This window comes from Hakea prostrata, chromosome 9 (genome assembly GCF_041222555.1).
Source record: "Hakea prostrata isolate BN-2017 chromosome 9, UWA_Hpros_2, whole genome shotgun sequence".
Classification (NCBI taxonomy): domain Eukaryota; kingdom Viridiplantae; phylum Streptophyta; class Magnoliopsida; order Proteales; family Proteaceae; genus Hakea; species Hakea prostrata.
Window position 1 is genome coordinate 57,820,372 of NC_142608.1, and position 71,320 is coordinate 57,891,691.

General features: G+C 37.1%; 7 protein-coding genes across 9 annotated transcripts; 2 read left to right on the forward strand and 5 right to left on the reverse strand.

The window, feature by feature from the left end:
* Positions 1-851: 851 nt before the first annotated feature.
* LOC149005714 (auxin-responsive protein SAUR71-like) lies at positions 852-1,728 on the reverse strand. Its single transcript, XM_089169187.1, has one exon. The coding sequence runs from the start codon at positions 1,637-1,639 to the stop codon at positions 1,247-1,249; it is 393 nt and encodes a 130-aa protein (XP_089025313.1). The 5' UTR covers positions 1,640-1,728; the 3' UTR covers positions 852-1,246.
* Positions 1,729-19,047: 17,319 nt separating this feature from the next.
* LOC149005715 (putative polygalacturonase At3g15720) lies at positions 19,048-21,147 on the forward strand. Its single transcript, XM_089135979.1, has 9 exons — positions 19,048-19,092; positions 19,200-19,331; positions 19,451-19,615; positions 19,715-19,735; positions 19,836-20,043; positions 20,135-20,216; positions 20,341-20,449; positions 20,633-20,752; positions 20,917-21,147. The coding sequence occupies exons 1-9, from the start codon at positions 19,048-19,050 to the stop codon at positions 21,145-21,147; spliced, it is 1,113 nt and encodes a 370-aa protein (XP_088992105.1).
* Positions 21,148-23,973: 2,826 nt separating this feature from the next.
* LOC149005716 (disease resistance protein RPM1-like) lies at positions 23,974-29,253 on the reverse strand. Of its 2 annotated transcripts, none has more exons than XM_089169243.1 (3): positions 28,640-29,253; positions 24,940-27,903; positions 23,974-24,804 (listed from the first exon to the last, which is right to left on the reverse strand). In XM_089169243.1, the coding sequence occupies exons 2-3, from the start codon at positions 27,776-27,778 to the stop codon at positions 24,650-24,652; spliced, it is 2,994 nt and encodes a 997-aa protein (XP_089025369.1). In that variant the 5' UTR covers positions 27,779-27,903; positions 28,640-29,253; the 3' UTR covers positions 23,974-24,649. The 2 variants fall into 2 exon arrangements, with proteins under 2 accessions (XP_089025369.1, XP_089025370.1); XM_089169244.1 differs by having other exon boundaries at positions 24,940-27,918.
* Positions 29,254-30,696: 1,443 nt separating this feature from the next.
* LOC149005717 (disease resistance protein RPM1-like) lies at positions 30,697-34,236 on the reverse strand. The gene is made up of 3 exons (XM_089135981.1): positions 31,371-34,236; positions 31,106-31,233; positions 30,697-30,702 (listed from the first exon to the last, which is right to left on the reverse strand). Exons 1-3 carry the CDS (start codon positions 34,234-34,236, stop codon positions 30,697-30,699), a joined length of 3,000 nt encoding a protein of 999 aa, XP_088992107.1.
* A 13,319-nt stretch (positions 34,237-47,555) lies between these two features.
* On the reverse strand, positions 47,556-50,507 carry LOC149005718 (disease resistance protein RPM1-like). Its single transcript, XM_089135982.1, has one exon. It carries the CDS (start codon positions 50,505-50,507, stop codon positions 47,556-47,558), a length of 2,952 nt encoding a protein of 983 aa, XP_088992108.1.
* A 9,996-nt stretch (positions 50,508-60,503) lies between these two features.
* On the reverse strand, positions 60,504-63,693 carry LOC149005719 (disease resistance protein RPM1-like). Its single transcript, XM_089168953.1, has 2 exons — positions 60,762-63,693; positions 60,504-60,678 (listed from the first exon to the last, which is right to left on the reverse strand). The coding sequence occupies exons 1-2, from the start codon at positions 63,589-63,591 to the stop codon at positions 60,536-60,538; spliced, it is 2,973 nt and encodes a 990-aa protein (XP_089025079.1). The 5' UTR covers positions 63,592-63,693; the 3' UTR covers positions 60,504-60,535.
* A 1,084-nt stretch (positions 63,694-64,777) lies between these two features.
* On the forward strand, positions 64,778-70,296 carry LOC149005720 (acetylornithine aminotransferase, mitochondrial-like). Of its 2 annotated transcripts, none has more exons than XM_089169253.1 (4): positions 64,778-65,169; positions 65,361-65,858; positions 68,097-68,531; positions 69,530-70,296. In XM_089169253.1, the coding sequence occupies exons 2-4, from the start codon at positions 65,430-65,432 to the stop codon at positions 70,067-70,069; spliced, it is 1,404 nt and encodes a 467-aa protein (XP_089025379.1). In that variant the 5' UTR covers positions 64,778-65,169; positions 65,361-65,429; the 3' UTR covers positions 70,070-70,296. The 2 variants fall into 2 exon arrangements, with proteins under 2 accessions (XP_089025379.1, XP_089025377.1); XM_089169251.1 differs by having other exon boundaries at positions 64,778-65,163.
* The last annotated feature ends 1,024 nt before the right edge of the window (positions 70,297-71,320 follow it).

Here is a 71,320-nt window from a genome sequence, read left to right on the forward strand (position 1 = left end):
TGATTCAAATATTGCATTCTTCACATAACCTATCGATTTGAAAATGACATTTTTCTAATTTTTATTTTTATTTTTATTAACTTTGATATCACTTTCTTTCTCTTTTACTTCCTTTCCTTGTTTCCTCCTTCTGTGATGTAAAGAATTCAACCATCCATGCATGGGTTTCGTGGATTTTGGATAGATATTTTATATATCCTCGTCAAATATAAGTAAAGATAGAGAAAATAATTTTCATACTAAAGCATGAGAATCACACGAAAAAAATATCAATTAATAGTAACTTAAGTTGAGATCATTGCCTCTTTCGTATATATCAAGAGCTATTCAAATTGTTCTATGTTTTTATAACTCACCATGAAATGCACATTCAAATCTACTATAAATGGTAGTAGGTTCATTGAAATTATCTTTAGAACACTTAATAAATGATGCTCTATCATAAGCTTTGTATCTTGACCTATTAATCTTTGTTTACTTGCAACCCCAACTAAAGCAATGCTTAACGTCCACCTAAATATCACCCCCGCATTATTATTAACATTAAAAGGCTTCAAATCGATTCCCTCATGCCAAACACCCCCTTGTCCCACGCATGCATGCGTACCTCTTCATATTAATTAATTAATTAAAACAACTTTGATTATTTAGTGCACAAGGGACAGGTAAGCTGCCCAACGACGATCAATTTAGCTTTAAAAGAATATATATTTTACTGGAATTACGGAAATAACCTCCATATTGTGCCGAAAAGACGGATCACTCCATTAATTTAACGCTTATTAGGGTAAAAATAAATGCGCAGATTTAGGATCCCTAAAATGCCCTCAATATTTATCCGAAAGGACAAATTACTCCGCGCCAGACAAGGTGAAGGGTATTATCGTCACAATATAAGTCAAGTCCCAGTCGAAGACGTTCGCTAGAACGAGAAACCCAACTCTGCAAGACAGCCGGAAAATTGCCGGAACATAAAATGACGGCGAATTTTAACCGGAAACCGGCGAAGCAAAAAGGAAATTAGGGTAAAACTAATAATCTAAATTTCTGTTCTTGTAGTTTTGGTCTTTACAGTAAGAGCTACACCAAAAAAGAAACAGTCTCACATAAGAAGAAGAAAAGAAAGTTGAAAACAAAAAAACTCCTGATTTCAGTAACTCTTTCTCACAGAGGGAGAGTGATATATACAGAAAGATCTGATCTCCCAAAATACAGAGAGAGAAAAGGCGAAATTGAAGAGAGAAAACTAGATGAAATCAGAAGAGAAAGAGCGGAGAAGCTCTTCAAGGTCTCTAATTTCATCTCCGTCTTTTAAAGCTTTAAGAATTCGTTCAAAGACGTAAACGCGACAGGGAATCCTAAGCACGCCTTTCTGTTCGTAACCGTATTCCTGAGCTGATCGCTTGAGTAACTCCACGAAGATCGGGTGATGCAAGAACTCGGCACTGACCACGAAACGCTCCATCTCTTCCCCGACGTACACAGGGAGATGCCCCTGAGGAACGCCTGAACGACGATCTCTGGCGATTCTGAACGATTCGTTACGGCGTGATCGAGAGACCGTTCGTGATTCTGAACGGAGAAGACTATACTGTGAGGAATCAGCCACACGAGAGAGGCGTCGGATGAGTTGCTTCATCGTTTTGCAGACAAAGAAAGCGAAGACGAAAAAGATGGAAGCAGAGAGAGTGAAGAGAGAAATGTGAGAGAGAGAGAGATAGAGAGAGAGATAGAAGGAGAGGAGTGAAGAGGCGTGATGGGCGTGAGGGAATTTAAATGTGAAAAAGAATTATTAAAAAAAAAAGAATTTGTTTGAACGGTACAGATAGGAGTACTTGGCAGGTACATAGAGAGAGAAAATCATGTTGCAGATGGTGAGGGTTTCTAAATTGTAATAATTCCACTCTCATCCTCTTCTCTCTCTCTATACCTGTGTGGTAGTTAAGAATCTAGACAGAGATAATATCTCGCGAGAATATGGATTTGTTCAGACGAGAAATTCTAGACCTTTTAGATTTTTTTTTGTTTAGATGGGCCCCTTTATTGTTAGGCTTTATTAGGCCCAACCTCAACAATTATTTTGAATTAAGAAGCAACTTTCTCGATGAATTTTTTTCTAAATTTAAGATTCTTTTTTATTTATATAAAAAAAATTCCATAAAAATTCATCCCTTCTCAGTTTTCATGTATGTTTTAGTTTTTATATTTACTATATTAGAATGATTTATATAGCATTTGTAAATACATTTTTACTAGTTAGTTAACAAGAAATGGGAATAATAATCTTTACTTTGTCAATGCAGGATTGTTAAAGTGGTAGAGAGATCCACGAGTCTTGCAGATAGCATCTCCCCTCTGAGGATGTAATCAAGGTGCGCACAATCTGGCCCGAATGATCCTCAACTTTCAACCAAAAATAAAACATTTTACTTCCAAAGAGATATCACGTGCAATGTTAACTTACATCAGTTAGCAAAAATCACAAATAAACTCTACACGCAATGGTAACTGCACTTAGTTAAAGGTGTATACTCTCTTCCTTATTTGAAGTAGTCAAGCTTTTTCTTGTATGATCCCGCGTAGTTCATTCCATTTTCTAGTGGTAAAAGATGTTTGTCAGAAGAAATATACAAAAAAACTCTTTATTAATGATACTTCTTCTAACACTCCCATTTGAAAATTATTTTTCATAACATAATGAAAGATCATAGAAGAAGGATGCAATAATAGTAATTATCTCCTTATAAAAAAATTAAAAAAATTACAAGACCCTTAATAGTAATTCACCCTTTTTGAAGTCCTAATCACCTTTTGATTGAAAAAAATAATGTGTTATCTTAATGCTTTTTGTTGAGGACGTGAAGCCACCTCTGACGATTGAGTTTGTTCGGGCCAACAAATCATAGACTCCATTGATGAGTGAAGACCCTAAGAGATAGATGATGAAGATCATGCTCTTAAAGGGTTTGAAAGCTAAAGAAAGTTTTGGCTGGAATGGTTTAGGCTTACCCCGTTCAAGCATGGTAATGAGTTTATATATTCGATTGATACCTCCAAAGACATTATGCTTCTCAGCATTTGGATGCTCATGTCATGAGATGGAGGGTTGAGATGGCTTCTGCAGCTTGAGGACTCGAGGCGCAAATAGGGGAGTCGCCTTAGCAGTTAGGGGGTTCCATCAGAGGGGAACGCACCTATCACGCCTTTCTGCCAATGTGACTGAAGCCCACGAAAAGGGGTTTAGCAAGCCACCCCAAGAGATCCTTGAGTGCACACAGATCTACCGTCTACAGTAGTGGTACTGAGCTCACTTAATATGGTCTTGCCACGTGGGACCTCTTTGCCAAGTCACGTTTTGGTGAATGATATAGGATTATTTATTTATCGGTTTGTGGGTTTTTGGTGAGACATCAACTTGAGAAAAGCCCAGGCCTAGCATGTTGCTAAGGGTTGGCCCCAAAACCTGGTTCTTTGGACCATACGAAAATGTCAATTATACTTTCCAACTACAAAACAAATGTGAGATTAACATAGAAGGTCTAAAGAAATTGATTTTGACACATTTTGTCAGTATTTAAATGTGAATCCTTTAAATTTTACAATCTCTTCCATACCCTAGAATCAAGGACTTCTTCGAAGAAGTTTCTATCTCGATTTACAATGTGATTAATTAAGGACCTCAATTTCTTAGCCTCTGAATTTTTAGATTGTATGTTTGTTTTTTCTTTAATAAGGGGGACTATGAGCAGTAGTAATTATTTGAAAAAGTTCATTGGCGAAGCTCCACTTTTTAGTTATCTAGGCTTATCTCAAATATTTGTTCCTCTTGGATTAATGATTTTGAATTTAAAATCATAAAAAATAAAAAAACAAAAACTGTTTTTGAAGCAAGCAAGCAATAAAAAGGAACAGTGTCTGGGTAGAAACCTAGTCTACTTATGTATCCGACAGCGTTGGGAAGAGGTGGCCCGGTCTTTAATTAAATTGGTCGCCCCACAGCAACTCCGAGGAGACGAGACGATTTCAGTTTCTTCTGGTACGGGTGAATACGAAACAGATGGACGGCCAGGATCGTTGTAGCTTTGTGATTCTCTCTCAGAGGACAGGGTGAGAAATTGAGAAAAGGATGTCAAAGAAACGAAAATCGAGAAAATCTAGAAAACCGAGAAAACCGAGAAAACCGAAGAGAGAGAAGAAAACAGAAAACTTAGGTAACGAAAAAAGAAGAAGGAAGGCTTCGTGATTGTCGGAGTGTCAGTGGGTACTTTTGGTTTGGTGATGTGGTGCTGGTGCTGGTGCTTTCCGTAATCAGTTTTCAGTACAATTTCCGTGATGAGTGCCAGGCTCACTCACTACCTTCCAGACCACCTTCTCCTTCCTTCCTTACCCTTTGTTTTTACTCTTTTCTTTTTCTTTTTTTTTTGGGTTGCCATTTGCCAATCCCGGTTTCCAAGGCATTGCCATGACTAATCCGGTGTTCGACCCAGGTCGCACACCTGTTTGTAGTAGGTGAGTCTCCCAGCGGAGATTTTTTGCATCCACAAGGTTTTGATACCGGAACCTTGCTTAAGCGGATCAAGCTGCTTATCACTTGGACCAACCCCTGTTGGTTTTTACTAAGGGTGTAAACGGACCAGATTTGGATCGGATAGTGGTATATCCATATCCACATCCTATTATATTCAGACGAATTATCCTTCAAATGGACATTAATATAGATTTGAATACAAATTTTCGACTATCTATTTAAATCTTTACCTTTTTATTTGTGAGATCTAGGTTTAAAATTTTAGAATTTAACAACTTTGGTAGCTAATAAATTAATAGAAAATATAAAAAAATAGTCATATATCATAGGTAAAATTTATAAAAATAAGAATAATATATCTAAATAAGTAACTTAATCAGATAATTTTATCGGACCAACTAATATTCGGTAAGAAAGGGTATACCATATCGGTATCCTATTAATAATCGGATTGATTCGGATAACCCTAAACGAATGCGAATGCGAATTTGAAAGCGGATTCAGTTATCCATTTACACCCCTAGTTTTTACTCTTTTCTTTTAACCTCAAGCGACTTTAGCTCAATCAAATGACATGTGGAAGAAAACACATTTGATAAATTTTAAAAAGATTAGATGGGATTTGATAAAGTAAAACAGCTATACTTATACTCAGTTTTTATATATATTTTTTTTAACTTCTGTATTTTTTTCTATACATGTGGTATAATGGTGACATTTTACACCTGGCTCTATAATTAGGGTTTATATAGGATAATTTCTATGTGCCATCCTATGATAGATAGTGTAGTCCGGATGCAGGCTATCAATACCCATGGGTAAATGACAATGGAATCTAGGGTTTTGAACAAGATCCAACCCAACCCAACCCAACCCGTGAAAGTTGAAACCAAGTAATGCTGGTGAATCAGAATATTAAACACCCACCATGTGATTTGTACGAGAAAGAATATTCTTTTTGTGGGAACATTATTATATCGCTGCGGTTCCTAGGAAGAATATTTCTCCAGAATAATTGTTTTTGTGATCCGGAATTTCAGCTTTAAACCGGGGTTTGACACCGAGTCCACAATCCAGATTCCATCACAGCCAATATTTGTAAGTCACATTTCACTTTCCTCATAGAAACCCAAGCCTTTTCAATTTTTGTGATATCTTTCATTAATTAGATTTGGCTTCAATCTCACTCAACCCAAATTGAACTTAAATTTCCCAACCAATCCAAGACATTTGACCCAATTCTGTCTGGTTATATTTGGTTTTAAGCTTTTAAAAGATATATCTTTGATCAACCAAACCCAAACCCATTGTTATCCTTGTCTCTAACTCAACATTGACACCTACCTTAAATGAGAATTCAATTAATATGGATTAATATTTCTTCTCTATCATTACTCTTATTAAATCTCTCACCACATATTTAGATAGGGTCTTCTCCACTCTCTTAAATGAACAGTTGGAGCATTGATATACTATTAGAACTCATAACAATAGGATTACGTGGATATGCTTTTGACACAGTGGTGATAACCTCCCATGTAAAGACATTAAGACTAAAGAGGTCTTGGGTTTAAAATCTTCCAGTCAAAATGTTATTGGGTTTGTTTTGATTTGAGGAAATATTAGAACCAAACATACAACTCACAACTCGAAACCCAAATGCCACAACTCGAAAGCCAAATTTGACACCAAAGACTATACAATACCCTAATCAGAAATCAACAATAACCCAAAATTCCATCAAGAAAATCATATTTTCTTTTGCCTTATATTTATATAAATGCATATCAAATATACATTGAACCGGAACCGAAACTGATCATTTTAATTAATTATGCAAATCCAAAATCAAATTGAAATCGATTTGAAATTAATTCTTTTTCCTATATTTGTATTTGGTTTTTATTTCAGTTTACCTAGTTCAAAACCAAATCAACCCGAACTGGTTCAATTGACAACCCTACCGGCCCAAGGTCAAAATATCCTTATTACGGAATTTTATTTCTGATTTTTCCTTTTTTTCTGAGTTTGGTTTAAAGGCGGGAATCACGGAGAATAAAGTGAGACAAAGGTACGTTGAAGTCATTTTCCCACAAAACCAGCTTTGGTAACCGTAATGGCAAGTGGGTCCTTGTCCACGTGAGGCGTGCTGCATGGTTTACATTGGCCAAAAACCCCGTATGAACATATTTGCATGCCAGGGGTGTTTGCATTCCTCGGCATGTCCATATGTTGGAACAAATCCAAATCACTTTTCATTCTTGTCTTTTCAAAGGAAAAAGAGGGCTATTTTCTTTCGGGTCATCTTCAAAGCATTTGGCTAATTGCGCAACACTAAGCTGCCTACTGGGTCCAGATGTAAACGTATGGTTGAGATCGAATATCAATCATACGCTTTGTTTTTTTCTTTTTAGGGTTTCAGTAGTTAAAAAAAAAACAAAAACGGGTACCACCAGAATTGATCTGGACCACAAGCAACTTGTACTGCGCATTAATTGCGCAGCACTGAAGCTCAACCCATCATCAAACCAGTCACTGAAGACTGTGGTGTTAGGATGAAATTCGAGGAACAATTGCACAATAAGGAAAAAAAGGGTTAAACACAAAACATGCAAGATTTTACATGAGAAACCCTGAAAGAAAAAATAAATAAAATTCCTGGTTGCCAAATAGTCCACTAATTTCAACAATCTCGAAAATCAGTTACAACAGAAGAGAGTGCATGCCCTTATCCATGAGCTCCATTCCTTGCAGGAGGCTGCTTCTTCCTGCCATCCCCTGTAGTCACGCAGAATCAAGCCCACATACATAATATAGATGTCCTATTTCCTAGACTAGGGGGTAGAAAAAAGGGGCATAGAAGAATAGAGGTTTACTTCCAAGTCTTGGATTTATTGTTTGTAGATAGAAAACTCCACCAATTGTGTCAGAAGTACATTTACAAAAATCTATGTAAACCATAAAAATGATACATATTAGTTAATTATGTGACCCACATAGGATGAAAAAAGTCCACAAGCCAAATATTTGGGCCCCTTAAATAAGCTTATCTCACCAATTAATATTATTCATATGTTTGGATTAATCAACACTTTTTAACCTTGGAAGAAAAATGGTCAACATTTGTGAACTGTTGAAACCTGTTAATCTAATGTAGTAGGATTATATACTCATGACAATAGTCAATAAAATGGTTCCTTATCCATCCAACAATGAGAAATTATTAGAAAAATATAGATGAACAGAGAAGTGAGCTATATGATTGAGATGGCCTGCCAATTTAATTTTGTCTATGTGATCCAAATATGTACTACTTATTAAAAAAGAAAAGAAAAAGAAAGCAAATGTTTGATATCTATTAAGAAATCATTTGCATGATAACAATAATATTCTTATATTAAACTTCTTTTCTATGGTTCTATTACTTTCACTTGAAATAGTGAAGGATTGGTTTTATTCCTCAAGTTAGCTGAGTGAATCACTTCTGCAAGAGATTTATGCGTCTCTTGAAGTAATGCACCTTTTAGCAGCGAAAAAACAACCAATGAAGGCTCATCGAATGACCTTCTCAATGTGGATGAAAAAGAGGAAGAAACAACGTATAAGTTATAACGACCTATTCTAATTTTAGTTTATTTAAGTCTTTTGCGTATTCATACAACTAAGAACTCTTTCTGTCGAATATTCTAAGATTCTTAAAGTGGAATATCGAACACGGTAGCTAAACCATAGACCCACATTGTTTTGTTTGAATAATCGATATTTTCATTTGCTTAAGAAGATCTCTTCATCTATTATGTTCAAGTTTGGATTGGACCATTTACTATATTCTGAAGACTCTTGATTTGAACCTTATGCTTAAAAAATTCTTTCAAATATTTTACAAGTTATTACAACATGTTTGTTATCCAAGAACTGGTGGATATGTCAATATTTAGCAAACTGTGGTCAAAGTTGCAAATAAAGAAATGAAGAAAAAGAGAAGAAATAAAATATATATAGAAAGAATCACTTAGTGGGTTTGGCTTACAAAACAATAGTTAAAGCAGATTTTTGACTAAGGAAGGAATATGTGATGTACAAATAGTGATTTTAAAATACTGTTCAACCAATCCTCCCTGAACTTTTGAATTGTCAATAAAAGCAAACAATCAAGAGATCAACTCGAGTCAGATGTGATATGGTCAAGCAGCTTTATTGGAATATTTTACCAATAATTTCATTTATCTTTTATGAACCATAAGTGATGATCACTTTCTTTTTCATTTAGTAATGATCTCCTTGTCATACACTTTAAGTATAGTCTAGTAGCTTTTTAAAGTATCCACACAAGGTACACAAGGATAAGGGCACTTTTCTAACCACACCCACCACCACTTAGTTGTTGGAAAATTTGTAGATGTCCCTTTTAGTCTTCTTTTATATTCAACTTGATAGAAGACCTGCATATGGGTTTTGGATGTATAACTTATTAGTTATCAATCAATCAGTCACCAAAAATTGGAGGCTCATAAGCCTAGGAGATAGGAGGGGAGAGAGAGAGAGAGAGGTGTCGACAAATGGAAATTCGAACATAAGACTTTTTTAAACTTACTGTCTTCAGGGGCGAAGCTACCCCAAGGTCAAGGGGGTTCATGAACCCCTCCCTTGATTTTTTTTGAAATTTGTTCAGAAGACCTGTATGGCTTTCTTTCTATGCGTGAATTCTTATTTCGACATTTTGATTTTTTTTGCATTTTTCTTGTAGAAATTCATTTTTTCTTCGTTTACCATTGGGACCCTTAACAACCATTTGCTTCACAACTTAAGATTCTTGTGTCTTAGCCCACTTCACCCTCTTCTAATAAAGCACAAAACTTCTCAACCCTCATTGCCCTTTGGGCTCTGTGACGGTACTATAGTAATATCACCTACTACCCCCCAACAACCACTACATAAAGACGCCTACCAAAGCTTGCAACAAGCTATTGTTGAATTCACACCTACAATTTCAACCAAACCATTACAAGAGTCACCAACTCTTATTCGTTAGGATCCTTTTTTACTAGGCAAAATCAAACTTAATGTGTATGGCTCTTCTTATTCATATTCTCACCGCTTAGGCATTGGTGGAGTAGCTAGAGACCTAATCACTAGGTGATCTTCACTTTTGGATAGGGAACAGGGTGCCAAGACTCTTTAATTACCGAAGTTCAAGTCATTTGAAGAGGACTCTCTTTAGCACTCGACTTTTAGATCTCCCGTGTCTATGTTGAGAGTGACATCCAAGCTCTTGTGACTTTTATCACCGACTAATCGTCTCACCATAGCTAAAAAATCTCCCATTTAGTCCATAACATCCTCTTGTTGGCCACATATTTCTCTGAATGCTCATTTTCTCATGTACTTCAAGAAGCAAACTTCCCAATTGACGAACTGGCTAAATACACAGCTCTAACCTAAGATTGGTTTGTCTATCATCATTCCCCACCCCACCCCCCTTTTTATCATGGATTTTGCTTTTTTGTTTCCTTAGATGTAAACTCCCCCTGGGTTATCTTCGAAAGCAAAAAAATTTACTTTTCCATAAAAATAAATTTTTTTTTCTTTATTTTCATATATGAAATGTCAGTATTTTACCCTCTTTCTATATGATTTCAGCTCTCTAATGTTAAATCTTGATTCCGTCCTTAGTTACCTCTACCCGAAAAATTGTCCTAATGTACCCAAAACACATCTACAAGGTTTATCTAATTGAAATACACTATGATGCAATTTTTGCAGAGAATCCTTCAGAAGAAAAAAAATGATAGAAAATCATTTTCCAAAAACAAAGTCGAAAGAAGAAACTTCCTTGAAGGTGAGTGAGTTGTAAATATGTAATTATCCTGGTTGAAGTCCGAATTTGGACGTACGGTTCTCGTCCTCGAGAAAGCGAAATCCAATCCAACGGTCCCCCACATGTCATCATCGTGATGCAGCCCTGGGCCCACCCAACCCAGTACAAGGTTTCAAAGCGGAGGTGAAGAAATCAATACGCGCAAGATAGCAAATAATCTGCGACCATGACTAAAATGAGCAAGCTTTCTGGAAAGATCTTTTATTTTTATCTTTATTATGAAATTTGTCGGGTCCCGCAACTTTTAAAGGCGTTACGGAATTACGAGTCATCGACGCTTAACGAGTACGGACAATCTTTGCTTCAGTGGACCCCGCTTGAGGAAAACCAGAAACTTTAAATTTGAATATTAAAGGGTGTGCCCTCTTCGCCCTTCCATTAATTAATGGTGTTTGCCCTGCCCTGCCCTGCCTGGACGGATCGGATCCTTTGACTCCACTGGCATTTTGGACATTTTAGACCTTTCCATTCTGTGAAGTGTGAGGTTTATGGTAGGCAACGGCGCACGGAAACAAAGCCACCGACCAAGAACTTAAGAGAAAAAGTATGACGTGTTATTCCAAAAATGACTTTAATCAAAGGTATGAGACCTCAGTGGGGCCCACTACAGTGTTGTCGCTGAGGCGTGGATCTGGCGCCTCTCAGTTTCCTTGGCTGGCTCCTGCCTGCCTGTGACGGTTTTATGTCGTTTAAAAGCAGCAGCGGAAATTCCAAGCTTGTCTTTCCAGCGCAACGTTTTTCTTGTGGACCGTGCTCGTCGTATGTTCTCTGTTGTAATTCCGTATGTACCCTCACAGTACAACCTTTTTCCCTTTTAATTGTCTTCTGTGGTCCAAGCTTAGGCGATGAGACTTTGTGTGGTACCACAAGTAGCTCCTAAGTGTTCTTTCTTTATCGAGTCCGGGTCATCTTCCCATTGATTATTGACCACAAATTATACGGGCGGGCCTACAGGATTAAGGTTATGAGTATTTTTTAAAGTTTTATTAATTTTTACTTGTGGGCCTACATAATTTGTGATTGTAAAGCTGTCAGAAAAACACTCTGTGCTCCTTATCAAGGGAGGCCGCGGACACGCGGGCAACAACAGACATGTGCACATTAACCAACGGCAACAATTAAAAGTTAAAAACTAAACGCAAACACCCGAAAACACAACCACAAAGGACAAAACACAAAAAGGCAACACCCCAACGAAAAAACAACCCAGCGGGCCCTGCCGAACCACGCATACCACCGGCACGGGGTACCAACCTTGATCCAACACACCGCCATACAGGGAACGATCAAGAAAGATAGTGAAAGACCGCGATCAAGAACCGACAACGACGAACCAAAAGAGTGAATCACAACGGACGCTAAGAAAGCGAGATGGATACACCAGCAAAATCAACAACGAACAAAGCAAAGATGAAGAAACCAAGAGCGGAACACCGAAAAGCGAAGAACCTAAATGCAAAACACGGAAAAAGAGAGAACCGAAAGACAAACGAGGAAGAAAAAGGAAGATGGCACCACAGGGGGCGAAGGAGGAACGAAGAAGAAAAGAAAATGAGCAAAGGAAACATGGGGCAAGAGGGATCACGAAAACCAAAAGGGTAGACAAAAAAGAACCAAGAAGAGATTAGGAAGAGGACTAGGTAGAATGGAACGGGAGGACGGCAATGGGGACATGTTTACGTTGGGAAGACGGCGAAAGATTGAGAGGAGACGGCCAGGAAGGTGCATTGGGGGGATTGAAAGAGTTTACAGACGGAATTTTGCCATTTTCCTCGTTAGATTATTAAAAAACACGTGTCAATTTTCTATGCACTTTGCTGACGATGCCCGCGCAGGCGCCAACAATATCCCTTATCAAGGGAGTTGATCCACATTCTCTTTTACCAGGGGCATACCTACCCATGTCACCAACAAAGTCAAGGGAAATAAAATTAATGGAAATGAATGGTTGCAATTGAGGGTGGCTTTTGTCTCTCTATGAAACATGCATGCAGATAATTTTGGAGGACCTTTTTGTCCACCGTTCGATAACACTTGTAGGGTTATAACAAGAATAGGTTGAGTAAGTCTTTTTAAATTTCAATCTTATTCACACTAAAGGGTGGTTCAATTGGTAATCTCAGTACTTCTTATTAATAAGACTAGGGTTCCAAGTCTTGTTGTGGTATTTGTAATAGCCCCCTTCCCCTATTATAAAAATCTATCGATTCTTAAAATTAAATCTTATTCTAGAATACTCTTAACTAAGTCTAATCGTTCCTTAATCCTGATTTAGAGTCTGAAATTCTTATCCGTAACCTCAAACTCTAACAGATAAAGCCAAGATGAGTTGGCCTTGTTTGTGTCCCTAACTGGCTGCCTAATTCCCCCTGTTCTTGATGCTAACTCCTAATAAATTTGACTTAAAAGATCAATTGTTTGAACCTAGAAGAAAACACAATTGAAGACAACACCAACCCTAAAATAAAGTACCTCTTTGACAATGATTCTTTTTTCAATCTTTGCAAGTGAATTTCTTTTTCATTAGAGTCAAAGCAAAAAATTAGGGACATGTTAGGTGGGACAAACACTAATCTAGACTCGCCCCCCTTGACCCTGATACGGAATAAAATATTTTGATCCAAACTTGCTCTCAGGGCCAAAGTTTTGAATTGAGTCCCTGGTTGAGCTTAGGGCAAATAGGGTGAACCATAACCACCAATGTCAAACTTGTACCACAAGCACTTCTAGTTATAAAACACATTTTCCTCACCTAACCTACATATGTGCTGAAAAAAAGGTTAATCTATAAATGACATTTAGTAAACTTGTTCTTCAACACAGTTTTAAAAGGCAAGTACATGTAGGAAATGGAGAGTTTCAAATGTTTCATTTTTATCTTTTTTGTTAGAAATTTTCAGGAAAAAACATTTTATCTAGAGTTAGTTTTTCAACTAAAAACCATGTTGATCGAAACTCGATGGAACAAGATTTTCAGTGTTCAAAATTATGCTTCTGGCACAAAAGTGAGACTGAACTATTTCTTTCTTGTGTCAAGATGCTAGAAATAAAATGACTAGTAAATCATTAGGAAGTTTCTCTTTGTTCAAAAGTATATGTGGTCTTTGTTTTGAAAACTTTGTGTGGCAAATAATCTTCTATCAATTTTAATGAATGTTTACCATGAATAGTTGACAAATCAATACATATAAATCCTATATAAGTTTAGCTTCATAGTTGAAATCAACATTCACAATTAATAATTAATCAATCAAGGGATTTGACGAGCTCATAACCAACGGGGGTTGGTCCAAGTGGTAAGCAGTTTGGTCCGTTTAAGCAAGGTTCCGGCATCGAATCCTTGAAGATACAAAAAATCCTTGCTGGGAGACTCACCTCACCACAGTCAGGTGTGCGACACGGATCGAACACCGATTTATATAAACCGGTTTTGACAAACCAAAAAAAAAAAAAAAAAACAAAGTTTATCATTACCAAGAAATGAGGAAACATTTTATTTTCCTTATGGTACTTAATTTTTATTTTTATTTTTTTTCATTTTTTTCTCAATCCATCCTCCATAAAATATTAATCGCCACAATTTTCTAAGTGATCTTCTAGTCAAAAGACCCATTTTATGATATCTGGGTCAAGCTATCGGTATAGGATTCCTTTGACCAAGCAAGACTTTTTTTTTTTTTTTGGTCATTATTATTGACTATAAGCAAATTATTTGCTATAATATATACTTTGGATTCTACTTTCCTTGGTAGAATATTGTGAAAATAAAATGATCAAAAATCAAGAAAAATATAGAATACTAAAGAGATCTAACGACGGAGTTCGATCTTATCAAGGCTTACGTCTCTGAGGCTCATGTACGGATCCAAATGCATTGTAGGAGAAAATACAAATATGGAACTATGGATCTCATATCGGAGACTCTAAAATGCATACCATAAGTGTAAGATTACGAGTACATTTCAGGAAATCACGTCACTAGGTAGGGAGCATAGAAGCTCTAACTGCTCACAACGATAATTAGAAAACAACACATACACCTAATTCAGCACAAATGGAAAATGCACCGGTTCAATTTAGCATGAGCTAGGTGAACCAAGTGTCCCTTCAATCAAATAACTTGTAATCTAGTAGGCAAATTTACAAATTCGTCCCTCACAAGTACTTCAGATTCCACTTGTATATTTTAGAATGTCAAATCGAAGTTTGTTATACCAACTTCAACCCTATAGTTTGAAGAGTTTGCACTGTCTAGCTTATTAGGTAGGTAAATACACATTGAAAATGTAGCTACAGACACATGGGGTGATGGGGAGGTGAATTACTTGGAAGCAGCGCTGCTTTGAGCAGTTCGTCGTCGAGATGCATTTTGAGCTCAAAAGTGCATCTCGACCACTGAATCAAATGTAAATTCAATGGTCGAGATGCAATTTGAAGTCTAAAATGCATCTTGATCGACACTCTTGGGAGCGGCGCAGCTCTCTAGTATAATCCAATGGGAGACATTAAGATTCTGCCAAAAAACAAGAAAAAAGGGAGACATTCAGGATGACGTTTGGAAAACCAGGGAAGTTTTTGTAATAAAAAACTGAAAAAAGGGAGACATTCAGGAAGACGTTTGGAAAACCAGGGAAGTTTTTGTAATAAAAAACTTTAAGGCTGGTAGACATAATAATGTATAACTCTAGGGGGGGAGTTGCACAGATGATTTCATTTATTTTGTACGAATTTGTTAAAGTCAGAAATGGTGCTTGCGAGTTGCGACTTTGAAATTGTGTTTCGCCTTTCGGGCCGTACCGTCTGATACGGTCGTTTTCTGTCGTGCTAGGGAAGGCGAAATCTGAGCCCCAGGCCAACATGTCTTCCGCGCCGCTCCGCTCGGCCCTGCTCTGAGGCGCAACACTTGAATAGACCATGAGTCAGTGACTCAAGCCAGTCACAAAGTCGTGGCATGCAAACCAAGATGTGCAGCATAGCAACTCATACGCCACATGGCTACACTGCGCCATACTGCTTCTAGAAAGAAGAAGAAAAAAAAAAAAAACCAAATCCGCTCCTAGTTTGAATATCCGGTCCCACATCTTTTTTAAAAGGCGTGCGTGTTACGGTCAGCCTCAACGACCTTTAACAAGTACGGACAATCTTCGAACAGATGGGCCCCACGATGATAATACGAAAAGACATTTGAAAATGAATGAGGGCCGTTTGGTCTTTGGCTGGACTGCCAGAAAACATTAAAACAAAACACGGGAAATTAATCCTGTTCCCCGGGAGCACAAGACTTTTTATTATTATTATTTTTTTTCGGTTCAAAGGCGTTTTTTATATATAGGGATAGAGATATTACATATGCCGCTGGCAGAATTGAACCCATGACCTTTCCACTGAGAAGCGGGTTCCTAACCATCCTACTACTCCTCCATTGACTTTTCATTATCTTTTTATATTAGAGTTTTCTACAGTGGTAGTAGATTACCATGAGATCAGATCAGATCAGATGAGATGCATCAAGTCCCGTACGGGAGACGAAGGCCGCGGACCAAAGCAAATATGATGACGTGTAACTCCAAGATGGTGTGGTCCACTTCGATGATGATATATCATATAAGGTGAGTGAATTAAGGTGGGTGGGGCCCCACTGGCTTTGTTTGTTTCGTTTTGTTGCTGACTCGGTTGTTTATGGACTTGGCTGTGTCGGTTTTCGCTGTAATTGTCCCTGCGAGTCTTCTCTGCGATATGTGTCTCTGCTATGTACGTGTTAAGTGTTGAGTGGATCAAATAAAGATGCTTTCGCTCCAACGAATAATAGTATCTTTCGAGCCAGCGCAATATTGTCTCGCGGTTGCCATGTTCGGTGATCCACGTTTTGGCACGATTACAGATCTGCCCTCTCACGACAAATTTAATCCTTGGTTTTTAGTTAGGGGCGGTTAGTTAGTTTGTCGTCAGTGCCGCATGGATAGGATTGGGAATAAAAGCAAAGAATGAAATACACAAGTAAATCACCGGATACATTTCAGTGGTAGTGATGTTTGGGATTTCCAAGCCCCGAGATCAAATTGGGCTGGACTTGGACTTGGACTTGGGCTTGGGCTTGGGTTCTGATAGGTAGTATCAAGCTGGGCTTGAGTTTTCTGAATTCCCGCTAGTCAAATCAATTTGTACACGACGTAGTTGGCTATGTTGCAAGTTTCCAGCCCAAGATCGAATTGAGATGGGCTTGGATTCTGCCTAGATGACTTCAGCTTGGGCTTGTATGTTCTGCCTTCACACTACCCAATTCATATTGTACTCGATGAAGTGGGTCATATTGGAGATCTTCCAGCCCAATATTAGATTGGGATGGGCTTGGGTTTTTCAAGTTGGGCTTGGGGCTCCTGAATTCTCTCTAGCAAATTCAATTTTACTTTGTGTTTGACTGTGTGGCTTGTCTTTGTTGATTTAAGATTCATCCATGAGCTTTCACGGATTTTATAAAGTATGCTTTTCTATTAAAAAAAATGTTTTATTTCAACTTTAATCATTTATGGAAAAATATATATACTAGTAAACCATATCCCTTGATTTGATAACACTACATCTACCAATTATATTTAGTAATGAATCATGATTACAAAAGGTTTGAAAAATTTCCGTTGCTATGCTAAACATGGACAAAAGTCATTTACAAATGAAATATTCAAATTATACCAATGTTTGATGGAAGGTTTCTTCAAAAATAATCTCCTATAAAAAAAAAAATCTTTCATCAATAGCTTACATGTTTATAACTCTAGATTCGATACAACTATGTCAATTGGTTATGGTTCTAGTATTCGGTCGAATCTTCTAGAATCCCATCTTGATTCTCTTAAGTGAAAAATAGATTCTATCTTGGTCAGTTCGATTTGTATCTAATTATAGTATAAATCTTGTATTTGATTCTCATATGATTACATCATCGGTTAAGATATCCAAAATAAAATTGACTATGCTATCCAAGAAACAAGATAAAGCAAAATTTTAAAGATCAAAATATAAGTGAAATACTAACAATCTTGATTCACATTGGAGGTTCTTTCATGAGTTCACAACAAAATTTAATATCTTAATACTCAATTAAAGAAGAAATATGAACATTTTATCTCAAATAAGTAAAATAAAATCTCTTATTCATTAAGTGATGGACCATTACTTTTATACCTTTGAATGCTATTTGACCAAAAACACTGGAAGAAGATGGAAAGAATGGTTAATAAGAGAAGTTGTTACTCTGTAAAAATGCTTACCTTTAGTAAGAATAAGATACTGATATGTAGGAGACTAAGCCACTAGGCACATAAGAATCTTTATTCTTAAGATTTTTTTATTCAAGAAGAAAAAGAATTTAAACTTAATAAAGAAATTTTAACACCGCACCCATTATTATTGGAGTGAAAGTGGAACTGGTGTCCATCTCTAATATGACCTAAACTACATTATCCATAGTTAGGATTTTCTGTTAAGTGAAGGGTAAAATGACCTAAATGTCTTTACCTCTATTTAACTTATTCAAAATTTAAATTATCCAAATACCATTTAAACAGTAAAATTATCCAAATACCATTTTCCTTCATCTACTTTCTTTCTATCTCTGGTTGAAAACCATTCCACTACTTCCGGAAACCACCACACCCCCTCCCCTCCTCCTACTGGAGACTACGGGCCCCCACTATAGGCTTTTTCCCCGCCGGAATTCACCACACCGTAGTCCGAAGAATTTGTAGATCCATTTCTCCATATGCAACTTCGCGATGTGGTTCTTGTTAATTCATCGACATCCTCAAATTGGTTATAAAAGTTCAATTGCTATGCATTTGAGTATCTTACATTTTTTAGAAAATAGAATAAAAAAATAAAAAAAATATATCGTTAATAAAAAAATCAATATTGACATAAAAAATAAATAATTTATTTAGGAAAAATAGATTATACAATCTATGTATGTAAGGAATAAAATATTTTACCACGAAAGTATACAAGGAATTAAATATTGAAAAAAGGTAGCAAGTTTAACGAAATTTGAGATTACCAATTTGGTTGGTTACAAGTTAAATTAGAATGAGATCCATACCAAAAAGAAAAGGATTATGAAATATTTCCGGCAAATTGTAGGAGAAAGATTTACCATAGTCAACACCTTGTAATTATAAATAGTCTATCAAGGTCAACTGTATCCACAACACCAAGTGAAGAAAGCATGGCTAAGAGAGTGAGTTCTTCTTTCTCTTCACTATACAAACTAAAAATCATTTCTCTCTGTCATCTCATCCATCTTCATGAATCTTGTTATTCACCGCTACAATTTCTCCAATGAAATGGAGTTTAGTGCCTGAAGATATTATTTAATGGGTTGCTTTCTTCTTCTTTCTTTTCACTTTACAGACAAAAAATCATTTCTCTCTGTCATGTCTTTCATCTTTATGAGTCTCTTATTATTCACAGCTAGAGTTACTCCATTGAAATTGAATTTAGTAGCTGAAAATATCATCTAATAGCTTTCTCTTTTTCTCTGCAGGGGGCTTCTATTCTTATATTTTTTTTGTGTTTGATATCAATCTTTGCATGGGCTTGTTCAAGATTTGTCCCTACACATCTCCCAGGACAAATTACTTTTAATGTCATGAACTTTGGAGCAGTTGGAGATGGCAACACTGATGATTCACGGGTAAAAGTTTCTTACTTAGAGTTTTTCTTTCCCCTGATCTTCTTTGAAGACAAAATCATCTGTTTGTGAGATGTTATTTTTATTGACATTCCATCTGTTACTTGCAGGCATTCTTGGGTGCATGGAATAGTGCTTGTAGAAGTACTGCACCTTCCACCTTGATCATTCCAGACAAGACCTTCTTGTTGAATCCAGTGCAATTTTCTGGTCCTTGTGGAACATCTAAAATTACTATTCAGGTACTTAACAAACCACTAATCTACTCATTTACCACTGCGCATGCATTCAAAGTTCTTATCTTTTTTATTTTCTGTAGTTTATATAGTTTTGCTTCTAACTTATGGTGTATGAGATGCAGATATCAGGAAAGCTAACTGCTCCAAGTGAAGCATCACAATGGAAAGCTTGTAAAACAGGTTCCTGGATTGTTTTTAACTTTGTTGATGGATTAACAATCATTGGATCAGAATCCGCCCAGGTTGATGGACGTGGGTTGTCCTGGTGGAATTGCAAAAAAGAAGATGTAAGTTTCTGACTATGGCATTCCATCTTTAACATTTTAATCTTTGAGTTCTTTCCAGTGACTGATCAAAATGTGTTCTTTCTTTAATTTCCTGTGCAGAAATGCTCCGACTTGCCCAATGTAAGTATTAAAACTGTTCTGCTCCCATGTCCTAACATGCGCATGCAACTGTCTTGTTTTATTTGTCCTTGTGCCCTGACTTTCTAGTTTCCTGTTGCAGACAATGTTAATTGATCGTGCTACTAAAGTTGGTATCAAAGGTTTGAAGTTCATAGACAGCCCAAAAATGCATTTGGTGATCGAATCCTCTTCTTGGGTTCAGGTTTCAAAAGTTAATATAGTAGCTCCTGGGGACAGTCCAAATACAGACGGTATACATGTATCAAATTCTGACCATGTTGTTATCAGAGATTCATTCATAGGGACTGGTACTGCTTCCCTATCTCTTTATAAGGAAATGAACAACTAATTTCCATGTATCAAATCTTCTTATACTTCTGCTCAATCTCATTTTTATAGGAGATGACTGTGTTTCAATTGAATCTGGGAGCTCTCTGGTGGCTATTACCGGAGTGAAATGTGGTCCTGGACATGGAATAAGGTGTTCCATACGAGTTTTATTTTCAAATTGTTTAAACAAACTATTCAGATGTTGTACATAGTTGATTTGGAAATAGGGTTTTTCCAGGATCAGATCCTAATCATCTTTTCATTGTTTTTACTAGTATTGGAAGCTTAGGGGATTTTCCATCACACGCTCAAGTAAGACACGTTCATGTCTGGAATTGTCAATTTGATGGAACGACAAATGGAGCACGGATTAAGACATGGCAGGTAACAAGATAGAAGCTTGCTTGCTCATCCTTGTTTTACTACTTCCGTGATGTGCTAGCTACTAGCTTGTTGTAATGTTTATAACTGACACAGTGACACATCTGATGTGCTTTGCTTTTTGGTTATTGAATTTTGCAATTTAAGTGCATACATGATCTTTCTGGGTTGAGTTGGATTGTGTAGGGTGGATCTGGTATTGCTAGCGGAATAACATTTGAGAACATCACCATGAATTCAGTTGATCATCCAATAGTCATTGATCAATATTACTGTGATCGTGATGGACACGATTGCAAGAACCAGGTAAGAACTACTTCTTATCCCCCAGCCATTTCTCTTTAATCTGATGGTGTCCATATTTCCTGCATTTTAATCTCTGGAGGCTTATTTTTCTTCACTAACTTGTACTTGTTTTGTGGTTGGTTGTGTTTGGGGTTCTTCGACAAATTGTCGTCATGAACGCAAAGACATCCGCTGTTCAAGTAAGCGATGTCAAGTTCAGTAGGATAAGTGGGTCTTCCAGTCAAAAAGTTGCCATTGATCTTGCATGTAGCGAGTCTGTTCCTTGCAAAAACATCCTCTTGGAGGAAATTCGTCTGAGTAGTACAAAACCAGGTGAAAAGACAGTTGCTTATTGTGATTCTGTGCGTGGAACTGCAACTTCTGTGGAACCGATTGTTGAATGCCTACAACATTGAAGCAACTACCCTAATGCACTTGCTGATATGCATATTTTGGATTTGTATGAGCAAAAAATTCTTGTTTGCTCGATAATATACCATGTACACAAAATTCCTGCATTGAATGTTTAATATGATTTATCTTTTGATGCCCTTATTTAAAGTATCTGGTCGATCTGTTGGGATCTCTTCCACGATTTGAGGACCTCATTGAACTCTCAAGAGAAACTGAAACTGCACACCACCTTCGTTATAGTGTAACTCTCTCTTTTTTAATATAGATTAATTGGTGATTTACCAGAAGTTGATCCAAAAAATGAGGGAAGCTGGATTAAGGGAAGAGAATCCACAAAGAGCAAGAAATTAAACCATAACAATAAGATCGCAGTTTTCACAACACAGAAAAGGAAACAATTACTTGCTGTAACAGAAACTTGTAAGAGAGCCAGATGCCATAAGCTAAATTACTCCCACGGGCCATAATCTTGAGGTTAAGGCACTGGTTTTAATAGTTCTGGAAAGAGTTCATCAGTCCTGCATAGAACCATTAGATGGAAGATATAATTATATATATATTTTTTGGGTACGAGTTGTAATACATTTAAAATAAGTCATCAAGAAACATATTTCTGCAACACAAATTCCTCCCTCCAACCCCCCCTTTCCCGGAGTAGTAATGCTTGACCATAAAATGCAAACAACTGTAATATGATGCAAGTATCTATCTAGAATGACATTAACAATTATATCAAGCCACATGTCAATAAAATTAAAGTTTCCTTCTCAGGTATGTAAATGAATTCATCATAAGAAAGAAGAAGATCAATTGTTTAGAACATTTCTGGGTGGGTTTTCTCAAATGTAAATGAGGCCAACCTGGAAAACCCACCCTAGGCTCCATCTGGTTGCAAAGGAAATAAAGAGAACATAATTGAATTCAAATCAGTATTTTAATAACTTCTGCAACAACGTTTAACATGATTCTGTAATTAGATAATTTAGATAGAATCATGTTAAATGTTGGATAGTAGGTTTACTATTGTAGGTTGGTTGCACCATATTTCGTTGATGTTGATCATTTTTTTTTTGCTTGCTGCAAGCCGAACCAAATTGCCATGAGTGCTGCCTATAGGGCCAACAAGCCAATTGGCCCTAGCTCTGATTGACCCTATATCGATTTCTCATTTTGCCTATCAAATTGTTTGAGAAATCGCTTGTTGGAACCAAGCCCTGATTGGCCCTAATTCCCACCCTATAGGGTCAATCAGAGCTAGGGCCAAATATAGGGTTAATCAAGGTCAGGGCCAAGGCTAGGGACAAACAGGGCCAATCAAGGCTAGGCCAAGGAAAGGGCCAATCAAGGTTAGGGACAGGGTCAATTAAGGCCAGGGATAGAGCCAATTAGGGTGGGAATGGGCTTGGCTTGGCTCTGTAGGGCTTAGGGTCGAGGACAATAATCTTTGGCCCTAAATTGGGGTCAGGGTGGGAATGAGCTTAGATTAGAATATATAGGGCTGGACTTGGGATTGCAAAACCCTGGCCAGGTCGGCCTTGTTGCAGCCCTAGGTGCCCTAGCCAAAACTTATGGCACAGGGAATCGATTTGCTTGCTGATGGATTTTTGGAATCTAAAATATTGCATTTGGTAAAGTGACATTGGTTGTAAGACTAATTTGGTGAGCACCTCTCTTCCAGCAAATGAAAGGTTGTAGGCTTTCCAAGTTGCAAATTTTGACTTGATTTTCCACAAGATGAAATTGAGGTTCTTAGTCTTTGCTTTTCCCTACAAAAGATTAATCCTCAGATACAAGGATTCATTTTTCATTTCATTGACTCCCAATAAGGACAATAATTGGGATCAATTTTGTTGTCCAACATTCCGACTGAAAAAAGCTCCATTTTTTTCAAAATTAATTTGTTGCCTTGTTATGTCTGAGAAAAGTTCTATTGTAGCTTTAGAAGTCAAAATATCCTCTTTTTCTACATAGTAGAAAAGAAACGTATCATTTGCAAAGAGGAGATGTGAGATTTCTAGGTCATGTCTTGTCACTTTGATACCTTGAAAAGATTTGGACTTATGTATTCTTTAAGTAATCTAGAGAGGGTTTCCACAATTAAAAGGAAAAGGTAAGGGCTTAGCGGACATTCTTGTCGGAGACCCTAGTGCTTGAAAACCATTGATGAGGGTTTCCATTTAACTTAATTGAGAAAGAAGTAGTCACATTAACTTATTCACTAGACTACCCCATTTTTGGTCAAAGCCTAACAAAAAAAAAGTGCTGCCAATTACCTACCATTTGACATGATCATAGGCCTTAGATTTGTCAAGTTTCAAGGCAATATAGCTCGTCTTACCTTTGGTATGTGACATAAGGTGAAAAATTTCATGTGTTAGAAAAATATTATCAGATATCTGCCTCCTTGGAACAAGAACCCTTGGAGTGGAGATATAAAGTGTGGTAACAAAGGTTTTAATCTTGCACCCACCCAAAATTTAGCCAAAATTTTGTAATTGACATTACAAAGGCTAATTGGTCTAAAATCAAGGACTTCAAAAGCATTATTTTTTTTTTGGGGATAAAACAAATAAGAGTGTGATTAACCCCCCCCCGACAAATTGTGATGTGTGAAAAAAGTACTGACAAAATAAAGAAGATGTCATCACAAACCAAATTCCAGTGTCTCTGCATGTATTGAAACCATCAACCCTTGGGGCTTTGTATCATCCCAAAGAAAACACTACCTATTTAATTTCTTCCTTAGAAGGTGGGTTAACCATGTTCTCAAGCCTTAGAGAAACAAGGGGAGGGGGGGGGGGGGGGAAGGGTTCCACAAAAGTGGCAGTTAGAGGTAGTGTAAAATTCTTTCATGATGAGGTTGGGAGAGTATGAAGCCATTGGATTTAATGAAAGTAATCCTTCTTTTAAAAGAGTGAATTTTGGAGGCCAGGTGATAGAAAAGGGTATTTCTTCTTTGGATTGGTTGTGCTGTTTTCCTATGTGCTTGTGTATGTTTATTCTCTCAATTTTGGAACTTTGTTTTATCATCTTCAACTATATGGTTACAGGTGTCTTCCTTCTCCCTCTTCTATGATTTCCGTGATTCTTGTACTAAGTAGGCTATTTGATGTTCTTTCTTCTCACCCACCATCCACCCCGCCTCATTTTCTCTAAAATTCCAGAACATGTACTTTCGCCATGTCTTGGAATTGCTACTTGGTTTTTAGTGTTCTAGCAATGGCAATCCTTGTAGCAATGGCTTTAGGTAATCCAACTCCTCTACTACACCTGCTTATTCAACAAATGGAAGCTGGAAGAGAAGGCTCTCAAGGGTATTCCAATAGGTACCCTTTGTAACCCTATATATATATACTCGACATAGAGGATTTAGCTTAATTAGCAAGTGAACACAGATGAAATAAAATGAACATCAAACATACACATATTATGTGCATTCCACCAATTAATCACTGTACCCAAGCATTAACAATGATGGCTAGCTCACTTACAAATTAGAACTCATCAAAGTAAAGGCAACAGATAGAATACCTTGGTATCATCATTGCTGAGAAGATGATATTGCGGCGGTAGTGAACCTGCAGTAGTGCTTTCACCTCCATGCTCAAAAAGTTCAACTTTGGCTATGCGTACATCCAATAGATTTTGCCGAATCGTTGCTGTCATTAATGATGCACAAACCAAACTCTTAAAAAGTGACAATATAGCTTTATGAAAGTAACGAAGGAAAGTAACTAATTGCATATCACATATTGTTTTCATCTAGGAGCAAAAAGAAAACAACATTTACTCACCAAAAAGTTGCTTCGGTGCAAATTCAGTTTTCTCCTTGAAAAGACTTCTCAAAGCAACTGCTACATCTATTGCAGAATAACGAACTCGGTGTCCTTTAAGCTTACAACTAAAATAGGCATTTGGCAATTTCTCTCTCAGCATGCGTTCTTCAAAATACACAAGAAGAAGAGGCATTATACTCAGCTCAAAATCCAGGGGCATGTCAACAAAGTAAAGATATTTTATATTGGGAAAATGTTGAATTCCTTCTGGAGCTCTGCAAAATTTTTTGCATCCTTCTATTCTTAGATCTTCCAAGACGGGCATTGCACCTTCTTCCACTCTCAATACAGTAAGTTTCTCTTGCCCAATTAGACGAAATACCTTAAGTCTATCAAACCCTCCTGCCTCTATGAGTATCTCATCTCCTTCAAAGGATTCTGCATGAAGAATCAAGTCCACTAGATTATGTAACATCCGAAGCCTCCCGATGGGGTTGTCTTTTAACCTTGAAGTGCCTAAACGCAATTTGACAAGACCATCAAGTGATGTAATCCAATTTGGTAATCTCTCAAGAGGAGCATCCAGATACAGACGTTGAAGGGACCTGGGAGGTAATGACAAATGATCAAAATTTAGGAGGTCATAATCATCTAATGACTTTATAGTCAATGAACAAAGATGGCTCATCTTTTCAATGGAGGTACATAGGTGCATTACATCGGCTCTTCTTATGCTCACAATACCCAGCCTTCTGAGCTCTATTAACTTCCCCAGCTCTTTAACCAAATTGTTGCCACCTTGTTGGTATGCTTCTACGAATACTAGCTTCTCTAGACTTGTTAAACTCCCAATAGCTTTGTGCAGTTTTAATCCTCGTTTTGTTTTGATACCACCAAGGGAAGTGAATCGATCAGCTAAAAGATTCCGAAGATGATTGAGCTTGAAGATCCCAACAGGCATTTTATCAATGGGAGTACCTCTAAAATCCAAGGTTTCTAGGTATTCAAGTTTTCCTACTGCATTTGGAATGGCCTTCACCTTTGTATTTCTCACACATAAATACCTCATGTGGATGAGATTGCCAATCTCATCATGAAGAGTTTCCAAAGGTATGTCTTGTAGATCCAATACTTGCACCAACTTGAAGTTGGGCAAAACTGTACGTGAAAAAGATCCTTGCAGTTTTTCAACCCTAAACAACAGAAGAGATCGAATGTAGGAGAAATTTGCATTCATCAGAACATTTTCTTCATTGTTGTGGACAGTCATACGTCGAACCTTGTTTGGCAAACTTTTGCACCGTCCATCAAGAACTATATTATAATTCCACTCCTCCGACTTCAAAACAATGATTTCACGAAGAAAATCATGTACACGACAACTTCGAATACGTCCATCTAGGTATGTTTCTTCAATTTGAACAAGTTTCCTACAAACAAGCTCCTTCAGGTAATCTTCAGCAACCTCTTCCAGGGTCAATCCTTTTCTTTGTCCCACAAATCCTTCAGCTGCCCACAACCGAAACAGCCTCGCACACTTGATTGAATAATTTTCTGGGAAGATGCCAAAATATAGGAAACAGAATTTCAAGTGGTAAGGTAAATCATTGAAACTCAATGACAAAATCTTTCTCATTCTTGTTAGAATGGGATTGTTTTCAAACTCAGAGCCAAGATTGTCAAGCAGTTTTTGCCATTCAAATCTTGTCTTATCTTTCAATGACAAAAGAGCACCTGTAGCTACAATAGCAAGAGGCAATCCCTCGCATCTTTTCAGGATTTTAAGAGAGAGGTCCTTTAAATCTGAAGGACAATTCTCTGAACCAAATGCTGTCTTGCAAAATAACCTAAAACCTTCTTTATCAGGTAGAGGATTAAGGTTGTAAACATGGTTACAACTTGACTTTTTGCAATAGGAAGCTACATCGCTGTTGCGTGTTGTGATTAACACCCTACTACCACAATCGCTGCTGGGTAAAGCATGCTGCATAGAGTTCCAGGATTCTATGGTCCAAACATCGTCGAGAACAATTATATATCTTTTTTGTTGTAAATATTCCCTCAGTTTGTTTAACAGTTGAACTTCTTCCATGGAATCTAGTCCTCTAAGGACATACAAATCTTCCTGGTAAAATTGCTTCATCATGGACCTCAAGAGCTCTTGAGGTCTAAAAGACTGTGACACAGTGATCCAGGCATGACAGTCAAAGTGTTCTTGAACCTTACAGAGATCATACACTTTCTTGACAAGTGTAGTCTTGCCTACACCACCCATGCCTGCCACAGAAATTACCGTGCACTTGAACTCTTCATCTCCTAGCAATTGTAACAGATGATCCCGAGGCTTCTCGATTCCAACAATTCCAGAATTCTCAACATACAGAGCAGAGACTCGAGGATCATGCCAAGTGTCAGCCCTACTAAAAGAGACTGACCCCTGATCAGAACAGCTGAAGCTATATCTCTGGTTTCTCTCTTTAATTTTGATGACTTTCCGTTTGATTTCCTGTACATCAGTAGCTATCTGATGCCAAGGATTCCGCTTCTTGGAGAGGTGAACAATTTTAGAAAGATGGCCTATACATCCAGAGTTTTGTTGATGATGATGCATGCATAGCATAACTTCAGCAACAACATCTTCAATTTCGCAAGCTACATCCCTCAATTGCTTAACCCAAACTTTCACCCCTTCATCCACCTCTCCCCTTGTATCTGCATCCTTCAAAAAGGCATGGATACTCTTGAGTTCATCCATTAAGTCACAAAGATCTGTCTGGATGCCTCTCAGAGGTTTTGCCTCGTTAACAAGCAAGTTGTCCAACTTGCTAAGTAGAAAGCTTACAGCAGGCATAGCCATTTCTTAGTCTGAAGTTGTGTATGATTTTGCAGAAAGAATTGAAGAGCAGCCGTGAAAAGCTAATCTACCAATGCTGGGATGTTCTCTTTCAACCCTTCAATTATGTCTCCAGATCATGATTTCATCTGATGACAAGGCAGCTGGGAGTTGATTAAAAAAAATAAACACAAACTCTTTGAAAATGGCATCAATGGCCAACAATTTATGCATTATAGATCTCTCAAAATGACCATTGCATTCATTTGCCACCAGAGTGGAATTCAGGGACAACAGAGAAACAAAGACCAAATTGGAAGCATGGAATGAAGAAAAGAAAGACAATGTTAAGGCCTTTCCTATAATAGAGTTGGGTATTGACTGTATTTCAGGATTTTGCTCATGGAGGGTCTGTTTTTCAATACAGGGTGTTGTGACCAAGTGGCCCTGGGGTTTGAGTCTGAAAAAAACCACACAAGGAAAGCAGGGTAAAAGCTGCATACATTGTGACTTTTCTCAGATCCCACAATGATGGAAGCCTTACTGCAACATTCATCGTCTTCTCAATAGAAATAAGGCTTGATTTTTGCTCTCATTTCAGTTTAGTATAGGCCTCCTATCAATGGATGTCTATATTGGATTGAACAATCAGTGTTCTAGCTAATTACATGGAAATAGAAATTTAAAGTCGATTAATCACCATAGCCAAGCAAGCTGAAATTAAATAAAGGAGGAAAATCATACATGAAAAATAACATTTAATTGCAGTTAGCTGCTTGAAGCTTGTTTAAAGAAATCCAAAGCCTATGAATACAATCTAAGCTAAGCACGTCCGGATAATATTCATTTATCATAAAACACGAAAAAGAATTGACTTGCCCATACCTGGATTCCCGAATAGTTGTTGTCAAAATTGAATTGTTAACCACTTCATGAAGCTTTACATCTCAATATGGGAAAGTTGGATCTGGACAAAACCTTGAGAGCTGACAGATGATGCCATGGACAACAGAAAAGTTGAGTAGTACTATAAGCAGGATTCGCTGAATGGCTCATCTAGGAAACTTAGCCCTTCTCTTGTGAAGGCAGAAGGAATTTGATAGTTAAAAGCTTAGAGCCATGGATGAGAGATGGCTGGGTATGAGACTCTGTTGATGCTACAAGATAGAAGGAAACGGGGTGCAAGGGTTGGGGGGGGAGGCTTTGGGTGGTGGGTTGCGTTTCACCGTCCGCCATGGCCTCACTGTCAGATATCCAGAGCTCAAAGGCGTCCCTGCAACTCCAGTTCTTGCGATTTCTCCTCCATGTTGAAACAGCTCGGTCTTCTGTTCTGCCTGTGTTTTGCGGAAAAAAAAAATTTATCCGCATTGATCACAACGTCTGAGCTGATCCAAATTCTTTACCAGAAAAAAAGAAGAAAAGGAATCTTATGAAAATTAAATTGCGTTTCATCATTTGCCAATGACTCACCACGCACGAAAGCATTATCTGTATCTGACTCAGCACGCGGTATTCCATCTTTTTCATTGTGACTTTGGAAGGGGCGGCTTATTAGAGATGAATAAAGACACATGTTATACACGTGTTATTGTATATTGTCATATATTGTTTGTTAAGATGTGACATAATAACCCTTTTCTATAAATATGCATCAGATTAGATCATCAATTCATTTCACTGAAATACTATTGTAATATGGCTGGTTTCAAGAATAGCAGCTTGCACAAGAAGGCCCTATTCACATTTTGGAAAGCCCACAATTGAATTGCCTTCAAAGCCCACATATAGGAAGAAGGCCCACAATCAACACTCGGTAAGGCCTCCTAAGAGGGATAATAAACTAATGATGGTAAATGTGGATGGGTCATGGAGAATCAGGATCCTCCACCCACAAATTTCTCAATCCATGTGGTCAGAAATCTGACACATGTTTGAATCTCAAAGTTAGATCTTTTTTATTTTATTTTAAGTAAACATATATAATTTGTACACATGTCAAACATCCAATTATGTGGGTTGAAAATTTTCTTTTCCGTCTTACTGTCTGAGTTGACTAGTAATGGATCTAGCCTACCTCATAGAACCCAAAAGGAAGAGTTGGAAGTATCAGTGAGGTGATTCCAAACAATTCAGGTGATACATTGGAAGCCATACTAGATGTTCTCCATTTTGATGAAAATATTGTTAGATAGGGGGTGGTAATCTAACCTACAATTTCGGAAGAATTGTCGTTAGATTGCAATCGCGATAGGCAAAATTCCTTTATCTTGTAATTTAGGCTTTACCTTTAGAGGATTCATTATTATAGCTGATTCTCTAGCAAAGAAGACCTTATGAATGGGATGAAAGGCAAATTGACCAGCTTCTGTTCAGGTCTCAGCATCATGACCTTATTTGACTCAAGCAAAACAAGACTTTAGGGCCAACAATTTTCTTTTTTTGGGGGGAAGCTGGAGGGCCTTCAATTTCTTAAGATACTCTTCTGCAACATCTTCTTAGGTCAGTCTTTGTTGAAGATGCATATAGTTTAGATTGTTTATCATATACATATGGTTTAAGTCTAGTTAAACTGGGTGGATCAAGGTACAAACATCTTCTCTGGAAAACAACTGAACGTTTTATTCAACCTTTGGTTAGGCCAGTTTAGTACAGAGAATGATAAATTTCTCTGTATTTGAGTCTTAAAGCTAAATACAGATGATGACTCTTCGTGATCTGTCAGACCTTAAATAAGGAATCGACCAGTAAAATAAAACAAAAGCATAACACAGAGTTTTGTGAATGTCAAATTTAGTTTTCAGTTCGCATCATAGGTTTATAATAGTTTTGACAAAGAAATAGAACCAAACACTCATAAGAGAAGAAAATATCAAATTCTGAAAATGCTCCCACTGACTGTCACTGATTAGATCAAACCTAGAACTCCCGATTTCTAGCGAAGTTCATTCCTGCAACCATAAAAGAATTATATAATTAGGCTAGGCCAAAAGAAGACATTAACAGAACCTAAAAAAAAAGAAACTGATATGCCACCGAAGTTATAGCAGACAGCAGAGCTTCCCCTGCCCCTACATAGACGAGCTGTACTCAGTAATTAGAGATTGTTTTCTTCAAAACCCAGAATCCAAAATTTGATACCTCAAATTGGATAAGACAATCTTTTTACAATAGTTGCTGTCAAAGATTCAAATTTCTCCCAGGGAAATGACTTTTTTCCTCATAACTTGTCACTACCCTGAAACTAAAGAGAGAATAAACTGGTCACAATCCACTGGGATTGGAGAGGGATCTGGGTTTCCAATTGGTCTCAAATTCAATCAAAACAAGTTAGTGAAAACAGGGATTGAGTACCGTAGTATTGCCATTGTTGAGAAGTTGATATTGTGGTGGAAGAGAATCCGTATCAGTGTTCACACCTCCTCGCTCAAACAGTTCAGCTCTGGCAATGCGTTCATCCAGTTGACTTTGCCGAATCATTTCTGTCAAAATTATGCATGGATTACTCTAGTTTAATCATAGTAATGAAGCCATATGATTAGTCTAAGGGTTTGGTTCGTGGGTTTTTCCTTGTTTTTGATGAAACTGAAGAAAATTTGTAAATGTAATTCATACTTACCAAAAGAATCTGGTGTTGATTTTTGCTCCTCTGAAAGACCTCTGAGAGCAATTGCTACATCTACTGCAGAATAACGAACTCGGCGTCCTTCATGCTTACGATTGAAATAAGCATTTGGAGATTTCTTACTCAGCATACGTTCTTCAAAATATTGAAGAAGAAGAGGCAACATACTAAGCTCGAACTCTGGGAGCATGTCAACAAAGTAAAGATATTTCAGACTAGAAAAATGTTGAATCCCTTCTGGAGCAACAGACAATTGTTCGCATCCTTCCATTCTTAGGTCTTCCAATGCAGGCATTGCACCTTCTTCCACTTTCAACATCTTCAATGTCTTCTGCCCAATTAGGCGAAATACCTTAAGTCTCTCAAATCCTCCTGTTTCTATGAGTAGCTCCTCTCCCTCATATGATTCTGCATGAAGAATCAAGTCTACTAGATTATGCAACATTCTAAGGCTTCGGATGGGATTATCTCTCAACCTCGATGTTCCTAAACGGAGTTTAACGAGATTTTCGAGTGACATAATCCAATTCGGCAACTTCTCAAGTGGAGAATCAAGATATAAACGTTGAAGTGAAATGGGAGGGGAAGAAAAATGATCAAAATCCAAAAGCTCATAATCATCTAATGGCTTTATGGTTAATGAACAAATATGATTCATTTTTTCAATGGAGGCACATAAATGTATTACATCCCTTCTTTTTATCCTCACTATACCCAACCTTCTTAGCTTTCTTAACTTCTCCAGCTCTCTAACCAAGTTGTTGCGACCTTCTTGGTAGTAATTTGCTTCTATGAACACTAGCTTCTCTAAATTTGTTAAATTCCCAATGCCCTTGATTGTCTTTAATCCTCGTTTTATTTTGTTATGACCATGGAAAATGAATCGCTCAACAAGAAGACTCCGAAGATGAATGAGCTTGAAGACCCCAGTGGGTATTTTATCAACAGAAGTGCCTCTAAGATCCAAAGTCTCAAGGTACTTAAAATTTCCTATGGACTTAGGAAGAGTCTTCACCTTTGTATTTCTCATACACAAGTACCTCATATGAATGAGACAGCCAACCTCATCAGGAAGAGTTTCCAAAGGTATATCTTGTAGATCCAATACTTGTATCAACTTGAAGTTTGGCACAACCGTTCTTGCAAAGGAGCCTTGCAAATTTTCAAATCTAAACAATAAAAGAGATCGAATGTGAGACAAATGTGCATTCTTTGGAATATTATCTTCACTATTGTGGACGGACATACGTCGAACATTGTTTGGCAAATCCATATCTGGTTCATCAAGAATTACATTATAATTCCATTCTTCCGACTTCAATAGAATGATTTCACGTAAAAAATCATGTACTCGACAACTTCGAATACGTCCATCCAAATATGTTTCTTCAATTTGAACTAGCTTCCTACAAACAAGCTCTTTGAGGTAATCTTCTGCAACCTCTTCTAAAGTTGATTTTTTTCTACGTCTCACAAATCCTTCCGCCGTCCACAATCGAAATAGCTTTGCACACTTGATCGAGTAATTTTCTGGGAAGATACCAAAATATAAGAAACAAAATTTCAAATGGTAAGGCAAATCATCGAAACTCAACGACAAAACCTTTGTTATCCTTGCCAGAATGGCATTGCTTTCAAACTCGAAGCCAAGATCGTCGAGAATCTTTTGCCATTCAAATCTCGTTTTATCTTTCAATCTTAAAAGAGCACCTGTAGCAACAATAGCAAGAGGCAAACCCTCACATCTTTTCAGGATTTTAAGAGACATGTCCTTCAAATCTGAAGGACAATTCTCTGATTCAAATGTTGTCATGCAAAATAGCCTAAAACCATCCTCATCAGGCAGAGGTTTAAGGTTGTAAACATGGCTATAAGTAGACTTTTTGCAATAGAAAGCTATATCATTGTTGCGAGTTGTGATTACAACCCTACTACCACATTCATTATTGGGCAAAGCATGCTGTATAGAGTTCCATGATTCTATGTTCCAAACATCATCAAGGACTATTACATACCTCTTTTGATTTAAGTACTCTCTTAGCTTGTTAATCAGTTGAACTTCTTCCATGGCATCTAGTCCTCTAAGGACAACCTCATTTTCTTGGTAAAACTGCTTCATCATGGACTTCAAGAGCTCTTGAGGTTTGGAAGATTGAGACACTGTGATCCATGCATGACACTCAAAGTGTTCTTGCACCTTTGGGACATCATAGACTTTCTTAACAAGTGTGGTCTTGCCTAGACCACCCATGCCTACCACAGAGATGACAGTACACTTGCTAGAGTATTCTCCCTCTACTAGTAGTTGGACAAGATGATCTCGAGGCTCGTCGATTCCAACAACGCATGAATCCTCGAGATACAAGGAAGAGATTCGAGGATCATGCCATGAAGACGATGTAGCAATTGGCCTGGAACTTAAAGAACTTGCTGAACCTTGATGATCCAAGCTATTGAAGGAATACCTTTGGCTTCTCTCTTTGATGTTGATGATTCTTTGTTTGATTTCTTGGACATCAGTGACTATCTGGTGCCTTGATTTCAACTCCTTGGAGACGCTGACAATTTTTGAAAGGTGGCCAATACATCCAGGCTTTTGTCGTTGTTGTTGTATGCGAAGCATGAAATTGTCAATGGCATCTTCAATTTGATAACTCACATCTCTCACTTGCTTAACCCAAACTCTCACTCCATCATCAGTCTCTCCCCTTGCATCTGCATCTTTCAAGAAAGGTTGGATGCTCTCGAGTTCATCCATTAAATCACGAATTTCTATCCGCATCCCTTTTAGTAGTTTTGCTTCATCGATCAGCAACTTGCCCAAGTTGCCAATTAACGAACTCACAGCAGGCATAGCCATCTCTTAATGATCTCCCAATTTGTGTTTGTGTTTTGGGCACCACAAAAGAGCAGCCTGTAACTTAGAAATGAATTGGCGTAAATGAATGTACCGTGATTACTGCATGGATTTCTTAATTAAGGGAAGCCAAGCTAGCACTAATTGTTCTCATAAAATTTAATATAAACCCATCAACTGGTGCTCTATAATTCCTTCCACTCACCAAAGACTAGAAAAATTCAAATAAAAATATCCACCTAATACCCACGCCTTGATATGGTAATCTTGATCAACTAAAGCAGATATGTAATTAATTAAATGGACGGAAGGGGAGGAAGGGAGGGGGACTGGATCTTCTTCTCAGTCTTAGTCATCGAATTCTCACTTTTACTTTTCCACAAAAACTATTACGTTCGCTCTTTCCATTATACAATACATCATCATAGAAGCTGCATTTCATCAACATGCAATAGATACAAAGTGACTTCCACTCTAGACTAGTGGCTCTCCCTGCGTCTTCGCACCATCAAAAGCTGCGAAGACGAGGGAGACAACATGCACCCTTGTGTGGTCCTGTTCTTGGAAATTGTTACACCTGACCTAATAAAAGAACTACCTTATCGCACTAGCTAGCTATATATATATGGAAGACTGCACTAAGTCTTCCTCTTTCTATCAGTGACAGGGAACCTTTCCCAAACTCAACCTCTCTGAATCTTTCTATTATGGGATCTGATCATAACCCATTTGTTATTTTGTCTACTTTCGAAATCACCTTCACCTCATCCCCAATTTGCCTAAACTTTTTCATCTTCTTAGTCTGAAACTTGATTCTAATAATCTCTGCTAAGTTTGCATCCGTCTCTTCTCTCCTTAAATTCTGATGGTTAGGTAAAATGAGTTAATTTGCAGGGGAGGTTTGGATCTTGGTTTGGTTTTAGGATGGATTTTTAAGAAAATCTTTGGAAATTTAAAGGTGACAATCATGACCTTACTTTCCACTAAGACCATTATTTGAATTTTTCTGATTCGCTTTTTACTTTTTATTGGTTTACAACTCCATAGAAGCTGCATTCAATGTGCAATATATAGATACAAAATGACTTTCACTTAGACTGACTCTCATTGCATCTTCATGGATACTGCATATCAATATCAACTAAAGAAAAACGAGCTAGAAACAAAAGTTCTTGCTGTCGCACTAATTAACTATTCTAATACTTAGCCTAAGAACAAAAAAATGGAAGAATTTACTTCTCCTTTGGGTTCACATAATTTGAGGATAATTTATGTTTTTAATTTGAAATATTTTGGGTTAAATGGTAGACATGAAATGTGAAATCATTGAAGAACTTATGCACCCTTTATTTCATCTTAGTGAGACCCAAACTAGATTTAATACATTGACGCAAAGAGGAGAATAAATTCTAATCGATACTTTATTAGTAATCAATAAGCATGATTGTATAACTTTCTTTTTCTTTTTTTTTCTTTTCTTTCCTTTCCTGAATAGTTATGATCATTTAATAGTTTAGATATCCCACTTAATATCTTTCCAAAGAGGACCCACTAAGGTTGGGGTATGATAAAAAATTGAATATTTTCACCTCTTCGCCCTCTTGGGTAACCATTGGGTAGAGAGAGAAGCAGCAAAGCCACTACGCCACCAAAGCCATGAAAGGAGGTACCTCCGCAATTTAGAAGGGGCATTGAATATGATAAAAAGCATTTTTTATGGAAAGTGTGTTAATCCAAAATATTATGCACCTTACTAGTTACTTTGATTATTGTTCTATAGGTTGTTAATTCAATTATAGATTCACTTCAATTGAACTGAGTGGTCAAATTTTGATCCTTATTTCTCAAGTGAGATCAGACGTTTATTTGGCTATTCTATTGATTGATAATTACTAACACCTCTTTGTGAAGAAGTCGTTAGTTTGACACTTCGACTCTTACTAAGGTATATGTAATAACCCCGTTCCTTATTAATAAAAAGCGTCATTGTACAAAAATCATGCACACCTAATCCTTGAGTAGACAAAATGACAATGCTTTCCTAACAGGTTGCTCCAAATTGATTACCAAGTGGATCCATTCCTTCCAATTGAAACCACACGGGCCTGGCATGGATAAATGTAGACACTAAGAGCATGTTCATATATGCATAAAATACAAACACAAGAAGTAACCCTAGGTCTAATAATCCATTTGGGTTGGATTCATGCTTTTTGCTGTCCATCTATTTTATTATGTGACCCTTAACAGTCTTTTGGTGATTTTTCGAATCTAAATCTTGAAAATCACGATACTTAAAAGAAAAATGTTTGGTTTCAAAAAATCATATTCTCGTAAGAAGCATGATTCTTTGGCAAGATCACTTCAATAACTGATTTCACTAGAGAATTGTAATTCTCAGAGCAAATTACACACACACACACACACACACACACACACACACATATATATATATATATATATATATATATATATATATATATATATATTCTTTTAATCGCTATAAAGTTATGTTGATTTTCTTTTCATGGAAGGGATGAGAGTCTACAAAATAAAGAAATGAGGTCATAGTGTAATTAAAAGAATGAGGTGCTCGGTAAACTTAGCACTCCCGCAAAACAAAACGGAGAGAGAATAGGAAAAGAAACACAAATCAAATAAATGGGAGTATCCCTCCAGTTTAATTGATAGTTGATTGGTAACAAATGAGGAGGTCGTAGGTTGAACTCTCATTGATATAAAAATGAGCCTTTAAACCAAAAAAAAAAAGAAAAAAGGGGGATACATGAAGACCAGAAAACTGAAATAAGTACTTACCTGCCCATGCATATTTCTCTTTGCATCTATAATGTTAGGACAATTGTTGATTCCAATAAAGTCTAGGGTTTTTGGACCCTCAAGGCCTTGAATCTCCTTCAGCTTTTCACAATCGCGAAGCTTTAACACCTTCAAGTATTTCAGCCTTGACATGTCAAATATTTGTTCCAATGAATTGCAACGAACACACTAAAGTTTAACTAGACTTGAGGAAACCTTTGGGTGCTCTTCCAACAACTTGCAATCTTCAAGCTTTAATATCCTCAACTTCTTCCAGTGGGAAAGATCTATTGGGAAAGATTTCAGATTGCCAGACATTTGCAACTACTCTAAATTTAAGACCATTGAAAATTAATTAGGCAATTTTGAAATATTGGTTCCAAATAGATTAAGGGTATGCAAACACTTCATTCTCCCCATTGATCTTGGTAGTTTGATGCAACCTGAAGCATTTAATACCTCAAGATTTTCCAGAAGTCCAACACCATCAGGAATTTCTTCAATTCCTTCCTCTACAGCAACTTCAAGAATATGTTCAAAATTATCTTCAGGGTCAGATCCAAATTCATCTTCAAGAATATGCATCATATTTCTTACAAGGGTCATATCCAAATTCATCTTCAAAATATCCATCATATTTCTTACAAAGGTCATATCGAAATTCATCTTCAGAATATTCACCTAGGTTGGGCTGGGCTTTTACAATCCCAAGCCCAGCTCTCTCTCTCTCTCTCTCTCTCTCTCTCTCACTCTCAGGGCTAAGGATTATTGTACCTAGCCCTAAGCCCTACAAGGCCAAACCATGCCCATTCCCACCCTGATTGGCCTTGATTGGCCTTGTCCTTGGCCCCGATTGGCCTTGTTTTTAACCCTGACCCTAATTGACCCTGTCCCTGGCCCTATCCCTAGCCCTGATTGACCATATCTTGGCCCTAGCCCTGATTGCCTTGTCCCTAGCCTTAATTGGTCATATCCTTAGACCTAAAATATCAAATGTAAATTCATAAAAAAATATATATACATAAAAGTATCTCAAGTAAGCTAAAAAAAATTTATAGAAATATAAGATGATTCAAGCTCTTACAAAATGATAAAATAGCCAATAAGTTGATAGTGTTACTTTATACATAAATAAATTCACACTCCATAATTCTATATTGAGCTCTGAAAGTCTCTCATTGCTTTGGTGATGGAAATTGAAAACCTCTCCCATTCATATCCTTATTCAACAAAAAAAAATCCATATTCAAAACCTTGTTAACAAGTAAATCAATGATAATTTAGTATTGATATTTTTTTTCGTAATTAAAGAAAATGATATTTTAGTTATAAACATAGCTATCTATCATTAATAAGTTTTTTTTTGGAATATCCATAGGAGGCAAAAGAAATATGTCAATATTCATGATGAGAAGTTGGGGCGTAAATTTGTTAGATATTAATTCTCTATATACTAGTTTTTATTATTTATAATATATTATCTTGCCTTAGTAAAAAAAAAAAAAAAATCAATGTTTTTTGGGAACTAATAATGACTTAGTTCGAAAAATAAAAATTACCTTAAAAATAATATAAAAAATATACTCATACTCTAATATGATCAAAATGACTAAAGGTCAAAATCGAGACTTGTAGTTATATCAATGTTAATATAAAGATTAGGGTAAAAATTAGAACATGATTAGGGTCAAATTAACATTAAGACGAGAGCCAAAATTAAGGTTCGGATTAGGGTCAAAATCAGATGGATGCTTATTACATTGGTAATGAGGATATAACTTATTCTTATTAATTTTCTACAAAACATGATCATGTTTTAAAAATTTGTTACGTGTCAAGTATTCACCCATGTAGATTAGAATTAATTCCTCTCCATATGGGTGGAGGGTTTAGACTCAAATCAAGGTCAGGATCAGAGCCAAAATATGGGCCTAGATCAGGGCCAGGATTAAGGCCAGAATTAGGGCCAAGATTAGGGCCAAAATCAGGGTCAAGATCAGGGCTAGAACTAGGGCCAAGATCAGGGTCAAAATTAGGGAAGGGCTAGGCGGGCCAAAGAGTAATCCCAAGCCTGCCCTTGGCCTTAGTTCAGGGCCAGAATATTTTGGCCCTAACCCACCCTTAGGGCCAAAATCTTTAGCCCAAGCCCTATTCAGGCTCAGGGCGGGCTTAGGGTGGGTCAGGGCCACCAGGGCCAAACTTGCACCCCTATTTCACCATACTCATTACAATGGAGCTCAACCAAAACTTTTAAATCACCAATGAACTCAGGCAACTTCTAGAGTGATGAGCACTGAATGAGCTTAAGGTTCTTGGGAGAGCTTAGCTTGGAAAAACTGTCTGAAAGCTCTTCTATCCCTGTTTTTGACAAGTTAAGCTTGACAAGAGATTTCAGATTACCAATGGAATTAGGCAACTCCGTGATTTGCCTACGGCTTCGAAGATTAAGACTTGTGAGTTGACTCAATTGCCCAATGGATTCATCCAATTTTCAACTCCAACATCGTGAGAGATCCAATTCATCCAAATAAGGAAACTATGAAAAGTTTGGAGACTTAGATAGACTCTTACAACCACTAAGATCGAGAACTTTTAACTTTTGGTACCTTTGTCAAAAAGAAAACATGTACCTTGTCAATAAAATTATAAATAAATAAAAAATAAATAAAAGAAAAGAAAGAGTGACATATCTTACCTTATTTTCATTTGGAGGGCCAATACTCCAAGCTTGTCAAATGCAGGCTCTTGATAGTTTGAGATGCACCAGACCATTGTGATAAAAATTGGTAGGTACAAATTTATAGGGATAGTTTCTCCATCTGAACCGTCGTAGCATCAAAGGAAGGATACAAAAGCTTCCTACATTTACTGTAGTAATGTCAAGAAATTTCATATTGGACATCATCTCAAAGTGTTTTTTATGTAAATAAACATCTGAGCCATAAGGAAAGACCATGCTTTTTACCATGTTGGTACCTTACAATAAAAAAATTGTCCCTAAGTAAATAGAAATTAGTGGTTAATTAATAATGGTATTGCACACCTTGGATGATATCCACATGCTTCCCATACGGAAATTACTTCTTCTTTTTTCCATCCAATAAAATGGCATGCAGCATCAAGGAAAATTTCTTTTTAATAATGATCTAGCTTATCATAACTTATCTTCAACCTTTCTAGACATTTTCAGGAGGAATTTCTTTTAAATACTGTAATAAACTTTCCCACTCTTCTATGCTTCTTGGGTCTTCTTCTATGCTTCTTGTTTCTATAACAAAGACCCAAGAACCTCTAGAGTTAGAGCCAATCCTCCTAAATAGCTTACCATGTTTTGCGAGAGTTTCATATAATCGTTTGGAGGTAACTCACTTGTAAAGGCATGCAAACTGAAGAGTTGAGGAGATTGCTCATGATTTAACTTTCGAGGCTTGTATATTTTATCTTTATCGACTTTAGCTTTCCCCAAAATTTCCTCATCTCTTGTTGTTATGATAACCTTGCTTCCTTGACCAAATCAATTGGTTTCACCAACAAAAACATCTACTTGTTTTTTACTATCTATATCATCAAGAACTATAACAACTTTTTCTTTACAAAGCCTTTGCTCTATGATTGATTATCCTCTACTACAGTCGGGTATGTCAATGTATGTTCTTAGAATATCTTTAAGAAGTTGTTTTTGCAAAGACACCAGACTCATGCTTGACATTGCTGATTGTTCTCCAACATCTAAAATATAGCTATGTTAATTGAAGGTTGAAATGATTGATGCGACATTGCCTTGGCAATGGTTGTCTTTTCAATACCACCAAAATCCAGATTCCCACAAAATGACCATTGTTAGAATCAAAATATAATAAAGAGAGCGATTCATTAGGGGGGTATCCATTCCTATTGTGTATTTACATACAACCAAGTGAGTGTCGTTGTTCAATTCACCCAGAACTCTTTTAACAACCAATTCAACTAGAATTGGGTATTGACTGTATTTCAGGATTTTGCTCATGGAAGGCCTGGTTTTCAATAGAGGGTGCTGTGACCAAGCGGCCATGGGGTTTGAGCTGACAACAATCACAGAAGGAAAGCAGGGTAAAAGCTGCATATATTGTGACTTTTCTGATCAGAGCCCACAATGATGGAAGCCTTATGCACTTGGTACTCCTTTTAGGATTTGGTTTCTACTGCAACATCCATCGTCTTCTCAATAGTAATAAGGCTTGATTATGCTCTCATTTCAGCTTATTATAGGCCTCCTTAGGTGGGTCCAAATCAATGGATGTCTTTATTGGATTGAACAATCAGTGCTCTAGCTAATTAATTAAATGGAAATAGAAATTGAAACTCGATTAATCACCGTAGCCAAGCAAGTTGAAATTAAATAAAGGAGGAAAATCACACATGAAAAATAACAAGGGAGAAACATTTAATTGCTGTTAGCTTCTTGATGCTTGTTTAAAGAAATCCAAAGCCTATTTTAATAGAACCTAAGCCAAGCACGGCCGGATAAAATAGGAAAAAGAATTGGCTTCTCCATACCTGAATTCCCGAATACTTGTTGTCAAAATTGAATTGTTAACCACTTTAAGAAGCTTTACATCTCAATATGGGAAAGTTGGATCTGAACAAAACCTTGCGAGCTGACAGAAGATGCCATGGACAACAGAAAATTTGAGTACTATAAGCAGGCTTCGCTGAATGGCCCATCTAGGAAACTTAGCCCTTCTCTTGTGAATGCATAAGGAATTTGATAGTTAAAAGCTTAAAGCTATGGATGAGAGATGGCTAGGCATGAGAGTGAAGGAAATGGGGTCCAGTGCAAGGGTGGGAGGGTATTAAAGAATAGAGAATGCTATTGTAGTTAGCCATGGAGCTATTCTATTATGTACGGCCTACACTTTGTGTGTATATATATTATGATGGACCTGTATTAAGGAACCATTAAATTTACTCAAACATGGTATCAAAGCATGATCCGGTTGTAGTCATATGTCGCCCTCTCTCTCCAACGAGTTAAGTCAATCAACTTAGATTGTTTTGCCTAGATCTCATTCAATGGTGACTCGATCTCAAGATAGGACCCGTATCCCTAAAATTCCTAAGAGCTTCTATGCCACTAGATGCTCACTTCCTTTGGCTCTATTAGTTGTTGGATCTTCCGATTTGGAGCCTATTTGCTACAGTCAAGCTTTTAAATTTCTCGTATGGCGACATACAATGGACAATGAATTTAATGCTCTCCTTGCAAACAAAACTTGGATTCTCACACCCTCACCCTTGGATAGAAGGGTTATTAGTTGCAAGTGGTTATTTCGCATCAAACGGAAGTCAGATGGGACCATTGAGCGGCACAAAGCTCATTTAGTTGCCAAAGGCTACATACACATAGGAACACGGGTTAGATTATGATGAGACCTTTAGTCCTATTATCCAACCCACAACTATCCATATCATACTCACCTTAGCTGTCTCCAAACGTTGGCTTGTTAGACAACTTGATGTCAATAATGCCTTTCTACATGGCAATCTCACTGAGGATGTTTATATGCATCAACCACTTGGTTATGTTGATACTCAGTATCCCTCCTATGTATGCAAACTACAGAGATCCCTCTATGGGTTCAAGAAAGCACCTAGAGCATGGTTTCATCGTCTTAGTTCTTATCTTGTCACTTTTGGGTTTATGGGATCTAAGACTAACTCATCTCTTTTCATTCGTCATCACTCATTTGAGCCTCTTTATGTGTTGATATATGTTGATGTCTATATTTCCCCGTTTATGTACCCAAAAAAAATATGTTGATGATATTTTGGTCACCGGACCCTCTTCGCTGGCCATTGACTCCTTATTACACTCTCTCTCTTTAGAATTCGCTCTCAAAGATTTGGGCCCTACACAGTTTTTTTCACGGGTGTTGAGATGATTCCGTGCCCACTGGTATTCTTCTCTCTCAGCAGAAGTATATCTCTAGTCTCTTGGCTAAAGCCGGATTGAATGATGTCAAACTAATCTCCACCCTGATGACGCCTGCTCTACATTTGTCATTTTCAAGTGGCAAACCCTTATTGGATGCCACTCTTTATCGAAGTTTTGTTGGTGGGCTCCAGAATGTAACTCTTACAAGGCCTGATATTGCATTTTCTATTAACAAATTATGTCAGTCCCTCTACTCTTCCACCGAGGATCATTGGGATGCTTTGAAGAGGTTGCTTCGTTATCTCAAGGGTACTATTCTTTTTGGCTTACATATTACTCCATCTTCCACCTTATCTCTAGAGGCTTACTCCGTTGTAGATTGAGTAGGTTGTCTTGATGATCGTAAGTCTCATGGTGGTTATCTTATTTTTTTGAGATCTAGTTTGGTATCTTGGCAATCTCAAAAGCAGACTATTGTTGCTTGATCTAGTACTGAGAGTGAATACCTTGCTCTTGCCCTTGACACCACTAAGTTAACTTGGGTTCAATCACTTTTATTTGAGTTGGGCATTTTATTACCCTCTTCACTTGTTCTTTGGTGTGATAATATTGAGGCGACCTACCTCTCTGCGAATCCAGTTTTTTCATGCCATAACGAAGCGTATATAGATTGATTTTCATTTTGTTCGTGATTGTGTGGTCAAGAAGGAGTTATTGGTTCGGTATATTTCCACATCTGATCAACTAGCCGATATATTAACATAGAGTCTCTCCTCTCCTCGGTTCTCTTTGCTTCATTTTAAACTCAAGGTCCTTGAAGGGCCCTTGACTTTGAGGGAGGGTATTAAGGAATAGAGAATGTTATTGTAATTAACCATGAAATTATTCTATTATGTACATACTCTTTGGACCCCGGACAAGGAGCAAAACGGAAGCAAGAACACCAAACGCAACGACAACACGACAAAACGAAAGAAATCCGAGAAGCAAAACAAGGATAAAACAAAGAGGGCCGGACCGAGGGTGGACGTCTCTTCCCTGATCAACGTGAGGAACCCCGACCGTCAGCCGCACGACTGGGAAGGTCGGATGCAAGGCAAGACATGGATAGCCTTGACCAGGTGTTTGAATATATATATATATTATATATATATATATTATTATATATATATATATATATATTATGATGGATAAGGAACCATTAAATTTACCCAGAGGGTGAGAAATTGGTTTTGAGTGGCGGGTTACGTTTCATCGTTCTCACAGTCAGATTTCCAGAGCTCAAAGCGTGCCTGCAACACCTGTTCCGTCTTCTATTCTTCCAAGTTCCTGTGTGTTTTCTAGAAAGAGAATAATTCGTATTGATAAGAATTTATGAACTAATTCAAATTCACAGAAAAAGACAATAAAAAATCTAATCAAAATTAAATTGTGTTCATCATTTGCCTATGACTCACCACGCACCAAAGCATTATTTGTCTTTGACCTAGCATGCGGTATTCCATCTTCATCTTTGCGATTGAACGTTTCCTATGTTTCCAAGGGGTCGCAGGTTTCGGTTTTTTTTTGATAATCCAATATTGATTCAAAGGCAAAAGTCATTGCACCCAAATTATACAATTCAAGTAGTCAAGGAGGAGAAAATGATCATGTAGTTCGGCTTCCAAGGGACAAGGTCTTTTTAATTAAAGAATGAGCAACAAGGTTTACTTCTTTAGAATAATACACAAAAAAATACCAATGAAAATGGTGTATTATATAGGTGATATCTCTCACAATTGATTGTACCTCAGCAAAATCATTGCTAATCCCACGATTGAGCCAGTCTACCAATGTAGCGTTGTCCGACTTAATTTGCACATTACCAATTTCTTCTGTCATTGCCCATTGCATGGAAAATATAGTATAGCTAAACCTTCCCCCATCCAAGGATTTTTGTTTGCGGCAGAGCGGATATCTTCCGCGCACTGCCGCAAACGCGACATCTGTTCTTATAATATCCAATGGCTAGAAATGAAAAGCTGTATTAATGTATATTTTATACTTTAAGTTTTAAAGTTTTTAAATTTACAATCAAAACCCAACCGACACAGTGAATAAGGAAGAGCAAAGGAGATATACTACCTTACTTCTGCGTTGCTCAGCAACAACGGCGAGACCAAGAGGCGATTAGATCAAACTCAAAGATGAGGACGATGATCAACAGTAGTTTCGAAGCCATGGATACGCAGCAGATTTGTCCGTACCCTGGTATCTTCACCGGGCAACAAAGAGAAGAAACCCAGTAGCCAACAACCGACAAGGAATTCTGGGTACAGGGGAAGAGGAGATAAAAGAGAAGGGATAGCGGTGACACAGGCAGAAGACAACATTGAAGGATTTCGTTGCAGCTTTTTTATCTCTCTGTCATTTGTTTTGTCACAGTTACGACAAACAGGAACATCGACGAGTAAAGCCTCTCTACAATTCCATCCCTTCTATCCTTCAATTCAGTTCCATAATCCAAAGAGGCAACAGAGATGGCCGTATCCATGAAAGTCCAGACATCCACCCCTGAATTCCTCAAAATCGATCTAAAAAATCCATCGGTAACAAAGCCCAAATTTCACCTGATTTTTATCGAAGACCTAGAGTTTTTGATATCATTCACAATCTGCATACTGATCGGATCAGATAACATTAAGAGAAACAAATTGTTAACATCATTTAGCATGCACAAACAGATTCAACACTTTGCCTCGGGTTCCATTAACTCGTTTTCTTCATCTTCGTATATCCACAAATCAATCCAAATAGAAGAAATGCTTCATCTTTCCGAAAGAATCATCAGAAGACTAGATCTCAAAGGTGAGATAAGAATTGAAAAGGCAAATCAGCCAGAAAAGAAGAAAGAAGGCCAAATCTTTGAAATCTGACCACTGACAAAACTAAACCAAGTTTTCCAGGTTGCTCAAGTTCAGGCCTTTCGGTTGCTTGGAATTTGTGGTAAATCTCTAATGGAAATTTTACAATATCTCTAAAAAAATCAAATTAGCCACGTCATAATTTCTCCACATCAGGAGCATCTAGAAGATCCAAATCATGTTTGCTTGACGGAGAATCAGAGGAAGAAGAGTTTAAGGCGAACAACCGATGAGGATGGGTTTTGATTGTAAATTTAAAAACTTAAAAACCTAAACTGTAAAACGTACGTTAATACCGCTTTTCATTTCTAACCGTTGGATATTATAAGAACAGATGTCGCATTCGCGGCAGTGCGCGGAGGATATCCGCTCTTCCGCGAACAAAAATCCCTCATCCAAAATGTCCGAAGCTATGATCGGTTCTGATAAAACATGTAGGAAGTTGTTGTTGTGATCCATTACAATAAAGCCCATACCTCCCCCATGACACTCCAAAGATACAGCCGCATCACACCAAATGGTCACATCAAGATTATCAATTGCAACAGTTTCCTCTTGGTCCTCTCTTTGAGTTAGAGAATGATACGTACTAAGCAGTCACACCCTCAAGGTTCCCCATAACATTCCATTTGTTGAAGATACATATACTTTAGATTGTTTATCATATGCATATAATTTAAGTATAGTTAAAGTGGGTCGAACACCGGATTAGTCAAGGCAAAGCCTTGGAAACCGGGGTTGGCAAACCCAAAAAAAAGGTGGGTGGATCAAGGTACAAACATCTTCTTTGGCTAGGTCAGTTCAGTACATTTATGAGTCCTAAACCCAAATACAGATGATGTCTCTTCGTGATCTGAAAAGACCTTAAATAACGAATCGACCAGGAAAATAAGACAAAAGCATAACAAACTGTTTTGTGAATGTCAAATTTAGTTTACAGTTCGCATCATAGATTTGTAATGGTTTAGTCAAAGAAATAGAACCAAACACTCATAAGAGAAGAAATTATCAAATTCTGAAAATACTCCCACTGGCTGTCACTGATTAGATCAAACCCAGAATTCCCGATCTCTAGCGAAGTTCATTCCTGCAACCATAAAAGAAGTATATGATTAGGCTAAGCCAAAAGAAGATATAAACAGAACCTACATCTTTCTTCATTCCAATCACAAACACTGATCATGATATGCCACCGAAGTTATTGCAGACAGCAGAGCTTCCCCTGCCCCTACACAGAGGAGCTGTACTCAGTAATTAGAGATTGTTTTCTTCAAAACTAAGATTCCAAAATTTGATACCTCAAATTACATAAAAAAAATTTCTCCCAGGGGGAATGACTCGCTAGATTTTTTTCCTCATAACATGTCACTACCCTGAAACTAAAGAGAAAAAGATTACCCTGAAACTAAAGAGAGAAACTGGTCACAATCCACTGGGATTGGAGAGGGATCTGGGTTTCCAATTGGTCTCAAATTCAATCAAAACAAGTTAGTGAAAACAGGGATTGAGTACCGTAGTATTGCCATTGTTGAGAAGTTGATATTGTGGTGGAAGAGAATCCGTATCAGTGTTCACACCTCCTCGCTCAAACAGTTCAGCTCTGGCAATGCGTTCATCCAGTAGACTTTGCCGAATCATTTCTGTCAAAATTATGCATGGATTACTCTAGTTTAATCATAGTAATGAACTCATATGATTAGTCTAAGGGTTTGGTTCGTGGGATTTTCCTTGTTTTTGATGAAACTGAAGAAAATTTGTAAATGTAATTCATACTCACCAAAAGAATCTGGCGTTGATGTTTGCTCCCCTGAAAGACGTCTGAGAGCAATTGCTACATCTAGTGCAGAATAACGAACTCGGCGTCCTTCAAGCTTACGATTGAAATAAGCATTTGGAGATTTCTTACTCAGCATACGTTCTTCAAAATATTGAAGAAGAAGAGGCAACATACTAAGCTCGAACTCTGGGAGCATGTCAACAAAGTAAAGATATTTCAGATTAGAAAAATGTTGAATCCCTTCTGGAGCAACAGACAATTGTTCACATCCTTCCATTCTTAGGTCTTCCAATGCAGGCATTGCACCTTCTTCCACTCTCAACGTCTTCAATGTCTTCTGCCCAATTAGGCGAAATACCTTAAGTCTCTCAAATCCACCTGTTTCTATGAGTAGCTCATCTCCCTCGTATGATTCTGCATGAAGAATCAAGTCTACTAGATTATGCAACATTCTAAGGCTTCCGATGGGATTGTCTCTTAATCTCGATGTTCCTAGCCGGAGTTTAACGAGATTTTCGAGTGATGTAATCCAATTCGGCAACTTCTCAAGAGGAGAATCAAGATACAAACGTCGAAGTGAATTGGGAGGTGAAGAAAAATGATCAAAATCCAAAAGCTCATAATCATCTAATGACTTTATAGTCAATGAACAAATATGACTCATTTTCTCAATGGAGGCACATAAATGTATTACATCCTTTCTTCTTATCCTCACAATACCCAACCTTCTTAGCTTTCTTAACTTCTCCAGCTCTCTAACCAAGTTGTCGCGACCATCTTGGTAATTTGCTTCCATGAACACTAGCTTTTCTAAATTTGTTAAATTCCCAATACCCTTGCTTGTCTTTAATCCTCGTTTTGTTTTGTTACCACCATGGAAAGTGAATCGATCAACAAGAAGATTCCGAAGATGATTGAGCTTGAAGACCCCAGTGGGTATTTTATTAACAGAAGTACCTCTAAGATCCAAAGATTCAAGGCACTTAAAATTTCCTATGGCTTTAGGAAGAGTCTTCACCTTTGTATTTCTCATACACAAGTACCTCATATGGATGAGATCGCCAACCTCATCATGAAGAGTTTCCAAAGGTATGTCTTGCAGATCCAATACTTGTATCAACTTGAAGTTTGGCACAACTGTTCTTGCAAAAGAGCTTTGCAAAATTTCAATCCTAAACAACAATAGAGATCGAATGTGAGAGAAATGTGCATTCTTTGGAATATTTTCTTCACCATTGTGGACAGACATACGTCGAACATTGTTTGGCAAATCCATATCTGGTTCATCAAGAATTACATTATAATTCCATTCTTCCGACTTCAATAGAATGATTTCACGTAAAAAATCATGTACTCGACAACTTCGAATACGTCCATCCAAATATGTTTCTTCAATTTGAACTAGCTTCCGACAAACAAGCTCTTTGAGGTAATCTTCTGCAACCTCTTCTAAAGTTGATTTTTTTCTACGTCTCACAAACCCTTCTGCAGTCCACAAACGAAATAGCCTTGCACACTTGATTGAGTAATTTTCCGGGAAGATACCAAAATATAAGAAACAAAATTTCAAATGGTAAGGCAAATCATCGAAACTCAACGACAAAACCTTTGTTATCCTTGCTAGAATGGCGTTGCTTTCAAACTCAAAGCCAAGATCGTCGAGAATCTTTTGCCATTCAAATCTTGTTTTGTCTTTCAATCTTAAAAGAGCACCAGTAGCAACAATAGCAAGAGGCAAACCCTCACATTTTTTTAGGATTTTGAGAGACATGTCCTTCAAATCTGAAGGACAATTCTCTGATTCAAATGTTGTCATGCAAAATAGCCTAAAACCATCCTCATCAGGCAGAGGTTTAAGGTTGTAAACATGGCTATAAGTAGACTTTTTGCAATAGAAAGCTATATCATTGTTGCGAGTTGTGATTACAACCCTACTACCACATTCATTATTGGGCAAAGCATGCTGTATAGAGTTCCATGATTCTATGTTCCAAACATCATCAAGGACTATTACATACCTCTTTTGATTTAAGTACTCTCTTAGCTTGTTAATCAGTTGAACTTCTTCCATGGCATCTAGTCCTCTAAGGACAACCTCATTTTCTTGGTAAAACTGCTTCATCATGGACTTCAAGAGCTCTTGAGGTTTGGAAGATTGAGACACTGTGATCCATGCATGACACTCAAAGTGTTCTTGCACCTTTGGGACATCATAGACTTTCTTAACAAGTGTGGTCTTGCCTAGACCACCCATGCCTACCACAGAGATGACAGTACACTTGCTAGAGTATTCTCCCTCTACTAGTAGTTGGACAAGATGACCTCGAGGCTCGTCGATTCCAACAACGCATGAATCCTCAAGATACAATGAAGAGATTCGAGGATCATGCCATGAAGACGATGTAGCAATTGGCCTCGAACTTGAAGAACTTGCTGAACCTTGATGATCCAAGCTATTGAAGGAATACCTTTGGCTTCTCTCTTTGATGTTGATGATTCTTTGTTTGATTTCTTGGACATCAGTGGCTATCTGGTGCCTTGATTTCAACTCCTTGGAGACGCTGACAATTTTTGAAAGGTGGCCAATAAATCCAGGCTTTTGTCGTTGTTGTTGTATGCGAAGCATGAAATTGTCAATAGCATCTTCAATTTGATAACTCACATCTCTCACTTGCTTAACCCAAACTCTCACTCCATCATCTGTCTCTCCCCTTGCATCTGCATCTTTCAAGAAAGGTTGGATGCTCTCGAGTTCGTCCATTAAATCACGAATTTCTGTCCGAATCCCTTTCAGTACCTTTGCTTCATCGATTAGCAACTTGCCCAAGTTGCCAATTAACAAACTCACAGCAGGCATAGCCATCTCTCAATGATCTCCCAATTTGTGTTTTGGGCACCATAAAAGAGCAGCCTGTAACTTAAAATGTTGGCGTAAATTAATGCACCGTGAGTACTGCATGGATTTCTTAATTAAGGGAAGCCAAGCTAGCACTAATTGTTCTCATAAAATTTAATATAAGCCCATCAACTGGTGCTCTATAATTCCACTCACCAAAGACTAGAAAAATTCAAATAAAAACACCCACCTAACACCCACGCCTTGATATGGTAATCTTGATCAACTAAAGGAGATATGTAATTAATCAAATGGACGGAAGGGGAGGAAGGAAGGGGGATTGGATCTTCTTCTCAGTCTTAGTCGTCGAATTCTCACTTTTACTTTTCCACAAAGACTATTACGTTTGCTCTTTTCATTATACACCATCATAGAAGCTGCATTTCATCAAAATGTAATAAATACAAAGTGACTTCCACTCTAGACTAGTGGCTCTCCCTGCGTCTTAGCAAAAGCTGCGAAGACGAGGGAGACAACATGCACCCTTGTGTGGTCCTGTTCTTGGAAATTGTTACACCTGACCTAATAAAAGATGTACCCTTGTGTTTGAAAATTGCTTCACCTGGTCTAATAAAAGCTATATATATATATATGGAAGACTTCACAAAGTCTTCCTCTTTCTATCTATCAGTGACAGTGAACTTTTCCCAAACTCAACCTCTCTGAATCTTTTTATTATGGGATCTGATCATAACCCCTTTGTTTTTTTGTCTACTTTCAAAATCACCTTCACCTCATCCCCAATTTGCCTAAACTTTTTCATCTTCTTAGTCTGAAACTTGATTTTATTAATCTCTGCTAAGTTTATGCATCCCTCTCTTCTCTCCTTAAATTCTGATAGTTTGGTAAAATGAGTTTGCAGGGGAGGTTTGGATCTTGGATTGGTTTTAGGATGAATTTTTAAGAAAATCTTTGGAAATTTCAAGGTGACAAATCATGCCTTACTTTTCCACTAAGACTATTATTTGAAGTTTTCTAATTTATATGGGCTTCTCATGTTCGCTTTCTACTTTTTATTGGTTTACAACTTCGTACAAGCTGCTTTCAATGTGCACTAGATACAAAACACAAAATGACTTTCACTTTAGACTGACTCTCATTGCATCTTCATGGAAACTGCCTATCAATATGAACTAAAGAAAAACGAGCTAGAGACAAAAGTTCTTGCTGTCGCACTAAATAACTATTCTAATACTTAGACTAAGAACAAAGAAATGGAAGAATTAACTTCTCCTTTGGTTACTAATCAATTAGCAAAGCCACTGCGGGTATGATAAAAAATTGAATATTTTCACCTCTTGGGTAATCATTGGGTAGAGAGAAGCAGCAAAGCCACTGCGCCACCAAAGCAATGAAAGGAGGTACCTCAGCAATTTAGAATGGGGCATTGAATATGATAACAAGCATTTTTTTATGGAAAGTGCATGTTAAGGATGGCTTGACAAAACAGAACAATCGACCTCCCCTCTTAGTGGAGCCGAAAATCCAAAATATTATGCACCTTATTGGTTACTTTGATTATTTTTTTAGGGTTGTTAATTCAATTACAGATTCACTTCAATTGAACTTAGTGGTCAAATTTTGATCCTTCTTCCTCAAGTGAGATCAGGAGTCTATTTGATTATTCTATCAATTGGTAATGACTAACACCTCTTAGTGAAGAAGTCGTTAGTTCGACACTTTGACTCTTGCTAAGGCATATGTAATAACCCCATCCCGTATAAATAAAAAGCATCATTATACAAAAAATCATGCACACCTAATCTTTGAGTAGATAAAATGACAATGCTTTCGTAACAAATTGCTCCAAATTGATTACCAAGTGGATCCATTCCTTCCAATTGAAACCACACGGGGCCTAGACTGGAGAAATGTAGACATTAAGAGCATGTTCATATATGCATACAACACAAACACAAGAAGTAATCCATTTGGGTTGGGTTCAAGCTTTTTGCTGTCCATCTATTATATTATTTGACCCTTAACAATCTTTTGATGATTTTTCGAATCTAAATCTTGAAAATCATGATACTAATAAGAAAAATGTTTCGTTTCAAAAAATCATATTCCCGTATAAGAAGCACGACTCTTTACTCTTTGGCAAGATCACTTCAATAAGTGATTTCACTAGAGAATTGTAATTATCAGAGCAAATTACATATATATATATATATATATATATATATATATATATATATATATATATATATATATATATATATATATATATATATATATATATATATATATATATATATATATATATATATTCTTTTAATTTATGAACTATTATGCATGTTTATATCTCATAAAGTTTATTGCATTTACATTTCTTATGTTTTAAATAATATATTAAATCAATTCTTGCTATTAGAATAATGCTTCAGACGGATTCTCTTTCTCTCTTCCTGTATGTTTTATCTCTAATCCACTCCATCTAGATTGTTTTGTTGCTTCCTCAAGAATTACAACTTTCTGGTTTTGCTCCAGGTGGGTATGGTTCTTCTTTGTTCGTATAAAAGATTCACTGCTTCTCCGTTGTGGGTTGATATGGTTAACTACAGCTTCATTTATGCCAACCAGAAGCTCTTCACTGGAAGTCCTTTGTTCCCTGTTGTCCACACTTCTAACTGCAAGAAGATCTCATCCACTCTGTAAGTTAAAATCCCAACAGATCAAGCAACATGAAAATGTTTGAGAGTCACCGCAAAATTCGCTATTTGAATGTAAAACTAGGTTTAATTGAGAGTTCAATAACAGAAGAAAATCTGGAATTTTAACATTTTGAATTAATTGTATGAAACATATACTACATCACCTCAATTGATATCTCTGTGCACAAATATCATTTCATCTTTACTTTACAATGCCGTTTCTTTATTTTGTAGACTCTCCCTTCCATGAAAAGAAAAGCAACGTCACTTCATAGCGCCTCGTCGATGACCAGTGTTTCTCCCATCAGGGTGGTGATGGGAGGGTTTTTTTTTTTTTTTTTTTTTTTTTTTTTAAATATTTTCAGTGGTGGGGCCCACCATTTTTGTGGTGGAAAAACCGTCGGGGAGCACTCTCCGTTGGGGGTGATGATCCGGATTCTCATTTGTGTTGGGTCCAGCCCATTAACCACATGGGGACTAGTTTTAAAAAAAAAGGAACAAAAAACATGCAATAGGATTTTTGAAAAGTGCTACAGTAGCTACACCATGGTAAAAAATTAGAGGGAAACTCAAGTTTTGACAGGGTGAAAATGGAAAATTTGGGAAATTTCGAGAAAACCGATGATTTTTCCGTACAATTTTCGACAGGTTTTAGATGTATTTTGGGGTGGGATCCTATATTTAAGCTAATTAGAGTATAAAGAATACATTTGTTGTATTTTACTAAAAAAATCAATGTAGATATGTCATTCAATGTACATAACATCAATGTAGAGTTGTCCAAAAAGTACATTATAAACTTAACTACTTAAGCATATAACATTCGATATATAATTTCTAACTTCAAAATAGTTGACAATAAAAGGAAAATACAACTTAGTGTTAAGAGGAGTGCCAATAGTGGATTCATCCTGTGAGCTAAGTAGTACTGTGTCTGTAACATCCTCTCCTCCAACCAACGAACATAGACATCCCATGACATTTTATGCCTATGGTTGTCAAGTTAATCGACAACTGTAACTTTATGAGTCTAGTCATCAATATGCTTAAGATAACCAACTTGAGGGAATACGCACTTTGGATAGGGAAGTCCTGATAGAGGGGGTATTTGTCGTGGTATTTTGGGAACATGAAATAAACAAAAAAAATTGAAAATTTGGAAAAGCTACAAAACTTATAGGAAAAAGTCTCAAGTTTTCACAAATTTCCCAGGTTTCCACGAAATTTCCCAAGTTTCAACAGGTTTCGAGGTTTCGACAAGTTTCGACGAAATTTCGATAGTTTCGATCGAAATTGAGGATTTTTTTCCGGTCCTCATGAGTTTCATTTCGCATTTTCCAAAGTATCGATGGAATTTTGTTCTATGCCTTAAAGTGATATTTACCAAAATAGACTTTCTCATGTGTGAATTACAAACTTAAGATCACACTGAAATTGATTTCCTTTTTTTTTTTTTTTGTGGTAATCTATGAAATTGATTTCCTGCTTCTATGTTCAACAAGAATGTCATGTTCAGCATGAATGGGCTTGACTAAAGTTTTTTTGGTAAGATTTCCTGCTTCCATGTTCAACATGAATAGGCTTGACTCAAGTTTTTTTGGGTAAAATTTACTGCTTCCATGTTCAACATGAATGGGCTTGACTAAAGTTTTTTTTTTGGTAAGATTTCCTGCTTCCATGTTCAACGTGAATGGACTTGACTAAATTTTTTTTGGGAAGAAAGGAATTTTTCTCTCTTTCTTTCTTTTTGTTGATTTTAAAGTTGTTTGGTAGAGAAAAATATTGGCCAAGAAACTTCAGCGTGTTCTCTCCTTAATGTGTTCAAAATTATGTTTTGATTAAACGGTTAACTTGAAAGTAGGAATTGATGAGTGTACAAATCAAATTTTGAATTTAATTATAGAACAAAATTGCCCCTTAAATCATGTAACCCTCAAGAGCAAAATACCCTCAAGGTGTGCAATAAATATAATTTGATTATAGTACCTTTACCTATCCTCACTTTTCATTAAGCGTGTGAAGGAGTTTCTCCTTCACTCATCTTCTTCCTATATTTTGGTAGAAATCACCCACTATTGGCCCTTGTCACATCGATATGTGAAGAAAACCCTAGAAATTGGAGGTGGGCTTCACCTGCAATTTGGGGTTTATCAAAGAAGAAATCTGAGGCTCCGATTACTTGCTCCAGTTGAAACCATAAAAATTGGATATAGGCATTCAAATACATCAAATTCAAGTTAAAAATTAAGGATGTGAGATAATATTGAAAATAAATAAAAAAATAAAAATATACTAATACTAACCATGTTAGTAATAAGGGGATTTAAGGAATGGCATAATTTAGCAGGTAACTAGGAATTGAGCTGAAAATTTCCCTTAGAATTATGAGGTTAAGCGATGCCTTAGCATCTTTGTATTTTTTTTAAAATTTCCAAATTGTCCCTTTCTTTATTTTCCCTCTCAACTCACTTCGACTTTCAAAGAAAAAGGAAGAGCTGAGAAAGAATGAAAAATACCATTGATTTTTAACTTTTTTAATTTTTGTTAAGCCCTTTTCTTGCTTTTAAGAAATTCAAGCCGGGCACTTATGCTTTCTCTATCATTAAACCAACAATATTAGATACAGTAAGTCGTTTGTAATAAATAAACATTTCAAGGAGTGTAAATCGTAAGAATGTACGATCAAAAGAGGTGTATTATGTAATTTGGTCTAAATCTCAAGCACTTAAGCGGAAAAAAAATTCAGGTTGAGTTGAGTCTGGATCATCGACCTTGACGGGGTGCTTCCCTAACGGCTATTGACCATAAATTATACAGGGAGGCTCTCACAGGGTTAGATGATGGGATTTTTATTTTTATGTTTTATTATTTTTTACTTGTGCCCCATGTAATTTGTGTTTGTAAAGCCGTCAAGGGTACTCTTGAGAGCGAGGCTTGAATGGTTTTTTTATGGTCTCTTTTTTTTTTTCCCAAATATTTACGAATTACTTTTGGGGGACGAATTTACAGTTTCAGATCAAGATTCTGTCTGACTAGTTCAAATCATTTTGTCTTACGAATTGTCTTACCAATTTGGTATCTGGGCATTAATCTGCATCGCAAAGGAGAAATGGTTGCTTGGTCGAAAATCTTCAAATTCTTTCTTGAATTGATTATTATTGTATCAAACTTCTGTTGTGGCTTCAAGAATCAAGGGTAAAGACACATCAAATATAAATGTGTGTATGAACTAAATAGCATACTCGAATTGGAAATAACTGATGTAGTAACCAAATAAGAACTGAACACAAGAACTGGAATGTAACCCTGCTAACTAGAATCAATTGGGTAATCAATCTGGGACTTGGAACCCATTTCCACTACTTATCAACTGAATTTGTATTAGTAATGAGTAGGGTCAAATCCACAGAGATTGGTGAAGATTTATTCTTTGATAAAAATTGGGGAGTTTTGAATCAACAAATTAAATAAAAATTAACGAGTGCAGTAGTTAACAAGAAAATTAGAATAATAAAGACTTTCGATCAAGATTCAACTTCAGAATTGATTATCTCAATTGATCATTGACTTAAAAAATAAAAGCTTTAATTTCGGGTAGATTGGTTATGGTCATTGAGGATCAGTCCTCTAACAACCAATCTTTCCCTACTTTATTGATAACTTTCGGATCTGTCCTTTGAGTTATTCCCTAATTAATAAACATAACCTTCGGATCTGTCCTTTGAGTTATGTCTATTAATCGCATTAAAAATTAAAAGACCCAATCCCTAGTCAATAAACCCGGAAAAAGCCTTGTTTATTTAAACTAGGATATACATTCTCATAGCAAACTCTCCAGGGCATTGATTACCCATTCGAGAATGCTATTTGTCACTTATATAAGAATTGACTGAGTATTGTATTAATCATAAAACAACAGGCCGCTTGTCTAAGGATTAATACAATAACATAATAAATATAGAAAACGCATAAATACCTGAGAATTAAAGAAAACTGATAATCCAAAGTCTCACAATTGGTGAAAATCAAACTTCCATTAATCTTGATCGAAAGCTAAAATTAGCTAGACATGGAAAATAAAAACAAAGCAGTGAAAATAGAAAACATTGTGCCGTTCTTCCTCAGAATTGTGGCGCCAAAATTTGATGGGTGTCGAATCCACCAAAGATAATCCTTATCTCAACTGAATTTGTATTAGTAATGAGTAGGGTCGAATCCACAGAGATTGGTGAAGATTTATTCTTTGATAAAAATTGGGGGGTTTTGAATCAACAAAGTAAATAAAAATTAACGAATGCAGTAGTTAACAAGAAAATTAGAATAATAAAGACTTTCGATCAAGATTCAACTTCGGAATTGATTATCTCAATTGATCATTGACTTAAAAAATAAAAACTTTAATTTCGGGTAGATTGGTTATGGTCATTGAGGATCAGTCCTCTAACAACCAATCTTTCCCTACTTTATTGATAACCTTCGGATCTGTCCTTTGAGTTATTCCCTAATTAATAAACATAACCTTCGGATCTGTCCTTTGAGTTATGTCTATTAATCGCATTAAAAATTAAAAGACCCAATCCCTAGTCAATAAACCCGGAAAAAGCCTTGTTTATTTAAACTAGGATATACATTCTCATAGCAAACTCTCCATGGCATTGATTACCCATTCGAGAATGCTATTTGTCACTTATATAAGAATTGACTGAGTATTGTATTAATCATAAAACAACAGGCCTCTTGTCTAAGGATTAATATAATAACATAATAAATATAGAAAATACATAAATACCTGAGAATTAAAGAAAACTGATAATCCAAAGTCTCACAATTGGTGAAAATCAAACTTCCATTAATCTTGATCGAAAGCTAGAATTAGCTAGACATGGAAAATAAAAACAAAGCAACGAAAATAGAAAACATTGTGCCGTTCTTCCTCAGAATTGTGGCTTCCTCTTGTTGTAGCTTCTCCTCAATCTCTGAAAATGCGTTCCTTCTTATAGAGGATTCCCCCACATCGGTGCGTTCTTTCCAAATTTGTTATTTCCATCGTTCGCTTTGGCAATGCAATTCTTCCCAATTGAGCTTGTCTCCTTCTCATTTGCCAATGCAATGGTTTCCAATTTAGTCACTTTCCAATTCAGCTTCTTCCTTAGATGTCCGATCGCAGAGAGAACGAAATATTTGCTTGCTGAATTGAGACTTTTACGAAAATCCTTCTGATTTGGGCAAGATCAAACCTCTAGCTTTGGACATAATCAAATCTTCCATCATAATTTGGGTGTGATTCTTTGATTTGATTTAAAAATGTGCCAATATGGTTCTAACCATTCTTTTTATAGATAATTGGATAGAATTCTAACCCATGCCAACACCTGGTTTCATAACCATACACCCTTTGTCTTAAGGAGATAAGCTTAGACACTGAAAATTGGCTGCCTGCTCCCTGACAATGATGAGAGCTATCAGATACTGACATTTTACTGCTACAGCGAAGGATATTTTTAGCGATTGAAGTTTCCAGGAACCCGGATCATCATCTCGACAGGGAGCACTCTGTGCTCCCAACGGTTTTTCCACAACAAAAATGGTGGGCCCACATCTGAAAATATTAAAAAAAAAAAAAAAACACTCTCATTACCACCCCTGGCCCCCTGTATTTTGTGGTGGTAAGCCGTTGGGCGACAGGTCGTTGATCCGGACTCGTTTCCAGGACCCATAACCAAGGTTTTTAGAATGCTAAAAGAACATATTTAATCCAAGTACCTGTGAACAGATATTTATGGTACCATGGGATTACTCTCAGAACTGTGGGAATACTTTTGCCTAGTTTGGACAATATTTGGGAACGTGTATTTTCTTCTCCCATGGACGGATGGGAAAGATGCTCTACGGTCCTGTGTGAGGATTTTTCAAGTTCACTTTTCCCACCAGGGCCGTGAAGGGTAACTGTTACCGATAGAGGGCCGTGAAGGTTTATATATTGTTGTGTCCCATGTTGCAAATAGAAAGTCTAATGGCTTGCAAACTTCCGTTGCTGTTGGTAGCTCTTGGCTACAAGTGTGGATCATTTGTGCTCTTTGACAGTTAAACAACAACCATAAGTTATGTGGGACTCATAAATAAAAAATAATAAAATATTTTTTTAAAAAAATCACATCGCCTAATCTTGTACCTCTTGTAATTTATGGTCAATAGCCGTTAGGGGAGACAATCCGGACTCCTTGGTTACATCCTTCTCCTTCTTTGTATCTTCCAGGAATTTTTGCTTGGAAGCTTTTCTTTAGTTAATGGAATCCCTTTTCGACCAATAAATAAAACTACATAGTTTCTTCCCAAAAAAAAAAAAACTACCAAAGACAAGTCATTATGATTATTAAGCCTTTAAATGGAGGGGACAATAAAGTCTATTTATTTTTTGTAGCAAAATCATCCAAAAGAAATGAGAATCTAAAGAAATTAAACTCAATTTCAAACCACTTTGATAGTTTAATTTAGGAAACCTTCATATGCTGTCAAACATATGAAATTAAAAACCGGACCGGGGGTGGAAGTGGCACGAGAATGCACAAGGCACACAAGTATAAATAGAAACATTACAAATAGTTAGATAAATGTGCCATTTAGTTTTCACATCATAGAATTAATCATAATAGTTTCCAACAAAGAAACGAAACCAAATACACTATCAAACTCATAAGAGAACTAAATGTAAAACCCTGGAAATGATCCACCGGTCATCAATTGTTAGATCAAACCCTGAATTCACGACCTCCAGTGAAGTTCATTCCTGCATAGAACAACGGATGATTATATTATTAAATTAAGCCAATAAAAAGAACTTTTTATATAAGTCCCCTCAAATTCCATTGGAAACATGGTGCACCCCCTCAAAACCAAGACCTTAATTTCCAAACCACATTGTTTGCATTACCTTAAATATGATTTTAAATTTTTTCCAAACTTAAAAACTGATTTTAAAACCTAATATGAAATTACTACTCCACCCTAAACCCTAGTCACCCTTCACTCTCCCTTCTTCCTTCATTCCACATAGCAACCCCTATGCAACTAGAGCTCATACCAGAGCTTCCCCTCTAATTTCCTAGAGCAGCTATGCTTGGAACTTCAAGATTATTTCCTTCAAATCCATTTCCAAACTTTGACTCGCCAAATCACACCAGAACAAACTCCACAATAACTACTGTAAAAAGATTTGATTCTACTCCAATTAAACCAAATGGAAGAGAACCCGAGAAAGATTGACACACACTAAATCAAAGCTTATTCAAATCATGAAACAGGCTTTCAAATTCTGGAAATTCAGGACACAAGAGAGTAAAGTCAATAGATGAATACCATGATATTGGCACTGCTGCGAAGCTGATACTGTGGTGGAAGAGAATCTGCAATAGCTTTTTCACCTCCACGCTCAAATTGTTCAGCTTTGGCTACGCATTCGTCTAAGAGATTTTGTCGAATCATTTCTGCCATAATCATACACAGACCAAATTTTTAAAATTTCATACTTTTTGTGAGGGAGATATGGAAAGAGAAAGTAAATACTCACCGAAACGTTGTGTTGGTGGTTGCTCTGCTGAAACATGTCTGAGAGCAACTGCTGCATCAATTGCAGAATAACGAACTTGGCGTCCTTCATGCTTACGACTAAAATAGGCCTTTGGCAATTTCTCATTCAACATTCGTTCCTCAAAATACAGAAGAAGAAGAGGCAATGTACTGAGCTCAAATTCTGGGGGCATATCAACAAAGTAAAGAAGCTTCAGATTAGAAAAATGTTGAATCCCTTCTGGAGCTCTGCAAAATTTTTTGCATCCTTCGATTCTTAGATCTTCCAAGACAGGCATTGCACCTTCTTCCACTCTCAATATAGTAAGTTTCTCTTGCCCAATTAGACGAAATACCTTAAGTCTATCAAACCCTCCTGCCTCTATGAGTATCTCATCTCCTTCAAAGGATTCTGCATGAAGAATCAAGTCCACTAGATTATATAACATCCGAAGCCTCCCGATGGGGTTTTCTTTTAACCTTGATGTGCCTAAACGCAGCTTGACAAGACCATCGAGTGATGTAATCCAGTTTGGTAATCTCTCAAGAGGAGCATCCAGATACAGACGTTGAAGGAACCTGGGAGGTGATGACAAATGATCAAAATTTAGGAGGTCATAATCATCTAATGACTTTATAGTCAAAGAACAAAGATGGCTCATCTTTTCAATGGAGGCACATAGGTGCAAAACATCACCACTTCTTATCCTCACAATACCCAACCTTCTGAGCTCGATCAACTTCTCCAACTCCCTAACCAAGTTGTTGCCACCTTCTTGGTAATTTGCTCCTATGAATACTAGCTTCTCTAAGCTTGTTAAATTCCCAATACCCTCACCCTTCTTTAATGCTCGCTTTGTTTTCTTACCTCCAAGAGAATTGAGTCGATCAATTAGAAGATTCCGAAGATGACTGAGCTTGAAGATCCCAATAGGTATCTCATCAATAGAAGTACCTCTTAGATCCAAAGTTTCTAGGTACTTAAATTTTCCTATGGTCTTTGGGAGAGTCTTCACCTTTGTATTTCGCAAACATAAGTATCTCAAATGAAGGAGATTGCCAACTTCATCATCAAGAGTTGCCAAAGGTGTGTTTTGCAGATCCAAGACTTGCATCAACTTGAAGTTTGATGCAACTGTACGTGTAAAAGAGCCTTGCAAATTTTCAACCTTAAATAGCAAAAGAGATCGTAAGTGGGAAAAGTTTGCATTCTTTAGAACCTTTTCTTCACTAACTTGGATTGACATACGTCGAACATTGTCCGGCAAATTAGTTTTGGGATCATCAAGAACTACTCCATAGTTCCATTCTTCTGACTTCAGAAGAATGATTTCACGCAAAAAATCATGTACTCGACAACTGCGAATACGTCCATCCAAATATGTTTCTTCAATTTGAACTAGCTTCCTACAAACAAGCTCCTTGAGGTAATCTTCTGCAGCCTCTTCCAAGGTCAATCCTTTTTTTCGTTCCACAAATCCTTCAGCTGTCCACAACCTAAACAGCCTTACACACTTGATTGAATAATCTTCTGGGAAGATGCCAAAATATAAGAAACAGAATTTCAAGTGGTAAGGTAAATCATTGAAACTTAATGACAAAATCTTTTGCATTCTTACTAGATGGTGATTGTCTTTGAACTCAGAACCAAGATTGTCAAGCAATTTTTGCCATTCAAATTTCGTCTTTTCTTTCAATGACAAAAGAGCACCAGTAGCTACAATAGCAAGAGGCAAACCCTCACATCTTCTCAGAATTTTAAAAGACAGGTCCTTTAAATCTGAAGGACAATTCACTGATGCAAAAGCTGTCATGCAAAATAGTCTAAAACCTTCATTATCAGGTAAAGGCTGAAGGTTGTAAACATAGCTAGAATTTGATTTTTTGCAGTAGGAAGCTACATCATTGTTGCGTGTTGTGATTATCACCCTGCTACCACATTCATTACTGGGCAAAGCATGTTGTATAGAGTTCCATGATTCTATGGTCCAAACATCATCAAGGACAAGTACATACCTTTTCAATTGTATATACTCCCTTAGTTTGTTTACCAGCTGAACTTCTTCCATGGAATCTAGTCCTGTAAGAGCAAACCAATCTTCTTTGTGAAATTGCTTCATCATGGACTTCAGGAGATCTTGAGGTTTAAAAGACTGTGACACTGTGATCCAAGCATGACATTCAAAGTGATCCTGGACTTTTCTGAGATCATAGACTTTCTTGACAAGTGTGGTCTTTCCTAGACCACCCATGCCTGCCACAGAAACTACTTTGCATTTCAGCTCTCCATCTACTAGCAGTTGGACCAGGTGATCTCGTGGCTTCTCTATTCCTACAACATCAGAATTCTCAACAAACAGAGCAGGGACTCGAGGATCATGCCATGTATCAGGCATAGTAACAGAGGTTGAACCTTGCTGAGAACTATTGAAGTTATACCTCTGGCTGATTTCTCTAATTTTGATGGTTCTTCGTTTGATTTCTTGTACATCAGCAGCTATTTGGCGCCGTGATTTCCATTCCTTGGAGAGTTGAACAATTTTACAAAGATAGCCTGAAAATCCAGGCTTTTGTTGTTGATGTGTGCAAAGCAAGAACTCATCCACAGCATCTTCAATTTCACATGCTACATCCCTCACTTGCTTAACCCAAACCTTCACTACTTCATCCATCTCTCCCCTTGCATCTGCATCCTTTAAAAAGGCACGGATACTCTCGAGTTCATCCCTTAAATCACGAACTTCTGTTCGCACACCTTTCAGAAGTTTTGCCTCTTCAACTAGCAAGTTGCCCAACTTGCTAACTAGAAAGCTTACAGCAGGCATAGCCATCTCTGAGCTAAATTTGTGTTTGATTTTCAAGAAAGCATCAAAGAGCGACCAAACAAAGCTACTATTAATGGTGGGGTGTTCTATCTCAAGCTGTTAATTAAGTCTCCAGTTCATTACTTCATGTGTAGACAGGGCAGGTATGAGTTGATTCAAAATAAGCACAAACTCTTTGAAAATGGCATCAACTAACCAGAATATATGCTGCATTATAGATCTATCAAAATGACCATTGCTCTCATTTGTCACCACAAGAATAAAGTGACAGCAGGAAGAAGGACCAAATTGAAAGAATCGTTAAAGAAATGAAGTTGCTTCGTGGTTTTAATGGTTCTAACTTACTCCAATGAAATTCTAAACATGATATCATAAAGGAATCAGATTCTGAGGAGCAAAAATAAGTATAATCTACTACATAATCACCAGATTTTCTAATTCAAATCTGGGTGATAAGAGATGCTTGAGACCTCCATCCTCAAAGAAGGAAATGCCATGACCTATTGTGCTATTCTCTAATGTCTTAACTGACATTTATGCCTCTACTGTCTCTTGCTCGTGTGGAGCATCTGATTCCAAAAAAATTCTATCTTTTAAATTTAATTTCAACTTTTAAATGCGACTGTCTGTTCTTCATCCACAAGGAAATGAATCATTCATTTTTTTGTAATAGGCTATTTGTGATAAATTGAATAACTCAAAAGGTCACATCCTCTACAATTCTCACCTCTTGCAATTCACTTTAATTCTTATCTGTGATTGTCATACGTAGCCATTAAATATATAAAGGTCAGAATGAGAACTCAATTAAAAACTGAATCTAATAAATTCTTAAAATTTAAGTTTCATGGAAAAAATAAAAATGAAATTCAAATTTTTTTTAGAGATTTTTTAGATTTAATTCTTAATTGAATTTTAATTGTAATAATTAGATAATTAACCATATTCTTAGATAGAAATTACATGAATTGTAAGGGTGGGAATTATTGAGGATGGCCACTTAAAATTTCCACGGTACAGTGTGTCGACAATATATTTCCGTGGGGGCAACACGATACCCGATACCGCGATAAAAACAATTTGTCGCATATTTTCGAAAAGTTGATTTATCGCGATAAATTCAAAAATTTAAAAATATCTAAAATGTCGGAGAGAGAGAGGGGAACGAGCCGTCGCCTGTGGGTTATGTCTCTCTTCACATACCACACCGCAGATCGAAGAGAGATTCTGAGAGAGGGGAAGAAACTATGGCGGTGACGATGGTGGTGACCGGTGATGGAGTCTGAGATCTAAAGAAAAATGTTGTGCTCTTTCATCACTGCGGTCTCATCTCATCTCTCCGATCTCTCTGCCGCTCTCTCTCCCCCCCTCAAACTCACACCTGCAACCGAAAATCGCCCTTTTAAGTGGGGTTTCCGTGGTAAGAATCGATAATCGATAGAAAGAGCAACGAGATTTCGGCCGATATATCGCGATATGGAACGATCATTCGGACCTCGTAAATTTCCCAAAAGTGTGAAAAAAAAAAAACAAAAAAAAAGACACTAGTGCCGAAACTTGGGGTCCACGATCCAGGAGGTAAAGGTGACATTTTTAAGCTAAATTGTTCTGCAGTTCCTTGAAATTATTCAAATTCGTTTGAGTTACTTGTCCTCCATTTATTTCTGCAACTTTTCCAGGGCATAAAATTTCGCTTTGATCATTAATCGTTGCTTTCTTTTCAATACCTTCTGCTGCAATAATCTGAGAAATTGTAACCTGGTTTTTCTTTATAGAAACGATTTCAATCTTATACCGGCAACATAGAAAACTCGGTCTAGGTCTGCAAGTTACAGTCGAAGACGATGGGCTCTCTTCAGATGTTTTTGAACAATTCAGTATCACCAGCGGCTGATCTTCCTCGTTTGTTTAAGCTCGAGAAAGGAAGTTACTGTGTTCGAGCCAATGGGGGGAAAATCTCTGCTTGTCTTAATCTGGACATGCAAGCTCCAGCTTCTGCGACTTTGGAAGGAAAATTAGGGCTTGGTGGGAGTAAGGATGTTATGGATATGGAAAAGAACGTTCTTGTGGGAACTTACGCGAGAACTCCAGTCGTTCTATCAAGTGGCAAGGGATGTAAGTTGTACGATGTGGAAGGCAGAGAGTATATTGATATGACTGCTGGGATAGCTGTGAATGCACTCGGCCATGGTGACCCGGATTGGGTGAAAGCGGTTGTTGAGCAGGCAAATATTCTCACTCATGTCAGCAATGTGTACTATTCGATCCCTCAGGTTAGAACTACATTATTTTTCCTCTATTTCTCCCTCAATTATTTATGTATCTAAATTGTTGTTCTCTGAATGCTAAACGATGGGAAAAGTTCTTGAATCAATGGTTCTGCACTGCTGTAGTTTCTTAATCTGTATTGCTCATAGTAGGTGTGGTGGATAAAGGATACAGCTCAACTTAGCCTTACCCACCTAAATGGGGTTGGCTTTTTGTATCCTTTTTCTTCAGTTAGTGTTATTCAACCATGCTTGTTACTAGTCCTATTCCATACTTGTCTTTCTTTACTATTCTGCTTAAGAGTCATTTTAGGTCCATCCTTGCTCTTTTTGTGATTGATCTTAGGTACCCAAATTCCAACCTTGCTAACCCTGTCATCAATATTTATCTCTCCACTTGCAGTTCTACTGTATATCATTTCTTTTTGTTTCACTTATATTGAAACTTTTTTAATCCAAGGTTGTTCTCAAAAATTTCTAACTTTGAATTTATCCTTGTTAACAATTCATCTATCAAAACAATATCATCATCAAAAAACATACTCCTATGATTCTAGTGTTAAATATCTCTATGCAGATGCTCTATGATTAGTGCAAACAAACATGGGCTAATAGCTGATCCTTGTATTCCAAACTTATATAGAATTCATTTCCTTAAATTTGCAATTCTCACAAGTGTATTCTATATCACTAAAGACCATTTAAGGATCCTCTTTCTATTCTCTGAATCTTACATTACTCTCGTAGGCTAAAGCATAAGTATATTGATTGAAATGTAAAGGATCATCTAATTGCAATTAATAGTTCCCTTTTCTTTGAGACTTAGAACCACTGAGTTAGAGATTTGAAGATGCTTGAAAGGAAGAAGTTCTATTTCCTACTGTGATGCTTGAAAGAATGTAGGGGCGGGCCTTGGCACAAGGGTCGGCGGACAACAGTTGTAGCCTAGGGTCAAGGTATTGGAACATCCTCTTTGACAAATTTGTTGGGGCTAAGGCTGTGTAGGAAAATGCCCCCCTGCCTCCCGGTTTTGCTTGTGTAGAAGCCTTTGATATTGGGTTCACCCTTTTATGCTTGAAAGAAAGTGTTCTTGTAACCTTGATGCTACACCTTCTTTAAATAACCTAGTCATGCAAAAAGGATGTGACAAGCCATCAAAGAGAACATGTACATTTAATCATATCTAGTAATCTGCCAGTGGAGTGTGAGTAAATACCTCTTATGAATAAAAAATTAGTTTTGTTGCCTTGGCAACCTTATAAGGGTACAACATGGCTTTGGATTTAATCTGAACTTATGATTAACATAAGAAATGATATTGGTACAACTAACACCGTCAATCACCATTGCGCACAATTGGAACATTAGTACAACTACTTTTTTCAAACACCATTGTGCATTATTAGGTGTTACACCTCACTGCAGTTGTAAAATACTATATTACATTGCCTACATCTCCTTCAGAGATTTTTTTTATGTAACCCGATGGGAATGAAGAATGTATCATCTCGAGGTCATTAAATTGAAATATGCCATAAAATCTTAGTTCCCTCTTTCATCTTTTGTAGCCTGGTAACTGTTCTTGTGCTTTGTCTACCTATGGAAGCTTCCATGCATTGATAACCTAATGTGCCACATTGAAGAATGATCTACCTAATCCAACAGTTGAATTTGGAGGATATGGTGTAGATTGATTGAATAGTTGGATGTCGGTTTTCATTACAAAACTCAATCATTTACTACCAAAATTCATTTACTAACCTATGTATTGGCCACTTCCTTGTTTATTTTTAGTCAAGAAGAATGTATTGAAGACTCAAAACTATATTTGCCACATGGATCACTCTGGTTGGGTTTAAATTTGGTAGGTAACCAAGAAATCTTGCAGTGTATTTTATATAAAACTTGGGTGCTAAATGATATGTCACCTGGTGTGGTGGATATCAGATCCTACCACCTAATATCATATTGATTGAACCTTAACATATTAGTACAAGTATCCAAAGCTTCTCAGCTGTTTTTCGTGATTAGCATCTCTCTGATAAATTTTAGAGATATCTCTTATAACTGCCCTTCTCATACCCTGACCTGTACCAATGCCAATACTTGGCACCATGGTTTTAATATTATGTGAGGGTTATTTTTGGTTCATTCTCCTTGCTATTTCTATAATTTTTATGTGATATTCAGCAGATTTTGTGCATTGTTTTGTGGTTATTAAAATGTAATACCATGTTGATGTAGGTGGAACTTGCAAAACGTTTAGTTGAATGTTCCTTTGCTGATCGTGTGTTTTTCTCGAACTCCGGGACGGAGGCAAATGAGGCAGCTATTAAATTTGCAAGAAAGTTTCAAAGATTTTCTCAGCCTGATGATAAAAATCCAGCAACAGAATTCATCTCATTCTCTAATAGCTTCCATGGGAGGACAATGGGTGCCCTTGCACTAACCAGCAAAGAGAATTACAGATCACCTTTTGAACCTGTCATGCCTGGTGTTACCTTCCTTGAATATGGGAACATCCAAACTGCAAAAGAGGCAATTAAACGTGGAAAAACAGCAGCAGTTTTTGTAGAACCTATCCAAGGTGAAGGGGGCATATACAGTGCTACAAAGGAATTTTTGCAGTCACTTCGTAATGCTTGTGATGATGCTGGAGCCCTCCTGGTCTTTGATGAGGTAGGATGTTTCTTTTTGAAAAGTTGTTGTGTAGTGAGTTGGAGTAAATGTCCCATTTGGTGAGTTCCTAGATATTGTTGAGGCAAATTGAATGATCATATATGACAAATAGCAGGTTGCTCTGTTATGTTCTTGAAGGAATAGAGCAGTCCTAGCAGAAAATGTCCATATCTTGAATGGTGTTTGCTTATTGGTGTCAAGTATCCAATTTCATAGATCATTATGTAGACCCCCGCTCAACCTGTTTTGGTGTCAGGCAACCAGATAATCACTTGACTATTTCAATTTATCAGCACAGTCACTCTCATTCAAAATATGCAAAGAGCTTGCTGAATTCTTCAGAAAAGGTGATGAGGTAAAGTAGGCTGGATATAATAGTACGTCTTTAAGGAAATAGCAGTAGAATGGACCTAAATAATGGCTGCTTTGGTGAACAGCAAACTTTTATCAATTGTAGAGGGGCAGGAGTAGAATTACGTACCAAAATTTGTAAGTCATATATCAACTGGTCAGAGAGGTATGAATGTCTAAAGTTTTGTGCACAGAATGGACAACAGAAAATGGCACTAGGGTATACTTGCTTAAATTCTGCAGAATGAGAAGAGAAGCAAAAGCAGCAATAGGACTATGTAAAAAGTATTATATGAGAAGTAAAATTTAAGCAATCTGGGATCCGTTCCTTGGCAAAATGGTCGGTGGACCACAGCTGTAGCCTTGAGGTCAAGGCATCAAAATAGCCTCCTAGCAAAAATTGCCTGGGTTAAGATTGTGTTGAAAAGTTGCCCCCTTGGAGTATGCTTGTGCGGAAGTCTTCTGCACCAGCTTTGTTCATTTATTATGTATTCCTCTCAGATGAATGCTCTTTTATGAATTTATTGGAATGAGTTATACCAATTTCACCTTCACATTAAAGATCCATAGGTTGCTTATTTGGTATTTTATGTTTCCTCCTTTGAGCACATCTGACAAGGCGTGTATTTTCCATTTTGTTACTGTAGGTTCAATGTGGATTAGGCCGAACTGGGTATCTCTGGGCCCATGAATCATATGGAGTAATACCAGATATGATGACACTTGCCAAACCTCTAGCTGGAGGTCTCCCCATTGGTGCTGTCCTTTTGACTGAGAGAGTTGCTGCTGCCGTAAATTTTGGTGACCATGGAAGCACATTTGCAGGTGGGCCTCTCGTTTGTAATGCTGCCCTCGCTGTTTTAAATAAGATTCGTAGGCCTGGATTCCTAGCCAGTGTCTCTAAGAAGGGCAAGTTCTTGAAGGAACTACTGTCTCAAAAACTGGAAGGAAATCCACATGTGAAAGAAATTCGGGGCTTTGGACTTATTGCTGGAGTAGAACTGGATGTGCCTGCAGCACCACTTGTAGATGCATGCAGAAACTCTGGCCTTCTGATTTTGACTGCTGGAAAAGGGAATGTTGTGAGGCTTGTTCCACCATTGGTCATATCTGAAGAGGAACTGGAATGTGCAGCTAAGATTCTGTCAGAGTGCATGCCTATACTTGATAAGAGCAATTCAAACTAATAGAACCAGAGAGAGATGTCAAAGTTTAGTTTCAAGAGCAGTTGATTTATATTTCTGTGGAATTTTTAGCTATAATGAACGAATGTATCAGTAGCAGTTAAGATTTATGTTTCTTAGTCAAGTGTAGCTATGATGGAAGAATTATCAGTACTGTAGTTCTAAATGAAAAGAGCTGAGATATTGTCTGTGTGCCAGTCCTAATGTCAATGTGCATTTCTTCTTTCCTTTATGTGAGCCAATGTCCAGTGAGGGTAATTCCTGAGCTCAGATCACGTGGCAGACAGTTGAGCATCTGGGTTTTGGTAGCTATGGTTCCTTTATGATTTTCATAATTGACAATCATCTTAGTAATTACGATTTGTGGAGGATTGAGAGAGAGAGAGAGAGAGAGAGAGAGGGGTTGATGCTATAAAAATTCATTCCTGAATTGAAGTGTTCATGTGCATTTCTTTTTTCTTTTATTTATCATTCTGCAAGCCAATCTGCGCAATGAGTAGGGTTGGATTAAAAAAATCTCTCAAAATTTTGTTGCCTTTGATTAGAAACACTAATTTTTTCTCTTGAATTGTTTGAAGAGACGATGTTATTACCTCTCCTAGTAAATTTCCTCGATGTTCATTGGCTTGGAGTTCCATAGCAGTGAAGAGTAAATTTTAGCTTAATTTTTTAATCCCTTGTAGGTTTATTTTTCACTGTGGGAATGATTGTTGTTGACCACTTGCTGTTTTATTTGCCCATCCTCTTTTAAGTGGTCCCCACCCCCAAAAAGAAAAAAACGAACTTCTTAAAAAAATGTTGAATCTGGGTTTGTTGAAGAATGCAGAAACTATACTGATGCTACTTGTTAGTTGTTATCTACTATACGTAAAGTTGTTTTAACTCAATTGATCTCTTGGTGGTTTAGTGGATGGTTAATGGGGAAATTTGTATTGGACTATTCGCAATAAGAGATATTAAAAAGCTAAGCTTCCTGTTTTATATCAATTATTTCCTCATTCCATTCTTGATTTGGGTTATATATGCATGGTGCCCCCCCCCCCCCCCCCCCCCCACCCCCCAAAAAAAAGCTTCTTTCTCTTTCCATCCCTTAGATTTGATTCTGATGTTCTAAGAAAAGCCCTCATTGTCAAATGTTATCATAGCCAATTTGGCATGGTACATGCAAACTTAAACAGGATTTCCTGGACATTATATTTGATTCCTTTTTCTATTGTTTTATCCCTTTCTATCAACTTTTTTGGTTATTTGATA

Excerpts from the sequence above, each read along its gene's own strand:
- LOC149005714 (XM_089169187.1), bottom strand. The coding sequence starts at position 1,639 with ATGAAGCAACTCATCCGACGCCTCTCTCGTGTGGCTGATTCCTCACAG.
- LOC149005715 (XM_089135979.1), top strand. The coding sequence starts at position 19,048 with ATGAACTTTGGAGCAGTTGGAGATGGCAACACTGATGATTCACGG. Across the intron at positions 19,332-19,450 it reads CATCTAAAATTACTATTCAG|ATATCAGGAAAGCTAACTGC; the intron begins GTACTTAACAAA and ends TATGAGATGCAG. Across the intron at positions 20,753-20,916 it reads GACACGATTGCAAGAACCAG|ACATCCGCTGTTCAAGTAAG; the intron begins GTAAGAACTACT and ends ATGAACGCAAAG.
- LOC149005716 (XM_089169243.1), bottom strand. The coding sequence starts at position 27,778 with ATGGCTATGCCTGCTGTAAGCTTTCTACTTAGCAAGTTGGACAACTTG. Across the intron at positions 24,805-24,939 it reads TGCACCGAAGCAACTTTTTG|CAACGATTCGGCAAAATCTA; the intron begins GTGAGTAAATGT and ends CATTAATGACAG.
- LOC149005717 (XM_089135981.1), bottom strand. The coding sequence starts at position 34,236 with ATGGCTATGCCTGCTGTGAGTTCGTTAATTGGCAACTTGGGCAAGTTG. Across the intron at positions 31,234-31,370 it reads ATCAACACCAGATTCTTTTG|AAATGATTCGGCAAAGTCAA; the intron begins GTAAGTATGAAT and ends TAATTTTGACAG.
- LOC149005718 (XM_089135982.1), bottom strand. The coding sequence starts at position 50,507 with ATGGCTATGCCTGCTGTGAGTTTGTTAATTGGCAACTTGGGCAAGTTG.
- LOC149005719 (XM_089168953.1), bottom strand. The coding sequence starts at position 63,591 with ATGGCTATGCCTGCTGTAAGCTTTCTAGTTAGCAAGTTGGGCAACTTG. Across the intron at positions 60,679-60,761 it reads ACCACCAACACAACGTTTCG|AAATGATTCGACAAAATCTC; the intron begins GTGAGTATTTAC and ends TGATTATGGCAG.
- LOC149005720 (XM_089169253.1), top strand. The coding sequence starts at position 65,430 with ATGGGCTCTCTTCAGATGTTTTTGAACAATTCAGTATCACCAGCGGCT. Across the intron at positions 65,859-68,096 it reads TGTACTATTCGATCCCTCAG|GTGGAACTTGCAAAACGTTT; the intron begins GTTAGAACTACA and ends ATGTTGATGTAG. Across the intron at positions 68,532-69,529 it reads CCCTCCTGGTCTTTGATGAG|GTTCAATGTGGATTAGGCCG; the intron begins GTAGGATGTTTC and ends TTGTTACTGTAG.